This window comes from Arachis hypogaea, chromosome 12 (genome assembly GCF_003086295.3).
Source record: "Arachis hypogaea cultivar Tifrunner chromosome 12, arahy.Tifrunner.gnm2.J5K5, whole genome shotgun sequence".
Classification (NCBI taxonomy): Eukaryota; Viridiplantae; Streptophyta; class Magnoliopsida; order Fabales; family Fabaceae; genus Arachis; species Arachis hypogaea.
This window is the reverse complement of record NC_092047.1, coordinates 110,851,942-110,918,721: the sequence shown is the minus strand read 5'-3', so window position 1 is coordinate 110,918,721 and position 66,780 is coordinate 110,851,942. Positions and strand designations below refer to the sequence as shown.

Below are 66,780 nucleotides of genomic sequence, written 5' to 3'. Positions count from 1 at the left end.
ACTAAAATTGAGAGAAATTTTTTTTTTCAAAATTAATAAACTGCATAAATTCTCTCATCTACCACTTTCCATTTTTCTATTTCTCTCTACTATTTTTACTCTATATATAATTTATATTTTATATTAATAATTTGACAAATCAAAATATGTCATCCGATATTTTTTTATAATTAAAATAAAAATTTTTCTTCTAAAATTAATAAACTCTCACTCTCACTCTCATTTTTTATCTTTATTTTTCTCTCTCTTTTCTCTCATTCTCTATTTTTTTCTATGTTTTTGTTCTACCGAAAGCAAAATTAATTAACAAAATAATATAATTCAAATAAAAAATATTATTATTATATATATTTTTTAATTTTTTATTTAGTTTTAAATTTTCACCGCTTATCTTTCTAATCTATATTTTTATTTCTCTTCTTTCAAATATTTATTAAATATAATTTGGAGAGAATACTAATGTTATAATTAAAAGTTAGAATCAAGGTTCAATTATTTTTAAAAAAATTAATTTTGAGTTAATTTTATAACTATTAGTATAATTTTTGTATGCTAATATCTAATTATATTTTTATATACAGAGAAAAAAGGGCAAATCATCATAATAAGCCAAGGAGAACAAAAATTTACACAAATCCGCCAAACCAAATTCTGGTTCAAGAATCCACCAAAGTACGTTTCTATGTAGTTCGAAACAGTGCAATTCGAACTCCAAATTCATATAATTCGAATCATATTGATTCGAACTACGTTGACATGCACACTAAGATAGTAATGTCCTAATGACTTAGGACATTAAAGAAATACTCTACATAATCAATACTAATTTAGAAATTAAAGAAAATATATTTTTATCATGTATTTACCTAAATCACTAGAATATTACAAATTTTTATAGTACTCATAAAATCTTTTAAGCCATTTTTTTAAATTATTTTGTATAGAATAAAATATATTTTTTAATTATTTTGTATGGAATAAAATATTTTTTTAATTTCTAAATTAAAATTGACTATGTAGAGTATTTTATTTAAAATTTGAGTATATGCATGTATTTACCTAAATTATTAGAACATTACAAATTTTTATAGTACTCCTAATATTTTTAAGCCATTTTTTTTTAAATTATTTTGCATAGAATAAAATATTTTTTGTAGTATAATTTAAATAAATTTATTAAAAAATTTGTTAAAAAATATTCATGAGTTATTAAAAATGGACAAAAGAGTATTGTATATAATTCGAATTGGTAGCTCATTAATATTTTAAAGAAGTCTCGTAATTAAATATTTTGTTAGCTTTTTTTAATGTATGAAATAAAATATATATTTTTTTAATTTTAAATTATTAATTTTTTTAATAAATTATTAATTTTTTAACAGTATAATTCAAATTATACCATAAATAATTCGAATCAATCAAATTCGAATTACTTAGGATTGCGTGTTAGGGAGTAATTCGAATTACTGTTAGTGTGTAATTCGAATCAGATGGATTCGAATTACATGCGTGTGTGCATGTCAACGTAGTTCGAATCAACATGATTCGAATTATATGAATTTGGAGTTCGAATTGCACTGTTTCGAACTATATAAAAACGTGCTTTGGTGGATTCTTGAACGAGAATCTGGTTTGGCGGATTTGTGTAAATTTTTGTTCTCCCTAGCTTATTATGGTTATTTGCCCGAGAAAAAAAATGTTATTTTTAAATAGCAAGTATAAAAATTAATTATTTCTATTTGTACAACAGACTTAACACCTAATTAAATGTAAAAGTATACACGTTAAATTATTTTAAATTTTAGATAACGAATGTTAAAATTAATTATTAATAAAAAATTAGAATTTTTCATATAAAAATAATAACTAAAAATCTTATTATTTGATTTTTTATCCACAGATATCTTGATCTTCTTAGTCAAAAATTTTTGTCAACCTACGATTTTTTCTATAAAAATAGTTTAATTTTATAAATTTTTTATATCATGCATAATCTATATTATCGAAATAAAATAAATCGTAATTTCAAAAAATTTATATTCCCGAACATTACCGATAAAAATACTAGTTTGTTTTATATAATAAAGTTCCTCCTTCCTTAATTAAACACATGTTAACCAGCGTTTGTAAAATATTTTATGGCATTCGAATAAATACTCAATTTGGATTTCGATGAGAGACTAAAGAACTACTCGCTCCAAATTAACAAACCAAATTGAATATTATATTAGGAGAAGTTACTCAAATAAAATAGTTATAAAATAATATGATTAAATTACAATTTTTTCTATTATAGTTTAAATGATGTAGTCTCTCTATACTCATTTAGAGATTACAAATTCGAGTTTTTTTATTTTTGATAAAAAAAAAATTACAACGCACTAAAATATAAATAAATTATAAATAAACTTTAAATTTTAAAACTTTTAAAAAAATAAATATTGTCTATTTAAATTCAATTTTTAGATTAAAAAATAAATTATAAAACTTGCTATATTTTTTTTGTGACTAAAAAAAATTATAAAACTTGCTATATAAGTACATATGAAATTTATTTATTTAAATTTAAGAAATGATAATACTATATTTATTTTTAGGGAAATTTACATAAATAAATTGTTTGCCCCTTAAATTTACGCAATTACATTGTTTTAAATATGAAAACGCAAATACATTGTTTTATATATTTATAGAAACCGCTACTGCTAGTAGCAGTTTACCAAAATACATAATCCGCTGTAGCCAGCAGCGGATTACATGTGAATGGGGAAACACAGAAACCGCCAGAGACTGTCGCGGTTTCTGTTTATTGATGCTTGGCCATAAACTGCTACTGGCAGTAACGGTTTATGTGTATTGGGACAGGTGCGGTTTACCTTGTGTATTTTTTTTTGTGACTGAAATAAATTAAACAAAGAAAAACAAAAGAAACAAAATAAGGAACTGCTTAAATAGAGGACAGTCCCGTTTAAGACTACTCTTAAACTCCTCCCAAGGTGAAAGAAGCTCCACATGCGAAAGTTGTAACTTCATCGCCATCTTTGCCATAGTATCTGCCACCGTGTTTGCATCTCTCATAATCAAACGAAAGTCAACACGCCAATTCCAATGCATAATATCTCTTATTTTGAGCACCAGTGGATCAATAAACCCAAAACCATCTTGAGTAACAAGATTAAATGCTTCCACACAATCCGTCTCACAAATAACATCTCGTTGACCCACATCCCAAGCTAAGAGATATCCTCTCCAAATAGCAAACAATTCTCCTTGAAGAATACTATTACTCTCAATCATTCCTAAACACCCCCTTTGCCAGCTCCCATTACAATCTCTAATAACACAAGCAAAACCAACACTATCACCCGAACCAAAATAACTAGCATCACAATTAATCTTAAAAGTACCAATGGATGGGGGATTCCAAAAATCATTTAGAGTAGAGGGAAGGGACATACGTTGTAATTCAAAAATATTTCTAAGCTCCTTTTCTGAAGTTAATGCCAGACAAATGACTTTTTTCGGAGGCCAAGTTTCATGGGATTAAAGATGTCGTTATTCCTTGCTCGCCATATCCACCAAAGTCCCGAAAAGAACTTGAACGGGTGCTCTCTGCTATGATACAAGAACCAGTTCTTCAAATCCAAAGGATGACAAGGAATATCCAACCTTTGCCAGACAAGCTGAGCTTTTGGACAATCCCGAATACAATGTATAACCAATTCCTGGCTAGAAAGACATCTTGGACACCTATCCGATGACGACATCCCTCTTCTAAAGCGAAAACTTGCAGTAGGAATAGCCTCCTTAAGACACAACCAAGCCAAAAACGTATGCTTTTCCGGAACAAGCTGACGCCAAAGCCAAAGCCAATTCTCCCTCTCCTCCCAACCAAACAGCTGCTTACACAACCACAAGTAACCATTGCGTGAGTCATAGACTTTGGCAGCAGACCCACTCCAATACCAACCCACTTCCGGACCTACTTGTTCATCTGGATTGTAAGAGAGAATATTATCTTTCAGATTTTGAGATAAAGGAGAATAAAGAGTATCCAAATGCCACCTACCTTGTGTATGAAAACAAATAGTAAAACTAATATTTATCTAAAAAAATAATTACAAAATAAATAATTAATGGTATATATTATTTAAATAATATTATAAATAAAAAAATTTAATTTATCATTTCACGGTATAATTTAAAAAATATAAATATGCATGTAATAAATTTTTTATTTGTATTTATTATTAAAAGTGACACCAAATTACAAATAAAAAAATATAATATTCAAAATATTAAATTATACAAACTAAGACTAATTTTTTTTATTCTCATCTCTTTTAAAATTTATAAATCAAGACCAAATAATATATATTTTCTGTAATTGTAGAAGCCTTTTGTTAAAATTATATTTTATTTAAATATTTAAAATATAAATTTTTATACATTTATTAAATCTATATTGATAGAGAGATATAATTATTCTGATAGATATTAGTAATTTTATTTTTTTAATTTATAAAAATAATTCATAAGAATATAAAATTTTATCAATTAATATGTATTTAAAAAATCATCTTTAAACTTTAGTCATATAACTCAAAAGGTCATTGCATTTATATTTTCTAAGATTTTAAAAAATAAAAATTATTTGTATTTTATAGTTGATTGATTGGATAAATAATAGTGATAACATCATAATTTTGATGAATAAAATAGAAAATATAAATATGTATGTAATAATTTTTTATTTGTATTTATTATTAAGAGGAGACTAAATAGCAAATCAAAGAGTGAGTACTCACAAAGTACTAAAATATATAAACTAAGATTAATTTTTTTTATCTTTATCCCATCTAAAACTCATGAATGATAAAATAATTTATTTTTAGTAAAAAATTCACTAAAATATACATTTTTTCTTTAAAAATTACTTCATTTTTTATCCATACAAATCATATGATTGCAAAAAATATATACTCAACGTAAATCGCTGCTTACTCACGTGTCCCAATTCACGTAAACCGCTACTGGCAGTAGCAGTTTATAGCCAAGCATCAACAAACAGAAACCGCGACAGCTTCTAGCGGTTTCTGTGTTCTCCCATTTACATGTAATCCGCTGCTGATTATAGCGGATTATGTGTTTCGGTAAACCGCTACTGTCAGTAGCGGTTTCTATAGATATATAAAACAATGTATTTGTGTCTTCATATTTGAAACAATACAATTGCGTAAATTTGAGAGACAAATAATTTATTTATGTAAATTGCTCTTATTTTTATTTAAAATTTTGTAAATTAAATGATATCTTTTTAATAATTTAAAAATTTTAAATTGTTTAAATTAAAATAAATTAAATTAAAATAAATCAACATGATTCAAATCAATTAAAATCATACTACAGACATCTTTTATTATATATAATAATTTTTTTTATTCTGTGGTTTGATTGTAAAAATTGTTATATAGAAAATATAGTGTAAAAATAAAAAATAATCTTTTATTATATACAATAAAAGATGTTTGTAGTATGATTTTAATGGATTTGGATTATGTTGATTTTTTTTTAAAGTTAATTTATTTTAATTTAATAAATTTAAAGTTTTTAAATTATTAAAAAGATATAATTTAATTTACAAACTTTTAAAATTTTAAAAAGAAGTAAAAATAGTATTATCATTTTTCAAATTTAAATGAATAATTTCTACATGTACTCATATAGTAAGCTTTATAATTTATTTTTTTAATCTAAAAATTAATTTAAATTGATAATATTTATTTTTTTAAATCAGGTATTGACTTTTTAAATTTTAAAAGTTTTATAATTTAAATTTTATTTATCTAAAAACTGAATTTAAGTGTAGAGGTGTCCGCGGATCGGATCGGATATGATATCCGCACTTTTTAGTGCCGGATTGGATCGGATATCGGATATATCCGCATAATTAAACATTCTCTTTTTAGTCATATTTCTATGTAAAAAAATTCGATAAAAATATTTCTTTCATACTTTTAAACTTATTTATTCCTAAAATATTTTTAATCAAACTCTCTCTAAATAACAAAAATAAAATAATACAATATATGAATAATAATTACTAACTAAAACATACAAAGAAATAAATATAATATCAAACATATATATTTATTTTTTAATTATTATAGTGCGACCGCGGATGCGATCCGCAAAGGGTGCGGATCGGATACGTGGATATAGTTTAGCTTATTAAGCTGTTAATAAGACAAATTCAAGTTAATTTGACTCACTTTTAATCTTAAAATATGTTAAAAGCGTTTGGATGTTATTAAGTTGTTAATCAAAAATTGTTTTTAATATTTTTTTATCTTTTAACGTACTTGTTTTAAAAAAATAAAAAATAATATCCGCGGATAATAAAATATAATATCCGCGGATCAATTTGCTGGACAATATAGTATATTCATATAACATATTTAGTATTATTTTTTAAATTTTAAAAATTTTATAATTTAAATTATATTTTATAGTGTACTCATCTAGCATGTATTTGGTATTACTTTTGTAATTTAAATTTTATTGGTAATATTAATTTATTATTTATAATTATTTTATTTGATATTTGTAACCATTTTATTTTACTCATAACATTTACCTCATAAGAATTTACTAACAAAGCAATAGAAAAAAATAATAATAATTAAACTTAATTGTGGATCAATTTCCTAACAAAGGAAAAGACCCTCCAAAAATTGGCGTATGCCACTCTATGCAAGGTGCACACGGTATTCTTTAGTAAAAGGCGAAAGAATAGTTCGCTATGTGCACAATGCGTGGCTGCGTACTCTAAGATGGATGTATTCAGTGGATTTTATATTGGTTGTCATGTCCAAAACATAGATAATGTCTCCGATGTAGGACTTCAAATGACAAAGATATTCATTTGTTCATGGTTGTACACGTTATCTTGAATTGTATTCTTGTAACATAAAATGTCTCACTCTGACTTTCTACAATAATTAGAAGTAGAACTTCAATGCTTCTCTCATAATATTAACATTGTCCACCGTTTCGAAACTGTTCAAGACTCAGAGAACTGGCCAATCATCTGAAAATTTTTTCGCCTTGAAATTTAACATGTTGTATATCAATAGGCTGCAATTGTACGTGAATTGAAGATAGAATCACTACTTTTTGTGTAAATTGAAGCTCCATTGTATCTAATTAGTGCAAAATGTAAACCAACCGAATGAATCAGGAATTTAATTGAGAAGTGGCTCCAAGTACAAGCACATATCTTACATATATAAGATATTCGTTTATGACTGTGTGTGCACTTCTTTATTTGTACAATATCATAAGAATTTAGCTAATATCATATTAAGAGTATAATAACAAAGAATTTAAAATTTTTAATAGTATAATAATAAAAAAAATTTAAATTTTTAATGTAGTCAATGTGGTATTTTTAACTTTTAACAAAACCTATATCATAAATTACTGTATTAGTCAATTTAATTACTTTAAAATAATTTTTTTGTGAAAATAATTAAAATCCCTACTAACAGAGGTGAAATAATAGGCCAAAAGAGATTATTCAAGCTATAACAAAACCAAAGAATGAAAAAGTATTTTGACTAGTTTAGTTCTGCTACAAAGTAAACTAATCAGGAATTGAATTTAGATATTGAAGAAATAGACAAACCGAGGCTCTTTAAAAAATTGGGATAGACTACTCTAAGCAATGTGCGTACGATATTCTTTAGTAAATGACAAAGAATAATTCGCGCACAGTGCAGCGAGATTTGTGATTCAAGCTTTCATTCATGTCAAAACCAAAGCTAAACTCTTTGGTGTGACATCCTAACAGACAAAGATATTTAGGGTGTGTCTGAAAAATGTGTTGAAAAAAAAAAAAAAGAAGTATAATTTCAATTTTTTGAAAGTTTTAATTTTTGGTTTGGTAAATTTTTATTTTTATAAACACAAAATTGATTTTATGTTTAAAACTACGTTTACAAAAAGCAACCATTTTTAACTTTTACGTTTTACTAACGATTTTTTAACTATTAACATTCAACATTTATTTTTTTTATTTTTATTCTTTATAAATGTTATTATATTATTTATAAAATTTTTATTATTTCTCTCTATATGAGTTCTTTTTTATTATTTATTATTTTTATTTTTTGATAATTTTTTGTTTGACATTATATATTTTTATAATTATGATTTTTGTGTATTATATTTATTATTATCTTTTTATAATATGATTTATTAATCATATTAGAAAAAATAAATTAAATAAAAATTTAACCATAAATAATAATAATAGTAAAAAAAATTATAATGTATTAAAAAAGAGTACTAAGAGTACTAAAAATATACTATATAAAAAATAGGATAATTTACGTTATTAAATTGTTTCACCCCCAATATTACGCAAATGTATTGTTTCCAAAATCAATTTTATAAAATCACTCTCATTCAAATTCCAGTTTGACAAACGAAAACTGAACACACACTTAGTTATGGTGAATGCTATACTGTCTTTAATATTATGCCTAAGATACTAAAAAATAAAAAGTAAATAGACAATATTTAATAAAAATTAAATAAATTATTTTTTACTTTAAACATTTTATTTTTTACTTTAAAAAATAAATTAAGCAATTTAAACACCATATCAAAGCCTACAAAAACATCATAGAATTCACCTTTAGTTATTTATATGTATTTTTACATTCACTTTTCATACATTATCAATTATGTTGTCTCATTCATTGGATTCACCATATGCATACCTACAATTTTTAGTTAATTAACATAAATTGATCTCTAAATATTCAAATAAGTGTGTAAATATCATTATAAACAAATGATTAGTTCTATTTACCTTTATTGTTAATATATCACTTAAGGAATAATTTTTTTTGTTATAATCTGAACATGTTTTTCTACATCTTAATTTGCATCTTAATGAGAGAAAATGATATATATATTAGAAATTGAGATAAAATTGAATATTTAACTATCAGCCTCCAAATACATGTATGTTAATAAATTTTTAAGTAGCGTTAGTATTTCCTAAGAGAAGTGGAAATGATCTGAATCTTGCATGTTTCGTAGATATCTGTCAAGGCTTAGTCTTAAATTCTTATTAACTATATTTTAAAGTTGATGAAGTCCTTTTTTGAGTAATTTCAAAGAGTAAACACCCAAACTTCATGGTGCAGTTAACTTTGAAATCTTTTGTTCTTATCATCTGAAGTTTTAAACATAACATAAATACCCGAACGACGAGAAGGAAATGGGAAATAAAAAGGGCAATATCTTTGATCAAGTAGATAATAATAATAATAATAATAATAATAATAATAATAATAATAATAATAATAATAATAATAATATCTTTTTAAAACATTTGAACATGAACAGATTAAGGAAATTTTAGTAAAATATATATATATATATATATATATATAAAACAAACCATATTTTACGAACAAGATTTTCAACTTTTATTATTGAGCCACTCCTAACTTAGCAACTCTACAACTTATTGGCTTAGGACTAAGAGGAAGCATCCCAAAAGAAATAGGCACCTCTTACTAAGCTTGTCAATCTTGGTCTTTCCACCAATGAACTCCAACGTAAGCTGCCTAAAACACTCTCAAATCTAAGTCAACTTGAGATGCTTGACTTCTCTTGCAATTCACTAAGGGGTACTATTTTTTTTAGTTTTGGTCAATTAAAGAATTTAATCTAATTTTCTCTTAATTCAAACTAAATTGAAGATCCTATACTAATAGAAATAGATAATTTGAGTCATCTAGAAATATTATTTTTTTCAGATAATTTATTCATTAGTCAAATTCTTTTTACTTTTTGGATTGATAAAAAATTGACTGAATTCTCTCTTAATACAAATCAAATTTAAACCATTTAAAAATATTGTCTCTTTCTAATAATTTACTCACTGGTTTAATTCCTTCTAGTTTTGGCATGCAATTGAAGAATTTGACCCAACTAATTCTTGATTCAAACCAACTTCATGGCTCCAACCATTAGAACTTGAAAACTTAAGTTGTTTAACAATATTATTGTCTCTCTTAAAAAATTCACTCATTGGTTCAATCCCTTTTTTTTTCTCTAGATTGGAGCATTGATCAATCTTAACCTCAATTCAAATAAAATTAAAGGTTTCATACCAGAAAAGATAAAAAATTTAAGTCGTCTAGAGAGATTATCTCTATATAAAAATTCGCTCTCTAGTATAATTCCTTCCACTTTGAGTCAATTAGAGAATTTGACTCAACACTTTCTTCATTCAAATAGAATTGAAGGTCCTATACCAACAAAATTATGCAATCTAATGCATTTGAAAATATTAAATCTCTCAAATAATTTACTCACAGGTCCAATCCCTTCTGAAATAGGATGTTTATCTTCTTTGCAAGTATTGCACATAGAAAACAACCTAATAAATGGTTCAATACCACCACAACTTTTTCAATTGGATAAAATGTCTTCTTTGGACCTCTCATCAAATAAATTGAGTGGCTCACTACCATCAAGTATTGCCAAAGCCATAAGCCTCTCATACATAGACCTCTCTCACAACCACTTGAAAGGTCCTGTACAAACTCTTTTCCCTTATTGTGCTCTTAATGCAACAATTGATTTAAACCACAACATGCTAAATGGAAGCATTACTTTCAAAATTGGTTGTGCTACCAATGTTGACCTTACCCATAATTTTTTCAGTGGTGAGCTTCCATATATTGATGGATTAGCTTCAAAGCTAGAGAGTTTGGATCTTAGTTACAATAATTTTACAGGAAAATTAAACAAGGAACTTGCTGCTCTAAGGTTCATTAACCTTTCATATAATTCCTTTGACTTTTCACAAGATCATCATGACAAGCTCCTAGATTATTGTTCTTTCCGAAAAGACTCATTGATTGGATGTGGCTCTCTAAATTTGTCATCATGCCACTCTGTCCAACAAAGAAAGTCACCATCATCAAACAAAGCAAAGCACACAATTGTAATTGCTCTTTCCATCATTGGATTCATTCTCTTACTATTTCTTGCCACCTTGTGTTTTACAAAACATGTGGCTAAGACAAAAGTTGAAAGAGTTTCTACAAAGAATGGAGACTTATTCTCTATATGGAACTATGATGGGAAAATTGCATTTGAGGACATAATTGATGCAACACAAGACTTTGATAATAGATACTGCATTGGAACTGGTGCATATGGTAGTGTTTACCAAGCAAATTTGCCAAGTGGTAGAACTGTTGCATTGAAGAAACTTCATCAAAAAGAATCTCAGAACCCTTCATTTGACAAGAGTTTCCGCAATGAGTTTATGATGTTATCGCGAATCCGGCATTGAAACATTGTCAAGCTTTATGCCTATTGTCTTCACAATAGGTACATGTTTTTTATCTATGAATACAAGGAAAGAGGAAGCTTATTTTGTGTGTTGAGCAATGATGTGGAAGCTAAGGATTTGAATTAGAGGAAGAGGATGAATATCATTAAAGGAATAGCAAATGCTTTGTGTTACATGCATCATGATTGTTAGCCACCAATTGTTCATAGAGATGTAACATGTAACAATGTTTTGTTGGACTCAAACTTGGAGGCTTTTGTTTCGGATTTTGGCACTGCTACACTTCTTGATCCTGATTCTTCAAATCAAACATTGCTAGTCGGTACACGCGGTTATATTGCCCCAGGTACAGTTTTTAGAAAATAAACATTTAATTTGGTCTTTGAAATTGCACGTGTGAACTTAACCGAACAATATGAATTCTAATGTGTTTAGTTTGCGTTTTCATTTTCTGTTTTCGTTTTTAACCTCTTGGCCTTTTGTAGAGCTTGCCTACACTCTTGAGTGTGACCGAAAAATGAGACCTTTATAGTTTTGGAGTGGTGCTCTTGTATTCAAAACATGTTGAAGGATCTCTTGGACTCTCGCCTTCGTCTTCCTATGCTTCAAAGAGATGCAAAAGAGATAGTTTTAGTGGCAACAATAGCATTGGCATGATTGAATTCCAATCCAAAGTTGAGACCATCAATGCAAGAAGTGGTTCAAGAGCTCTCTGATTCCAAACTACCACTGTCTTTTGAAATTTCAATTCACCAATTGATGAATCACAACAAGAGCCTCAAAAACCTACCAATAAAGTAATAAGAATTAAACTTAACTATGGATCAATTTCCTAATAAAGGAAAAGATCCTCAAAAAATTGGCGTATGCCACTCTATGCAATGTGCACACGGTATTCTTTAGTAAAAGGCGAAAGAATAGTTCGCTTTGTGCACAGTGCGTGGCTGCGTGCTCCAAGAACGATGTATTTAGTGGATTTTATACTGGCTGTCATGTCCAAAACATGGGTAATGTCTCCGATGTAGGACTCCAAATGACAAAGATATTTACTTGTTCATGGTTGTACATGTTATCTTGAACTGGATTTTTGTGACATAAAATGTCCCACCCTGGCTTTCTACAATTAGAAGTAGAACTTCAATGCTTCTTCCAGAACATCAACATTGTGCACCGTTTTGAAACTGAAACACTACATTCAAGATTCAGAGAAATGGCCAATCATCTGAAAATTTTTTCAGTGTTGAAATTTAACATGTCGTATATCAATAGGCTGCAATTGTATGTGAACTGAAGATAGAATACCAGTCACTACTTTCTTGTGTAAATTGAAGCTCTATTGTATCCAATTAGTGTAAAGTGCAAACCAACTGAATGAAGCAGGAACTTAATTGAGAAGTGGCTCCAAGAACAAGCACATATCTTGCATATATAAAATGTTCGATTATGACTCTCTGCACTTGTTTATTTGTGCAATATCATAAGAATTTAGCTAATATCATATTAAGAGTATAATAATAAAGAATTTAAAATTTTTAATATAATCAATGTGGTATTTTTAACCTGGTTAACAAAACCCATATCATAAATCATTGTATTAGTCAATGTAGTCACTTTAGAATAATTTTTTTGTGAAAATATTTTTTTTATTTTATAACAAAAAAGAGTCCCTATTAATAGAGGTGAAATAATAGGCCAAAAGAGACTATTCAAGCTATAACAAAACCAAGGAATGAAAAATAATAGGCCAAAAGAGACTATTCAAGCTATAACAAAACCAACCAATGAAAAACTACTCTGACTAGCTTAGTTCTACTAGAAAGTACACTAATAAGGAAATTGAATTTAGATATTGAAAAAATAGTAACACATAAAACAAGAATTTTACTTAATTGAAGGGCTAGCTTAGTTCTACTAGAAAGTACACTAATCAGGAAATTGAATTTAGATATTGAAAAAATAGTAACACATAAAACAAGAATTTCACTTAATTGAAGGGCAGTCCCAAAGGGGAGAGGCTCTTTAAAAAATTGGCGTATGCCACTCTAAGCAACGTGCACACGGTATTCTTTAGTAAAAGGCGAAAAGAATAACACACTGTATGGCTGCGTGGTTTGTGATTTAAGCATACGCTAGCTCTTATATAAGCTGACGTGTCAAAACCAAAACTAAACCTTCGGTGTGACAGAGGAAGATATTTAGTTATTTACATGTATTTTTACATTCACTTTTCATACATTATCAATTATGTTGTCACATCATTGGATTCACCGTATGCATACCTAAAATCTCTAGTTAATTAGCATAAATTGATCTCTAAATATTCAAATAAGTGTGTAAATATCATTATAAACAATGGATTAGTTCTATTTACCTTTATTGTGAATAAATATCACTCAAGGAATAATTTTTTTATTATAATCTGAACATATTTTTCTGCATCTTAATGAGAGGAAATGATATATATTAGAAATCGAGAGCCTCCAAATGCATGTATGTTAATAAATTTCTAAGTAGTATCAGTATTTCCTAAGAGAAGTGAAAATAATCTGAATCTTGCATGTCTCATAGATATCTACCAAGGCTTAGTCCTAAATTCTTATTAACTATATTTTTGAGTAATCTCAAAGAGTAAACACCCAAACTTCATGGTGCAGTTAACTGTGAAATCATTTGTTCTTATCATCTGAAGTTTTAAACATAATATAAATATAAATACCAAATGGGGGAATAAAAAGGGCAATATCTTTGATCAAGTAAATTAATAATAATAATAATAATAATATCTTTTTAAAACATTTGAACATGGGATTAAGGAAATTTTAGTCAAAAACTAAAAGTATAAAACAAACCATATTTTAGGAACAAGATTTTCAACTTTTATTATTGAACCACTCCTTTTAGGGAAGGCTCTTAAAAAAATTGGCGTATACCATACCACTCAATGCATCGTGTAGACGGTATTCTTTAGTAAAAGGTGAAAGAATAGTTTGTTAGTACACAATGCGTGGCTGCGTGGTTTGGAGACATAGCATGCTCTAGCTTTTATATTAGTTGTCGTGTCGGAACCATAAGCAATTTCTCAGATGTGGTCTCCAAATGACAAAACATTCATTCACTTATTCATGGTCATCAACAACATGAGCTAGAACCCGTTTGTGGTTAGATAAAATTCCCAATTTAACAAGAATCTAAAACACTGAATTCGGGACTCAATGATGGGGACCGGGGTATCCGTCTGCAAAATTTACTTAATAATTTAATTAGCATGCTTTGAAGCAGCAGCATGAAATTGCATGTTGATAGTGTAACATGCTTACAATCATTGCTTTCACGCTACTCTCTTGATTCATTACCACTAAAATAGTTCACATTTCCTAGTTTCTTCTATTTCTTCGGTGAATGACATTTTCACAATTAGTAGAAGAAATTCTTCTTTGAATTTACATTCTGTATCGAAGCAAAATAAGTTAATTTATTCAAGGTTCATCACATAATTTAGGTTCCAAAAGAAATGTTTGCTTAATGTTGGAGGAGATGCTGAGAGAGATAGCACAATTTTATTTGAATTGGACAAAAGACAGGAGCCAAAGAAAATTGTTGATGATAGAGCATTATGGGTGACATCTTTAACTTAGGCCATAACATCTTTAACTTAGGCTCTTGTATATATTACGGTGATTTGATTAGATTTGGGAGTTATTTGTTCTAGTTCTAGTTTACAATTGGATTTTGGTTTGTGTCCCTCACCTTCTCTTTGGGAATTTTGAGTGCGTGGTGTACTATAAAAAAAATGTTTGCTTGGTGTTTCCGTAGTCCGTACTAATGTATCTTTGTGCCATATAATCAATTGGTACATCCCATAGTCGTAAATGACCTAGATAGAATATACCAAAGTATGCTATGCAAGCAAAGCATTTTTATGGTGAGAAACAAAACATAAACAAGTGAAATATACTCTAGAGCCTAGACCTTGAATATTGACAAAACTTTCTTTACAAATAAGGCTGTTAAAAGATTATGTTAAAAATATAATCATATTTCAGAGACAGGAAACTTTTGGTTTCAAGTATTGTTAAAAGAAGCTACCTAAGCAAAAAGATCTCAAGTAAAATAGTGAAAATAAATTTTTGTTTCAATTATGTTAAATTGGTAAACCAACCATGAGCATTGGAAATATCATGTTATGGAGTATATATTTATGTTACATAGTTTCAATTATAATTTGCAAATGCATAAGAAACTGAGTATTATTGTTACAAAAATTTAAACTAGGTTGCAGAGCCACTCCAATTAAGAAGGGCTCATTCAAAAATTAGCGTATGCCACTAGATGCAACGTGCACACGGTATTCTTTAGTAAAAGGCGAAAGAATAGTTCGCTCTGTGCACACTGCGTGGCTGCGTAATTTGAAAGAGTAGCCTGCTCTGTCTTTTATATTAGCTGTTATGTCAGTACGCTAGTTAATGACTCCGATGTGAGACTTAAAATGACAGATATGAAAACTCATCGCTATCACACTAGTTCCATTGGTTTGTTGTGACTTAATATGACCGCTTTTATTTATCTTTTGCACATTATAGAATCTAGAGTACTGAATTCAATTTAGGACTTAGAAAAAAAAAATGAGGTATTCATCTGTAAAATTGTTGCTTGTGATAATTTAACATGCTTTGCAGTGAAATGACATGAAAATAGTGTAACACACTTTCAATCATTGCTTTCATGTGTCAATTCATCTTACTCTTTTGATTTTACCACTAAAATAACTACACTTTACAGTTTACACTTTCTAGTTTCTTCTATCTCTCAAGTGATTAAAAGTTTCACCAAAATCAGTAGAAGAAAGTCAAGAAACTAATCTAGTTCATCACATAATCAGAATTCAAAAGAAATTTTTACTTGGTGTTTGTGTGTTGATATATTTTTTTGTCCAGATGATAGAATAGACCAAAGAATGCTTGTCAAGCTAGGTATTTTCCTATTGAAAAAACCAAGCATAAAATAGAAATTGAGAATAACGATTTGGTGCTACTTTGTGTCAATGACAACTTCATTGAATCTGAATTTACTTTAGATATTGTGTATTGGCAAAAACACATAAAGTCCCCTAAAAGATTAGGCTGAAAACAAAATTGTATTTCAACAATTATTATATTTTGGCTATAGCTCCTGGAAATGCATATCAGATGTTTGATATCAAATTGGTTATATTATGCAACTATGAGCCTCACCAAGTAGACAAATCACTAACAGTATAACTAATATGCATATGGTTTTAAATTCTGGTCGGCAACCATAATTGTGGGTGCAATATTGCTGTTACAATAATACATACCATATCAGCAGCAACTATTTAATATATGTTTTTCATAATTAAAGAGTACTAAAAATATATGTTTTTCATAATTAAAGAGTACTAAAAAGAGTATTAGAGAGTACTAAAAAGAGTATTAGAAAAATAATTATTTCTGTTTTTCAGCAACTTTATTTTATTTACTATTGTGAATTTTTATAATACTAAAAAGATATAACTAAATACAAAAAAATACTAAAAAATTATAACAAAAAGAATACTAAATTTCAACACATAAATTTAAATTCTCTTCTTCTTTAATTTTTTTTTATTTAATTATATCTTTCTAATTTACATTTAAATTCTCTTGGGTTTATGTCACCAAAAAAAATTCACCAAAAAAAATCTCTTGGTTTATGCTCCTCCAATAGTTCATGTGTATTTAAAAACCATACAACTCCTTCAACAATTTACATTTTGATTTGAATTATAATCTGCCAATCCTTATTAAAAAGCTGAGTATGATTGTTATAAAAAATTTCAACTGGGTCGCAGAGCCACTCCAATTAAGAACAGCTCTTTCAAAAATTGGCGTATGCCACTAAAAGCAGCGTGCACACGGTATTCTTTAGTAAAAGGCGAAAGAATAGTTCGCTCTGTGCACACTGCGTGGCTGCGTGGTTTGAGAGAATAGCCTGCTCTGTCTTTTATACTAGCTGTTATGTCAGTACGCTAGTTATTGATTCTGATGTGGGACTCCAAATGACAGATATGAGAACTCATCGCTATCACATTAGTTTCATTGGTTTGTTGTGACTTAATATGACCGCTTTTATTTATCTTTTGCACATTATAGAATCTGGAGCACTGAATTCAATTCAAGACTCAGAAAGAAAAAATGGGTATTCATCTGTAAAATTGTTGCTTGTGATAATTTAACATGCTTTGCAGTGAAATGGCTGAAAATAGTGTAACACACTTTCAATCATTGCTTTCATGTGTCAATTCATCTCTACTCTTTTGATTTTACCACTAAAATAACTGCACTTTACCGTTACACTTTCTAGTTTCTTCTATCTGTCAAGTGATTAAAAGTTTCACCAAAATCAGTAGAAGAAACTAATCTAGTTCATCACATAATCAGATTCCAAAAGAAATGTTTACTTGGTGTATGTGTGTTGATATATTTGTCGTCCAAGATGATAGAATAGACCAAAGAATGATTATCAAGCTAAGTATTTTCCTATTGAAAAAACTAAGCATAAAATAGAAATGAGAATAACGATTTGGTGCTACTTTGTGTCAATGACAACTTCATTGAATCTGGAATTTACTTTAGATATTGTGTATTGGCAAAAACGCATAAAGTCCCCTAAAAGATTAGGCTGAAAACAAAATTGTTTTTCAACAATTATTAAATTTTGGCTATAACTCCTAAGTTTCTTAAACATTCATTCTTAAGCATGCTAATGAAATAAATGCATATCGGATGTTGATATCAAATTGGTTATATTATGCAACTATGAGCCTCACCAAGTAGACAAATCTCTAACACAAACTAATATGCATATGGTTTTAAATTCTGGTCGGCAACCAAATTGTGGGTGCAATATTGCTGTTACAATAATACATACCACATCAGCAACAACTATTTAATATATATTTTTCACGATGGTAGAATTTCATTTTAGGTGATTTAGACGTAGAATTTCATCTTAAGTGATTTAGACATATAAAAAGAAGAATATCAATAAAACATCTAATAAGAAGTTGAATCAAGTTTAAGATAAAATAGTCAAAAAACGATTCCACAGATAGGACGTAATAACATAGTTTAATCCATATACGATAGTTGATGTCACTTAGTGAAATAAGACTTTATTGCTGTTGTTCACAATTGATGATTCTTTGGATAGCATAATTAAGTATCCCTTGGAGACAAGTAGAAATTTTGTAACTTACATGTCTGATAGATCTCTGTCAAGGCTATGTCCCTATTCTTGATGAACTTCACAGAGTGAAGTTCAATTCAATCTATTAACAGTTAGCAATTTGAATGAAAGAACAAATTCCAAAGTTTCATAATATACACACCAATCATTCATATGTTCCAGCTAGCCAATGTTCCCCATTAATTGTACCTCAGATACCAAATTGGAATTCATAGCCCCATCATGTTGATGATGAATCATCATGTTTTGACAGTAAAATATATACTCTGCCTGCTGACTGATGCAACTTGGAAAAAACGCTGGCAGAAAATATCTACACCAAGATTCACGTGATGTATAGTACTTTATAAAACTGTCTTACTCATACATGTTATGGTACAAATAATTTGTAACGTTATAAATTTATGAAGGTATTTCTTAACTTTTTTATTATGTTACATATATGATGGATGATGTTTCAGATTGCCTCTAAAAGTAGAACAATAAATGGTATCATAAATTTAGAATAATTACTTACTAAAAATAAACTCACATCTTATTTCACACATTAACATGTACTAGTAACATATCCTATAACTAAATGGCATCTTATACTATAAAATTATAGATAAACTTTATATACAAGAATACATACATAGTTTGGGATAGGATAGAATTTTCCCTTTGGCAAGCACCAGATAGAATGTTTCTTTTGTGTGGCTTTTACTGCATGTAGATAGATACACTTTCAAGGAAGGAATTATTTTATTTTATTGTTCAAAAAGATGCCATGGACATTGAAGCACAAGGTTCTCTCCATCTTCAACAATTTATTTATGTTCCTTTTTTTGTGATACATCACATCATATCATGTGCATTTATGTTGAAGAACAATACACTCCATTTAATTTGCTTCACTTGCAATTGCATTGCTCTTGTATTCACTTCATTTCTAACAATTAAATCCTTGCTTTAAGTGGATTATTAGGCATAGAAGAATCTAATAATTTAATACAGATTAGTCACAACTAATATAATTGACTTTCATTTTTCCATTTTCACCCTTGTAGTTAAATTTGTCACTCATGATCTATAACACTATTTTGTTCATATGGTCTCAAATTGGCAAATTCAGTCAACATGAAAATATGCATCTAGGTATTTTAAGATGCTTACTTTTCTGCACACATCTTTAGTGTTGTTATAACTTATTGCAACACAATTTCATGTTCATACTTTATTCAATATCTATTCAACTCATCATTTTAGCCCATCCATTTTTCTATAAAAAAAAAAAAAAAATTTATGAACTTTGAACTTGTAACTAAACTTCCACTTCCACCCACCACAACCACCCTAAGTAAGTTATCATAGGGGTGGATTTACTTCCATACTCATGGTTGTTGGTTTCACACAGCAAGGACCCACCATGCTCAGAACAAACATGTGCAATTAGCTGTTCTGAAAAGCCAGCCACTCTAGCACAAAAATGGAGTTTCACCTTTTTTTTTTAACAAAATAATAATTTCTTATATGTAAATATTTACTATTGATTTAAGTAAGATACATACATATTCGTAGACGAATACAATAACAATTACTTTTTCTAAGTCTTGTCCTACTAGGTGGTGTCAATCGAATCTATCAAACCACGTTATAATGCCCTATCATAGATCATATTTCTAATAAGTCCATGTAAAATTTTGGTAAGAGAGAAACTATTTCGAAACAAGTACAAAGGCAATACTATGAATGTGTCTTTCTGTATTTGTCCCCCCTTAAAAAGAATATGTAATTGATGTCCAAACAAGTAAATCCATGTGGAGCCCAAGAGCTTGATTTGGAGTTGCACATCACTAGTATTCTTCAGATTATTACAACAACAAAAAATGCAGTTAGAGCCAAGATTTCAGACAAAATAATGATATATAGACAGAATAAATGAGCTTCTCAATGCTAATTGATCACTTTATTAAAAAGTTTTCCAAACCACACATTTTTATGTACAAAAAATTCTTGAAGCTATTCTTGACTTTGGCAGTCACTGTTCTAATGGATTGAGTCATGGATATATGAAGCTGTAAATACAAAGTTAAAACAGCTATTTAAAGTTACATTATTAGTGAAGGAAGGGTAAGATAAGAAAAATGAGAAATGTTAAGGCCATTGGTTGGAGTTGGTACTCTAAGAAGATTTTAGCTATTAATTCTACCTCTATCCATTACCCAAAAATAAAATCTTAAGGCCTAATTAGTTTTTGTTTCATTTTCAGTGTTTTTTATTTTTCAAGATTTTTGTTAAGGAAAAACCGAAAACAGTGACTTTTTCCTTCAGGAAAATCCTGAAAACAAATAACTCTAAGCATTTTCTTACTGTCCTTTTTGACATAGGTATTCCAGAAAACAGATCATTGATATTCTACATGTTTTACAGCCAAGGCATATGAAAGCTAACCCTATCTTCCTTCTGAAGCAGCAAACTGATTTCTAAACCTTAATAACTTAAGCGCAATCATGTGACATGTGATGCTGTTGTCACAAACTGTATAACAAACTAAGGTAGGCTTGTAGATCTAATCTAGCAATGGAATGAAATAGGATACCTAACCTGCCAGATAATCTACTTGCTTAAATGATACCCTAGGCATGATAACATGATTAATAATGACATCACTTTATTAGCATAACTGATGCCATAGTCAAATATAATAATGACTTAACTCTATTTTCTTAATCTATTTTCCCACATATTTCAATCAATCTTATACTTTAATCTAGAGAGATCTCAAAACTCATAGTTTATCATAAGAACAATACTGAAATTGATGTCATGTAATGTATGGCTTCACCAACTAAATCTTCATAACAATCAAATATTCAAATTTTGCTCACCTATTAAGAGGACAACAGTGACACCCTGAACTTGAGTATCTGTAGAAAGTAGAAACTTCATGGTTTGCCAAACGGTCTTCAGAACTTGCATAAATGGAAAATTTACCATGCATACATCCAGTTCAACAGTTGAAGTTGGAAGCAAGATGTCATGCCAACACAATCTGTCCCAAATTGAACTCATTATGAAACATTATAACCCTCTCCTTTAACAGAAAGACTCAGCAGATGTTAAGAGCAAAGCATCAAAATATTAGATATTAAATGAAGAGAAAGGAACACATTTTAAGTTTTAAAAATGGAAGATTGGCTCTGAGAATGTAAACCTTCTTTTCTTTTGACATCATTAGCTCCATCCAATGCAAACCCACCACCTTGCCTAGAATGTAAATATGCCGCATTGGTGCCAAGGTGGAACACTACCACAGAAATGTGCTCCATAAACAAACCTTTCTTGTTTGAATATTTTCTATTCTAATTGCAGAATGTAATTCCTAACAAATATTCCAACAAATGGATCACTTCATATGGTAACAAAGCATAAAAAACATGCTGTCTAAGCTTCTTTACAATATCTACCCTTAATCCTGTGACACATAATCAAACAAGAAAAGCAAGTATCTGCAGGAACATTCAACAACTTTCTATTAATATAATGATGGAAAACATACATGCAGGATGATTCAATGAGAAAGAGCTCCTGCTGCCATAGATCCATATTCAAAATGTTAGCAACAAGAAAAGTAGTATAGACACAGAATTATCAATACAGGAGTCCATTTATAGCAGAAAAATTACATATCCAAATAAAATACAAGTCTTATTGATTCGTTCAGTCCGAGAACTGGAAATCAAACTATTGTGTGATTTTACTAAGCTTTCTTAACAATTATACACCGCCACCAATCAGCATATGCTCTATCAGTCATAAATGCTACATTTTTTCTAAAACTACAACAATTACATTCAGGGCGAAAGAATAGAAGAGAAGAATGTGATGTTTCGTGTTTTCTTTGACACTGCAAATTGATGCCCAGGCATAAATCTCCAACAACAACAACAAAATTTCCTTAGTGTAGGAAACAAATTTCCCTCTTCATATGCCATCTTCGACATGTATGTAACATGGGTGATCGTGCAACAAACAGAGAAATGCTAAGGAACAATCACAAGAATCATAATGAACAAGAATTCAAAAGATCCTGCCACACGGTCGAAAGAATCCCATCACTCAACAGCTTTTTTCCCATCAGAATAGTAATTCAGGTACCACCGAACAAATTTCTTCAAGCCAGTCTGCAGATCCGTCGTAGGCTTATACCCAAGCTCCCTCTGCGCGTAGCTAATATTCGCATGGGTATACTGCACATCCCCATTCCGCGGCAACTTCATGATGTTCCTCTTTGCCTTAACCTTCAACAGCCTCTCCAAAATGCTCACAAGTTCACTAACAGGCACAGGTGAAGTATTCCCCAAATTGAACACCCTCAGCTGCGCCGGCCCTCTCTTCTTCCCCCCACTCCCGGTGCTCTTCTCGGCAGTATCCAACGCCCCCAAACAACCCTTCACAATATCATCTATGTATGTGAAATCCCTTGCAACCGTCCCATGATTTGCGGCCTCAAAGATCGCTATCTGCTTCCCCTTCAATATATCCTTAGTGAAGAAGAAGTAGGCCATGTCAGGTCTACCCCACGGACCATAAACCGTAAAGAACCTCAACCCAGTCAACGATAGCCCGTATATATGATTATAGGTGTGTGCAATCTCCTCACCGGCCTTCTTTGTCGCAGCATACAAACTAGCAGGCTGATCAGTCCTATCCTTCTCACTAAATGGCACCTTAGTGTTCAACCCATAAACTGAGCTACTAGAAGCCCAAACTATAGCAGGTTGTGGATTCACACTCTTACAAACCTCAAGCAAATTAACAAAACCAGCAATGTTACTATGCACATAAGAGCCAGGGTTCTCCATAGCATACCTCACACCAGCTTGAGCAGCCAAATGCATAACATGTGTGAATGGAACAACCTCAAAGAGCTTCCTCAGCAAAGCTTCATCATTGATGTCACCTTCCACAATGAACACACCAGTGCGCTCCAACAAAGCTTGCCGCGCACGCTTCAAAGAAGGGTCATAGTAGTCATTGAAATTGTCAATGCCGAGGACCCCATCTCCCCGGCGCTTCAGCGCCGACGAGACGTGGGTCCCTACGAAACCGGCAGCGCCAGTTACCAATACGGTTAGTCCATTGCTGGAGCGGGCCCGGGCCGAGGCCCGTACCCGCTTCTCCCAGGCGGACCCGCCCCAATTGTAGTTCCTCAATGACCGGCGCGACGGGTCAGCCGCGGAGGTGATCGCCGACGGCGCCGGCGATCGGAGGAAGAAGATCAAGATGAGGGCCAAGAAGGCGAATGACCAGACCGTGAGCTTGGCGAGCGAGTAGTGCCAACGCGCGCCGCCTCCGCGCGTGAAGAAGTACGATGATTTCTCCATCTTGACCTTGCCTGGCGTCGAAGGAGCGCTGTCTATGTGCGACATTTTCTGCTCTCAGCTCGGAAAATATTTTTTTTTTCTCGGGAAAGAGGCGGAAAATGTAGGATTTTGGAACGTGCCCACTATTCTTCTCGCAAGTTTGAATCGAAATTTGAGGCCAATTGCAGCTACCTTGGTGTATTTTTCAGGGTTCTTCGATTTGCGGGTTGGAAATTTGGGTATTAGGGTTTCGTCGGAAAATGGAGCATTGTGCTGCAATTGCTGTTAAAAATGGTGGTGGTGTGTAATGGTGTTCGGGATGAAGAGGGAACAAAAAAGTTAGGGTTTCTTTATTATTTAAAAAGAGAAAAATTAAATTGAAATGGTTGGTGAGTGGTGACTTGGTTATGGTACTTTTTGCTTTTTCTTTTTTGCTGTAATGTGGGAATCTTGTTGTTTCTTGGAGGAATGGGTTGGAGGTGGTGGCCACTCCTTCTTCTTTTGGGTTTAATAGTTTTCACTTTTCACAGACAAAAAGGTTTCAAGAATTGATTTTGATTTAAACTAACTAATAAATAAAATGGTGTTAATAGAGAGAAAGAGGTGGATAGAGGAGAGGGTGGGTTGTGGGAAAGCCTTAGACTTGAGAAATTCAAAGGTTAATTTAATGAACTAGGTCTAGGATTCTGTTTGTTTGTTACTATATTTTAACGAATTTTGTTTTGGTAGACTAGAAAGAATAAATGCTTTGTAAAAATAGGTCTATCTCTAAAAGATACTAAATGCTAATTTGATTGGAGGGAGTGCCTTGAATTTTGGGATTTTTGTTATAAATTGCGTACCCCTCTTTTGTTATTGGATATTTTTCGTGTGGAGGAAATTCCTTTTTTTTTTTTTAATTTGTTATTATGTATGTGGAGGTTTTAGATTTGAGGAGCATAATTGGTGGTTTTGTTTGATTGTGCAAAATGCAATGGACAAGGTTTTTGGCTTTCGGCTATAAAGAATTATCTATTTCACCAACATGTGGGAATGTGTGTGAGATCCATGGGAGTTAGTAAATCGATCATACCGAATTCAGAGAATTTAAATGTGAAATCTTTAATTAGGAGCTTTATTTTACTGATTTATGAAATTAGTTAGGTCAAAATTCTTTATCTTCTAGAGAGTCAAAGTATCTAAAATTCAAAACCCTATATATAACTCCTTTTAACTAAGTTGGACTTGAGAGTAATGTTAAAAATTACAATAAGTAAATAAGAACTAAGTTGAAGAATTAGAACACACTAGAAACTGAAATAAGAACTTAGAAGAATTGAAAGGAAATATGCATTATTAGTTTTTATGTCATTATATGAATTCAATTGAAACTTAATTTTGGAAGAAAATAATTTGGACTTATTCGGTTCCAAATAATTGGTTTGCTCATCAACAACATGTATTTCTTATAATCTAAGTAAACATAAGTGTATTTGATACTTTTAATATGACTTTTTGTCAAAAAATTTACTATTGATTTTCCATTTGTAACAACTGCATCAATGGATAAGTCATAGACTAATTAATTTGACAATCACATAGTATTTCTTCTTTGGAAGTTGGAATACAATCCATTAAGGAATTAAGACATCAAAAGTTCAAGCATAATGTAATTTATTTATACAATTTTTCTTTATTTCTTTTCTCCATTTCTTACCTCACAATTTATTATATAGCTAACTTTAACTAGCTAAGGTCCAATTTGTAGCATATCCTACTATTAGTGTTGTCCTCATCATCCTAATAACTTTCACTTTTTTGGCATTGTTCCCTTATGACCAGGGCAGCATAAGACACACACTTTCCTCAAAAAGTTTAGATAATTCTATTAGGATTAGCCTATAGTTCTAGTTTTTTTTTTTTTTTTTTAATTAGTCATTTTGATCCTCAAAATATTTTTAGATTTTACCAAAATAGACTTTTACATTTGTTCTTGACAAAATAAATCCTAAATATTTATTTTATTTTATAAAATAATCTAAGTTCATTCATCACTTTGAATGATTGGGTCACTTTATTAAATAGAGTAAATATTTAAAAATTTATTTTATTAAAAATAAATGTGAGAGTTCATTTTGTCAAAATTAGAATTCTTCAAATATCAAAATATTTATTTATTCTTTTATTTTTTATATGCTTACAAGAATATTTATAAATTATCCATTTCTGATTACAATCATGATAATTAAACTTGTTTACATGAGATACAAAGCCATTAAAAAAAAAACTAAATGTACTAATTATCTTTTACATACTTGCATTTCAAAAAATAAAAACAAAATAAGAATCTTACAATTAAAGCATGAAATAATCCTAAAATAGTCTAATAAGTAATGACAAATTGAAAATTGACAAATGACAAAGCTCTCTATATTATTCACTAAGAATTGGTTTGAGTAAATATAGCCCCTATATAAATTATTGTCAACTTGTGTTTGTTAGGGTGTTAGAGTGAGGGAAAGAAAAAAATAAAAAGGAGAAAAGGAAATGCATTGAATGAACAACTTGGAGTGCAAACAAACTTGAAAATGAAGGAAAAAGCATCTCCTCCCTAGAATCCTTATTATGTAAGGGCAGTAAAGTATCATGTGCTTCAACACATATGTATAGATTAATGTGGAACAATCTCAAGATAAGGACAAGGTTGCTTCATTCACAAGGTTTTTCAAGGTTTGAGAATCAAATCAAATATATATTTAGGGAAAGAGTAATAGTAAAGGGAGAAAAATGTACAATTTTGCTTGTTTGTATTATTGCACACATTTTACTATCATTACCACACTCGTGTAATTCATAATATAATAAACACCAATTGTCATATAGTTACAATTATATACATAGATAGAGATGCGTAGAATGACACCCTTGCACGGTAGAAACCATAACACAAAGCTGACTCTAATGATAATGCTTCAAATTCTTCCACCCTGAATTATTATTATTATTATTATTATTATTATTATTATTATTATTATTCAGAAAGTGAGATTTTAGGATTATCTCTTATGGTCGTGGAATAATATAAATTTGTAAGATTAAAACATAAAGTTATGGTGAATTTTCTTATTTTAGATTAGTATTTTTATGACGGTGAAATATACTTATAAGAGATTAGTATAAAAATTAAAAATAGATAAGATTTTGTTTGGTTACTGTTTTCATAACATATGGACACAGACATAAATATATTAAAAGACATGAACATAAGTAGACATAAATTTTTGAACGTATTTGATAATAGTGTACAAAATATAACAATTTAATTCAAATATTTATTTTATCCTTATTAGTTCTCTACCATCATTTACTATCAACATTAAAGTTGCTATCACCATAGCTTTTTATCACTACTGCCACCGGCAATATTTTAACTTTACCACACAATACTATCAAGTTTTATTTATTCATCACGAATAGATCTGAAGAATGGTCGACTACCCTTTGGAACTTGCTTAGTCTTTTTTTGCCTTTCTTAATGAAATTGATTCAAGTAATAGTGGAGCAAACATATTTGAACGACGCCTGAGTGTAGACGAATAAATCTGACCGAAAATGATGACCAATGGTGGTGATGGGTGCGACAGTGTGAAGAGAGAAAGAAAAAAGAGAGAGAAGGGAATAAAGAAGAAAGAAGGGATATCAGTGGTGGCAACCAGCAGCAGCAATGTGGGGGGACACAACAATGAAAAAAGAAGTAGACGTGATGGGTGGGGCAATGCAAAGAGAGGAAGAGAGAAGGAGATGGAAAAGAGAGGAGCGGCAATGGCAGTGGTTATGACGGTGGTGTAGAGGAGAGACACGACAATGGAAGAAAAAAGATGGAAGAAGGAATGTGGATGTTGGAAGGATTTTGGGTTAGAAACACATAATAGAAAAGATAAAAGAGGAAAGGGGAACTAGGGTTAGATTAATTAGGGACATAGTTGGAATTTCAAAAAAAAAAGAAAGGATAAAATATAAAATTTTGTGTCTTATAAGGTGTGTCTCAATGTCTCAAATTAAATGAAAGACACTAAAAACATGTATTTTGTGTACACTTGTGTGTCATCGTGTATGTCCATAAAAAATTTGTGTCTCAACAAACAAACGGTGGACATGTACCATCGTGTCTATGTCTTTGGTATACGAAAACACCAACTAAATGCATGCTAATGTACCTTAGACATGTATTAAGTATTTATTTATAGTGTTTGAAAGGAGAATATGAAATATCTTGAATAAATTCGCATGAAATATACGCAAGATCTTACATGAATATGATCTAGATTTTGTCTTTTATAAACTAACATATAGAGGGCGGTCTTAGGTCGGCTATAACTTTAGACTCAATCTAAAAGTTGAACTGTAACAATATATATAACGAGAATTTATTTTTAAGTTGATCAATGAAGTATGAAGGTTCCCAAGTGAGTTGAGAAGGGGGTTGAATCAATAAACTACTTTTAAGATTTGAATAAACAAGTTATGCAAAATTTTGCTCTTAGGAGATTATTTTCAATTTTGTCTTATCGTAGCAGAACAGAATTGAAATGGCTTCGAAAAGGGAAGAAGATTGGGACAACGATATATCCTAATTCGACCACTTAATACAATGTGACCTACATCCAATCTACACCACAACAATGGTAGAATTTTTACTATAATCAAGATTGATTACAAACACCAATTTCAAGAGATTCACATTCTTGTAAACCACCAAAACTATTCCAAACTTAATAAATCATCTAGGTGCAAACCCAATCTAATTAAGAAAAACTATATATACTCTAACCCAGCACACTTTTAAAATCAAAATACTCAAACAAATGTTAAATAGCTTTTGTGTGAGCAACTCTCTTTACTGTTTATATCTCTCAATATATGTTTAAATTTGGACAAAAGATAAGTATGAACACCCTCAAAAATAAAGAAAACAAGGATTGGTTGTATGGTTTGAAAATATGCACGAAAATGGCAATCTCTTCCTTGAATAAAATCTTCTTTTATAGAGTTTGATATCTATTCTTTAATATTGGAATGATTTTCTTTTTTTATCAACTAGCCGTTGTATCATTTATGAGTTGATTCCATTGATATTGAAGAGGAAAACTTTTTTTTCATTCACCGAATGCAGATATGATTTTGGAGAGTATTACTTACTGTCTTGATTGTGCATAATCTTTTCAAACATGACTTGATATCATCTTTAATGATATTCTCAATAATATGTTTCTATTGCACAATTTTAGCTTTTTTGTTTAGTTATCCTTGATTAATTTCTACATTGCTTGTCATATTTGTTAGTTATAACAGAAAATAGTTGATTGTGTTTATTATCCTAAAGTACCAAATTAAATCTTGACTCAATAAATTCGCAAGAGATATACACAAGATTTTACATGAATATGATCTAAATTTTGTCTTTTATAAATTAACATGCTTAGGACAGTCTTAGGTTGATTATAACTTTAGATTCAAGCTAAAAGTTGAACTGTAATAATATATATAATAAAAGAAATTTATTTTTAAGTTGATCAATCAAGTAAGTATTTTAAATTTTTAATTAATAGTTAAATTTGAGTTTTGAGCTTTTGAGATCTGGAAAATATAATTAAAAAAAAATAAAAATTCTATTTACAAAGATATTTTATTCAATTTATGAAACTTTTTTGGGTTAACTAAGTTAATCAATTTTCTAAAATTTTGGAGAGGGAAGGAAAATTAGGAAGAACTTTACCTAAAAAAAAGTTGAATAAGTAAATAAACCATAATAAAGAGAAAATTATTAAGATGCTAATTTGACCAACTTTTTCTTTTTCATTGCCTAATACCTTTTGTATCTAGCTTTATTCTTTATCCTTATTATGATTTTTTTTTTTTTTTGTGTCATCCTTATTTTCTTTCTAATGTCGACTATAAGTGTCTAATTTCTATGTATATAACTTAAATACCAAACTTCCAACAAATTTAACATAGCAATAAATTTATTTATATATTTATTTATTTATTAAATTTATTTATTTTTATAAAATAAAAAAGGTTTCTTCTTTTGGATTGAAATCCCAGACTGACAGCATAAAAGAGCAATGAGAACTCAGAATATGATGGAAGAAGAAAGAGTGGCGGTGGCACTGTTCTTAATTATTTATTAGTTTACTTTTCTCTTTTTAGGTAAGGGACATATTTGTGAAAGATTAAAAACTAATATGACAAATCAAACAGTATCCTTTGCCATGTGCAATTTGATTTTATATTATATATATAATAATGACAAAATGGAAAATAAAATAAAATAAGGCATGAGACACGGCCATGAGGTGATTTTTCATCATTGTCAATGAATTATCATGTGCATATTAAGCCTATAAGGTGGAATAATTTGTACACATTTTATTGTCAAAACCATAGATTTAGTTATTGTAAAATATTTAGTGCAGAATCACATGCATCTCTTAAAATACTCACCAATGTGGTTCTGCTGTGAGAAATGTTAGTAATGAGATGGCCATGTGAGAAGGAGTTATGAACTTCAACTATATTAGATAAGCAATAATTAATGTCTATTTTTTTATTGGTCAAATAATAATAATAATAATAATAATAATAATAATAATAATAATAATAATATTTTTTGGGGTCTGAAATAATTAATGATAAACATAATCAGATTGGAGAAAAATGAAGTTTTTTTTTTCCTCCATAGACCTTGCTTTATATTAGAGACCAAACCAATTTTTTGTTTTTGTTTTGTAGAGGCCGAAGCCTACACTGAATCAGAAGTGAGTCCAAGTTTTATTGTGAGGAATTTCAATTCCACACTTGAAGGTTGGATTTATTTATTCTTTTTATTTCCTTTTCAATAAGAAAAGTGACTTTTGTTATTAAAAATTTATGTTTGTGTAACTTATTTGAATAAAATTTTAAGAGAAAATAGAAAAAATAATCTTCCTAAGAATAAGTTTAAAGGCAACAACTTTTTTTTTGGACTAAACTCTATTTTAGTCCTTGATGAAAATTTCTAAGCACAAATTAGCCTCTTGTTGTTACTATTTAAGAAGATAAACAAATTTATCCCTTCATATGAAAATATATTTAAATGGTAGAAAATGGTAATTTTAAAACTTTTTTTCTTTTGACCGTTAACATAATTTAATTGATTAGAATTGAAGACCTAATACATAATTTTTTGGGCATTTAATACATAGATTCATCATTACAAAGTAATATTCGTTTTTTTTTTGACGGGGCACGGGCCAGGAGCCCGACCCACACCGAAACCAACCGACCCACTAAACAATAATCTCTGATTCTAAACTAATATCTAAGGTCCTGAGACAACTCCCTAAACCACTACGCCTTGCTTGTACTTGATGCCATACATGTTTGGGTTTTTGGAAGAGCTAAAGTCTAGTTTGGGTAAACAGCTAAAACCAAAAATTACATGAGATTGGATTCTGTTGTACTATCTTATCTCTTCTGTTCACTTTTCATTTTAGGGTTAATGGGTTATCTTGTTTCTTTGTTTCAATCATAGTGGTAAAAACGGAACCAAATTAGTTGGTTCGATCGAAAAATTGATGAATTAGACTATAAATCGGTTCGATTTACTTTTTAGACCGTGTAAAATAAAAATCAATATAAACTAGTCAAATTTGGTAGGAACCGACAGAAACGGTCCAACCAGTTTGGTTGCCACTATATGGTGCTTCATACCTGCGCATCTCCACCTGTCAACCTATTAGCATGTGTTATTTTGGAGAAATCCAAAATGTTAAAACCAAAGTTCGAAAGCTGCAATTTGGTTTTAAAAATTACATTAAACATTAATACTACGGTAATTTACATAAATAAATTGTTTGCCCCTCAAATTTACGTAATTACATTGTTTTAAATATGAAGACGCAAATACATTGTTTCATATATTTATAGAAACCGCTACTGCCAGTAGCGGTTTCCCAAAACACATAATCCGCTATAGCCAGCAGCGGATTACATGTGAATGGTAGGGGTGAGCACGGGTTGGTTTGGTTCGGGTTTATTGTAAAATTAAAACCGAATCGATCAAAATGTAATTGATTCGGTTTGGTTCGGATTTGCATTTTTTTGTACATGTACCCGAACCAAACCAAACCGATTAAGAACGGATTTGTTCGGTTCGGATAATTGGGTACCCGATGACTTTGAAATTCATAAAAAAAAAACCAAATTTTTATCTTAAAAATTCAACAAGTACAATAAACATGTAACATCAATAAAAATAATCCAAACATGTTAAACACCAAATACATTAAAAACTAAACTCATTAAAATCTATAATGAATAATCATTGTCTAATGAAAAAGTCATATATATTTTTTTAGTTTTTTTTATGTAATTAATATATGATCGGGTTCGCGGGTTGGTTCGGGTTCCGCACCCCCAAAACCGATACCCGAACCAATCACTAACAAAATCCATCGGTTTGGTTCGGGTTAGACTCGATTACCCGTTGGTTTCAGAACCAATTTAATTGGTTCGGTTCGAGTTCGGACGGGTAATCGGGTACCTGCTACCCGTGATGATTGGCCATAAACTGCTACTGGCAGTAACGGTTTATGTGTATTGGGATATGTGCGTAAACCGTTAGTTTACGTTGAGTATGAAAACAAATAGTAAAACAAATATTTATCTAAAAAAATAATTACAAAATAAATAATTAATGGTATATACTATTTAAATAATATCATAAATAAAAAATTTAATTTATCATTTCACAGCATAATTTAAAAAATATAAATATGTATGTAATAAATTTTTTATTTGTATTTATTATTAAAAGTGAGACCAAATTACAAATAAAAAAATACAATACTCAAAATATTAAATTATATAAACTAAGACTAATTTTTTTTATTCTCATCTCTTTTTTTTTTTTGGTGACTGAAATAATTTAAGTATTTTTTTTTTTTTGTGACTTTTCTCAAGAGACTCGAACACGCAACCTCTTAATTGAGTATGGGGAGTCTATGCCATTTGAGCTATAACTCATTGGCTTCTCATCTCTTTTAAAATTTATAAACCAAGACCAAATAATATATATTTTCTATAATTGTAGAAGCCTTTTGTTAAAATTGTATTTTATTTGAATATTTAAAAAATTAAAATAAAATTAATTTTAAATTTTAAATTTTAAATTTTAAAATATAAATTTATATATATTTATTAAATCTATGTTGATAGAAAGGTATAATTATTCTGATAGATATTAGTAATTTTATTTTTTTTAATTTAAAAAAATAATTCATAAGAATATAAAATTTTATCAATTAATATGTATTTAAAAAATCATCTTTAAACTTTAGCTATATAATTCAAAAGGTCATTGCATTTATAATTTCTAAGATTTTAAAAAGTAAAAACTATTTGTATTTTATAGTTGATTGATTGGATAAATAATAGTGATAACATCATAATTTTAATGAATAAAATAGAAAATATAAATATGTATGTAATAATTTTTTATTTGTATTTATTATTAAGATGAGACTAAATAGCAAATCAAGGAGTGAGTACTCACAAAGTACTAAAATATATAAACTAAGACTAATTTCTTTTTTTTTTTATCTTCATCCCTTCTAAAACTCATGATGATAAAATAATTTATTTTTAGTAAAAAATTCACTAAAGTATACATTTTTTCTTTAAAAATTACTTCATTTTTTATCCATATAAATCATATGATTGCAAAAAATATATACTCAACGTAAACCGCTGCTGCCTCCAGCAGTTTACGCACGTGTCCCAATACACATAAACCGCGATTGGCAGTAGCGGTTTATAACCAAGCATCAACAAACAAAAACCGCGACAGCCTCTAGCGGTTTATGTGCTTCCCCATTCACATGTAATCCGCCGCTGGTTATAGCGGATTATGTGTTTCTATAGATATATGAAACAATGTATTTGCGTCTTCATATTTAAAATAATGCAATTGTGTAAATTTGAGAGACAAATAATTTATTTATGTAAATTGTCCTTAATACTACTACTTTTTATAAGTCAAAAACTCAAAAAAATTACTTTTAAAACTTCCCAAAGGGTCCTAAGTCAATTCTAAGCCTCTATTTTGGTATGGAAAGGAGGCCATAGGCCCAGGAAAGAAAAAAAAGTATAACACAACAAAAACTGGATTTTCATTGGGATTAACATTGTTTGGATTGGGGTTGGGTTTCCCGGCCTTTACCCTTGACCAAAGGAAAAGTTCATCCCAAAATCCCTTAAAATCATATTGAAAAGGTAATTCTCAAAAAAGCCCAACTAAGGAAAAAAACAGATTGAGAAAGACCAGACAAGGAAAATGGACATTGATAAAGATAACCTTAAGTCAACCCCAACAAAAAAAAAAAAGATAAGTCAACTAAGTTAGATTGATCTAGTAGTTAACTCACTAGTTTGCTTAAATAAGTGACAGAAATTCAAATCCCGTCTTCTATATACAACAATCCATTAGCCAGCGACAAACCCTTAAATGGAGCTCCAATTCCTGACGGATTTATCTTTGACTTGCCAAGCTAGAAAATACCGTGAAAAACTAAAAAAAAAAAAATTTCAAATAACCTTAAGCCATTGCTATGTATACAACAATCTATTAGCCAGCGACAAATCCTTAATGGAGTTCCGATTCTCGACTGATTAGTCTTTGACCTGGTAAATTAGGAGATATTGTGAAAACTAAAGAAAAAAAAAAAGATAACCTTAACTAAAGAAAAAAAAAAAGATAACCTTAAGTCACTATAGAGAATCAAATTACATTATTTGATACAACAAAACCAATGACTCATTTCAATATTACAAATTGTTCACAAGTCGTTACAAGGAAATAACTCAGAAATCAAAAGCAAGCCATAATAATCTCACTGCTTAGTGAGCATTTTATATTATATATATTTCTCTCTCTCCCTTCCCTACTAAAAATGTACAAGAATGTTTATTGCTTGGTGTACTTTGCAAGAACTTCAAAGTAATCAGGGAATGTTTTCCGGGTGCAACCAGGATCATTGATGGTTACCGGAACATCGCCACACGCAGCAAGAGAAAATGCCATGGCCATTCTGTGGTCATCGTACGTGTCGATCGCCGTGATGTTCAATTTCTCGGGTGGCGTTATCACACAGTAATCAGGACCTTCTTCAACTGTTGCTCCTAGCTGAAATACCAACGACAGGACAATGAGATAAGAACTTCCCAATTGAGTGTTATATTTGCTTGAATTTTATATTGTCAATCAAATGTGTGTAAACTTTATTGACATTAACAGTGCATATAGATCAAATCCTTCTTTTACTAGGAATTTCAATGTTTGAACTTCTACTTTTATAGCTTGGTTTGGTTTCAAAATCATTTAGTTTCTCAATGAATTGTTAACTCATTTGGGGGGCATTCATTTTGTTAAAAAGAAGCAGCAAGACACTACTCACCTTCCTAAGTTCTGTGCAAATTGCTATCATTCTCTCTGTCTCCTTAACTCTCCAACTAGCCACTGAAAAGTAGAAGAAACATAAAGAATAAATCAGTGCCTGAGATGCAAACAAGTTTGCTTGAATGATATAGCAGAAGATATAGCTCAAATGGATTATATAGCCAATGAGACAATGACTCGCGCTACCCCTTTTCGGATAAAACTACATACTTGCAATTTGTTAAAAAGATTTTAAATTAAACAAATAAACAAGGAAGGGTATCTCCACACAAATATTATTTCTAATTATACCGAAGACATCACAACAAGAACTATGTGAGTTACAAAGGGGATACAATAATTAAGAACCACGGATAAAGTTCTCAGAAAAACAAGTAAAACTTAGAAGACCATGGTTTTAAGGACATAGTGGCTAATCGAATTCCGATGTAATTAACCACAACAAAAGAACTTTTTAAACAAACTACTAGAGCACAGACAAAGGAATAAACCATACCATCTCTTATGGCAGTGGGGCCATTAGCAAATAGCGCAACAACAGCAAGAGTCATGGCAACATCTGGCATCTTGTTCATATTGACATCAACGCCTTGCAAGACTTTTCGGCCTGAAGGATCTCGTGGTGGGCCAGTAACGGTGACACTGTTCTCTGTCCATGTAACTTTAGCTCCCATCTTTTCGAGAACTTCAGCAAATTTTACATCTCCCTTTAATAAAGATGGATCAAGTTAAGAGAAGCTCAGGGCATTTTTAAGCGAAACGCAAAATGGCTCCACTGAAAAAGATAATCTGATCAGGATTCATGTCATAGAGTTCATTGGATTCACATACCTGTAAACTACTTGTGCCGCAGCCTACAACTGTGATAGTCCCACCGGTAACAGCTGCACCTGCAAGGAAGTAGCTGGCACTAGAAGCATCGCCTTCAACAAAAGCATTCCCAGGAGACCTGGTAGGAAACTTCCAATTATAGTCACAATAATTTATTCTGAAATCTTTACAACTCAATAATAGAAACTTACTTGTACTTTTGACCTCCGTGGACCAAGAACCTATCCCAGTTACCGCTGTGCTCCACATGGACTCCAAAGCGCTCCATCAGTTTCAAAGTCATATCAACGTAGGGAACAGAAATCAGTTTATCGATAATCTCAATTTCAACATCACCAAGGGCCAAAGGAGCTGCCATGAGCAATGCAGTCAAGTATTGACTGCTAATTGATCCAGACAACTTCACCTGCAAATAAGATAAATAAAAGCATTTGAAAAGGATCAAATAAACACCGGTTACAATATTTTTCTTCAGAGAAGTTATAATTAAAATACCATATCTATGTAAAGTTATCGAGAGTTTGTAAGTAACTTTAGAAAATTAAGCAATCCCATTTCGAAGGACAGTCCATGACTCAGTTCTCAATTTGACCGAAAAATTATAAAAGTGATGGATAAAGTTTGATAAGAAAAATCCTCATCCAACATTCCTCTCACTATTTAATTCAAGAATCAATCAGTGGCTTGTAATTGTCATTCTAAGATAGAAGAAAGATCATTCAATTAGAGTTTGTCTGCCTCAACCAACTGTGAAGTTTGTTTAGCCAGAAGAAATTTTAACAATATAAATACAAATTGACGTCACAGGCCACTCCCTCACTAATTCTCAGTTAAAATTATCATGAAATAATAGTAGCAACTCTACTGTAAACTGTTTCAACAATAACAGAGAATTTTAACGCCGATGCCAGAAGGTATAATGAGTAAGGATAGACACATGCATTACACAACTGGCACATAATCTAATAAAATCCTAAGGCAAAACCTTACCTTTCCCCCAGGAAGTCCTCCCTTCCCAACTACACGAACAGGTGGACAGTTTGTGCCAAGGGAACAATCAACATCTGCACCAAGCTGCTTGAGACCAGCCACCAAATCTCCAATAGGCCTCTCTCTCATTCGGGGCACCCCATCAAGTACATAGCTGAAAAAAACACAAATTGGTTCATTAGCAACTCAGACCAGTGATCATGACAGAAGAAAGTAGAGGTTAAGGTTGATCATCAGGGGTGCTCCTCAAAATTTGTTTGCTCAACCTTCGCATGCTCGTATAAATATTAAATGTAACTAAAAAGGCACCTTTAAGTTTTGAAAGAAGGGGTTTGACTAATCTAAAAAGAATTGTCTAGATTATAATAGTATAAAGAAAGAGTGCATGCTCTATTGTTACTTATACTATAAGTAATTCAAAGATTGTGAGGACTTATAATATGACAGACCTTGTGTTTCCACCTGCAGCAGTCACAGCTGCTGTCAAAGGACGCATTGCAGTACCAGCATTTCCAAGGAATAAAGTAACTTCCTCTTTAGACTCTCGACCAGTGGGAAACAACCCCCCACAGCCTTCCACGATTGCTTGTTTGGCATTTTTGTCATCTTCCACTCGTAGTCCAAGGGTCCTTAATGCACCGAGCATGTAATGAACATCCTCGCTATTCAACAAGTTGTCCACAACAGTTGTTCCCTGAATAAAAATAGCAGAAATAATGTCAACAAGACAACCATTAACGAATCAAAAGTTGTAAGAGCAATAAAATGAAACTGATAAATGAAACTGATCTTGAAACACCCGCTAACTTCATATGTTTTTTTTATTTTATTTCTAAGAATACTTTAATCAAACTTGGATAACCATCGACCATGTAGATATTCTTACATGCCAAATTTCAAAAAAGTCCAAAACATGAATAAGTATATAATCCTGTTTCCTCTAAAGTATCTAGCAAATAACAATTGGATCACATAGTCAAATTACAATCAGCATTCTAATCATTAGCTACTTCATTAAAATATCAATCTTCTTCATGTCTTCATAGAAAAGGTACTTCATTTTCACAAGAATAATGACAATATTCAATATCATCAACAAATCAACTCTAGCTCCTAATCACAACTAATCACATTTCAGTCCACATTCCACATTTCTTATCATTGGGCATATTAATTTCATGTCCATTTATGCTGAATCAAGCGCTTCAATTTCCTTAAAACCATAAAATTCAAAATCAACAACATAAGCTCCAGCTTCCAATTACAGAACCAAAAAGCTCTCTTTTTTTCCCCTCAAAAATGAAATTAAATGAAATCTTCACCTCAGAGAGAGCAGCAAGAAGCAAAATTCGATTGGACAGAGACTTCGAGCCAGGCAATGTGATGGTTCCGGAGATTTCTTTGATAGGTTCCAGAACGATCTCCGGCGCCGTCGAAGGCTTCTCTGTAGCGGCAACAGATGCAGAAACCCTAACCACATTATTATTGCACCTACCCACCTCAAAATTTCCCAAAAAGACACCATTTTTGTGATTCAAGCTCACAGATTTTGAGGTGCCCCAAAGTTGTGACTTCAATGAAACTGAGTTTGCTGATTTGGGTATGTGGGAATTGTGAGTATGGCGAAGAAGAATCTGTGTGTTTTGAGGACCATTGTGGATTCTGGTCACTTGGGCCATCTCAAAATTTTGTTAAGATTCAAACTTTATTAGATGCTCAGCAATAATCCTCAATCTCTTTTGTAAATGTGTTTTCTGAGTGTGGGTGAAACAAGTTATTTTGTGTTTTGCTTTTGGGGGTTTGGTGAAATGAGTGGTTGGTGGATTGACTCTAAATTATACAAGTGACTTAAATTATTTCAGACATGCCAACCAAGATGCACATTTCTCACACGAAAAAAGGAAATTGAGAGTGATTCGAGAAGTGCACCTACCAACAAAAATGGGTTTATGTAGGTCCTTGGTTATTACCTATTACAATTAGTAGTTAGGGACTTAGGGTGGTAAATTGAGGAGAACATATTAGATAGCATTATAACATTAACGAATTTTAATACTAGGAGTGTTAGGAGACCAACAAGTTTTGTGATTTATAGTCATCAATTAATTATTATTAGTGTTTTTAATAGTGTGAGATTTTATCTAATGATGTAGAATTACTCATTTCTCTTTTACTGGTTAAGTGTTCACCAAATTTTAATAAAAATACTGGCCCTCTATCTTTAGTAAATATTCATATTTCATATACATATTTATCTTAAACCAAATCTAATACTATATAATTTAGGTCTACACACATTAAACTAAACATAATATAGAAACTTAATTTAGTTTCAATTTTTCAATTTCTATCTCTCCTTCAACTGTAATCTTAATGTTTGTTTTAAAAATAATTATCATCATTCATTTTAAATTTTTAATATATAAAATATTTAAAAATTACAAAAAAGAATAAAAAAAACTTTATGACTATATACGAATGTTTTCAATTCAATATTAAATATGCTCTAAGCTCTAAAGTCTAAAGTATTTTACCATTTATATATTAGAAAGGTGCACACGAATCTATTCGAAGAAGGGGTTGGTGAGAAGGGAAAGGTTGGTGGAATGGACTAGAGAGAAACAGAAAGCAAGGCAGCCAAACACTATCTCTATCTCACCAAACCAGTGGAATATTTACTGTTTAAGCTTTGGAATATTCTTTAAAATTATACAAAAAAATTATTGTCTAAAAAGGTCTCTTTTCTCAGGATGAAAGCGAAAATATTTCCAAGGAGTTATATTAAAATGGTTAATTAATTTAAAATTATAATCAAAGCAATTTCCCCAAAACTAAATTATAATTCGATCATCTAAATTACGGATTATTTTTTTTTTCTGTTTTTCTCTTAAAAGGAAAAGCAACACAAGAAAAAGACTTAATTCTCATGTTATAAAAGAGTGCCAATATATGCTAGATTCTGAAATGTTCTTCTATCAAATTATGGATTTGTTTTCTTTTTTCCCTATAGCAGCACAACTACAGGATGGTATTTATGTAAGTTATGCTCCTTTACTTAGTATAGAGTGGTGTAGATATTATGCGTTGAAATACCAAATCAGATGAACCACCATGAATGTTATTCAATGAGAATCATTGATTTTGACCGTGTGGCAAATGCATAACTCAACTGTTCAAAGTGTTATTACAAGTTCATACTTCCATCTCCTGCTTTGATCTAAGAAACTCAAATGAGAATCACAAGCATCTGTAACCTAATATATTCCTTATTCAAGTGAAGGAATGCCCTTTAAACATGCCTCATGCAAATTCCCCTCTCAATGTAAACATCAACTCAAACCAAGGCAAAAACAAAAATTAAGAAACTAATACATCTTAGATAAGTGATTTTGCTGCAGCAATAACAGCTTCCTTTGTAATGCCAAACTCTTTGTATATTTTTCCTGCTGGGGCACTAGCTCCGAATCGATCAATGCCTATTGCTTTTCCTTTGCTTCCAATGATTCTCTCCCACCCAAATGTTGATCCTGCCTCAATGCTAACTCTAGCTGAAACAGCAGCAGGGAGAACACTCTCCTTGTATGCTTCCGATTGCTCGTTGAAAAGTTCCCATGAAACGAACGAAACGACTCTAACAGCCTTACCTTCCTTTCTGAGATCATCAGCAGCCTTGGCGGCAATCTCCAATTCGGAACCAGTTCCAATCAAAATGACATCAGGCTTATTGCCTGTTGAGTTGTCTGAGATGGTGTATCCACCCTTCCCGACTCCTTCAATAGAAGTTCCAGGAAGATTGGGCAACTTTTGCCTAGAAAGGGCGAGGATAGAGGGTCTCTTCCTGTTAAGCACGGCAACTTTGTATGATCCGGCAGTTTCATTACCATCAGCAGGACGAAGCATCAAAACATTAGGCATTGCCCGGAAGCTTGCCAGGTGCTCAATAGGTTGGTGGGTCGGCCCATCCTCTCCGAGTCCTATTGAATCATGGGTCATCACATAAATAACACCAGCCTGAGACAGGGCAGAAAGCCTTATGGCAGCTCTCATGTAGTCGGTGAAAACAAAGAAAGTTGCACAGTAAGGAATCAGGCCAGGGCTGTGTAGAGCAATGCCGTTGCTGATTGCTCCCATGCCATGTTCTCTGACGCCAAATCTAATATTACGCTCAGCAGGAGTGTCCTTTTGGAAGTTCCCAAACATTTTCATCAAGGTCATGTTGGAGGATGCAAGATCCGCACTACCACCAAGCAGACCGGGAAGAACCTTTGCAAGGGCATTAAGGTTGTGCTGAGAGAGATTTCTGGTGGCATCACCTGGGGTCTCGGGGGTGTATGTCTGAAATCAAATTGGAAGGGTGACAAGCATCAATGTTATGGACATCAACAGCCAAATTCCATTACTTCGATATTTGAATAATAGTTTTAAGATCATAAACACAAGTGTCCATTAAAATTTAATAACAAAATATCATATTTAAAACCAAGATACTCATAGACATCAGAAGTAGTTTAGAATTAACTCACTGGAAGTGCTTTCTCCCATCCAGCAGGAAATTCTCCATTGATAATACACTTCAGTTCTGCAGCTTCCTCCTTGTATTTCTTCTCATATTCGGCAAACTTTTTATTCCACTCGGCTTCAAGTGCAGCACCCTCAGGGATGTGACGACTCCAGTGCCTGGTAACACAGGCAAACGATTCTTGTTCAGTACCATATAAAATCAACTGTTAAAAAGGAAAGAGAGAAATATTTAAACCCTATTATCCATACTTTTTGACATCCTCGGGCACATGGAAAGGCTCATGTGCCCATCCAAGGTTCTGCCTTGTAGCCTCAACTTCTTTGGCACCCAATGCACTTCCGTGCACACTGTAGGAGTTAGCCTTGTTAGGAGAACCATAACCAATTGTGGTCGTGACCTGTGGAATAGGTAAAACCGGACAAAGACTAATCAATAAAACTGTTAAAAACCACTTGCACACATACAAAGTACACAGACATTAATTTCACATTTACCAACTTCAGCATGTTAGGAAATTATTTAAAATAATCAAATCAATATTTTTTTGTAAAGAGAGAAACCTCAATATCAGTTGACTGTAAGGCAGATTTTGCTTGTTATTATAATTATATACTAGAAATCTAGGTCCAATGTTAGCCATATTAAACCAACCTTGATTAGTGTGGGTCTGTCTTTCACAGCCTTTGCCTCCTTGATGGCAGCACGAATTTCATCATAACCATTGTTTCCATTCTTTACCCAAATAACATGCCATCCAAGTCCCTCAAATCGTCTATCAACACTCTCGGTGAATGCAATTTCAGTGTTACCATCAATAGAAATGTGATTGTCATCATAGAATGCTATTAGCTTCCCTAATCCCCAGTGGCCAGCAAGTGAGCATGCTTCATTTGCAATTCCCTCCATCTGACAACCATCACCCAATATAGCATACCTTCATGAAATAACAAATGCCATTAACGAAATGCCACAGCCACACAATCTCATAATTTTTAGAAGTGGAAGAGGTGAGGATTAAGGGTATTTTACGTGTAATGATCAACAATCTCATTGTCAGGCTTATTAAATCTCGCAGCCAAGTGCTTCTCTGCGAGGGCCAAACCCACAGCATTGGCAATACCCTGACCAAGAGGACCTGGACAAAATACAAGAATAGATAGGTAAATTAAACATACTGAAAAGCCAAATTAGAGTCAGCTAGTATATAAACTCAAATTATGTCTAACCTGTTGTAACTTCAATTCCAGGTGTCTCGAAATTCTCAGGGTGTCCCGGGGTCCTGCTTTCCCACTGGCGGAATTGCTTCAAATCCTCCTCCTAAAAATTAAACCCCATGAAAGCTCACCGTTAATATCCAACCAGAATTAAGCCAAACAATAGGCCAGCCTTGTATTAAACAAAACAAAAAGAAAGAAGATTGCTTGTTCAACAATGAGTCTAAATGAATTTCCACGGACACCAAGCTAAACAACACACCAGGAAAGAAACAGACACACATAAATAATTAAACTAAAAAAACAATCATAAACAACAAATATCAACTAAGAAGTTTCTCACTAGGTGGGGTCACCAAAGGGGATTGAAAAGTAGTAGTCTTCTCTATCCCAAACTAAATTCCCTCTCAATGAAGCTGTCACTATTATTCTCAGTCTACCTCTAACAAAAATGACACAAAACTCCAAAAAGACCACCTTCAATTGTGACACTCCCTACATGATTGTATCACCTTACTTCATCTTCCACAGTAACATACTCAAATCATAGTAACAGAACTGAAAAGTATGCAAACCAAAACCTTGCACGCAGATCCATTCAACACAGATCATAAATTTAAAAAAGAAAAAATCATTCAGATCAAAAGCACCAGACAAAAGGGTGAAAACTCAGATAGAGATTCCAATAACGAAAAGTTAAAAAGTAAGATAAAATACACAAAGCAACAAACTTTGCAACAGATCCAAACAAACCAACATGAAAATTTCAAACCTTTCAACAAAACACAAACACACAACGATGACACTAACCTTGACGCTATCATAGCCAGCAAGGTGAAGCAACGCATACTGAAGCATGCAACCATGTCCAGCGGAGAGAACAAAGCGATCACGGTTGAACCATTTCGGATTCTTCGGGTTGTACCTCATAACCTCGTCATAGAGCACGTGACCCATCGGGGCGCAACCCATGGGAAGACCCGGGTGACCCGAATTCGCTTTCTCAACGGCATCGATTGCGAGGAACCGGATCGTGTTGACCGACTTCTCAACGATGGCGGGGTCGGCGGCTGTGCGGTCGACGGTATCGACGGCGGAGGAGGAGGAAGCGGAGACCTTGAGGGCGGAGATTGGGGGATGCGGCGGAGGGAGATTGCGGGTTGGGTCGGGTTAGATGAGGCGGTTGGGCGGAGGCCGGAAAATGAGGGGAGGGAAGAGCGGCGGGATGAGGAGGCGGGACGGGAGAGGATGGATTGGGAGATGGAGAGAGAGGAAGATGCCATGGTTGGTTGGTGTGCGAGTGTGAGAGAGTGAGATAGAGAAAGAGAGAAGAAGAAGAAGAAGCTGGCGATGGTGAAGGGTCCATGTTTGGGTTTTGTAGAGAGAGAGAGAGAGAGGGATCGTTGAAGTTGTCGCCCACACCGGACTATTGCACTGTTCCTTTAGAGAGAAAATCTTAATTAAATAATAAATTATTATTTTTCGATTTCAGAAAGATAACAAATAATAATAAATTAATAATATATATATTTGGATGCAGAAAGGAATAATAATCAATATCAATCAACGAAAACGGTTTCTAAAAAAATATATATAAAATAAACCAAAATATACCCAAGATTTGGCACTTATTTTCAATTAAGTTTTTTATTAGTAGTTTTTATAAAAAAAATCATTTTGAAATTTGAATATTTGTTTCAAATTATTAAATATAAAAGTAAATATTTTTTTAAAAAATTTAATATTTTAACGAAAAACAATAGATAACAATCAAATTAATATTTGATCAAGACTTACATATAATTATTTTTATGTGAAGTTGATAATTAAAAATGATTAGATTATGATTTAGTCAAATTTATTAAATTATATAACGATTCTTAAATATTAATTTTATATGAAGACAATTGCATGTAAACTTTTACCTTAAAATTTTATTTAATATGAAAGTTTAATGAAACTTTTAGATTATAAAAATTTAACCAAAAATTTAATAAAATTTTATTTAACGGTTTTTAACTATTATTTTTAAATTTTTAGTTCAATAAAACGAAAAAAAAAAAACATATTTCACTACTAAAAATTTAAATATTGACTAAACGGTATAACATACTAAAATTATATTGATACGCAAAAATAATTATTTAACAAAATTAATCAAACATTAATTAGGAGCTAACTCGGTAACCCTTTAATTTGTTCATGTATGTTCTTTATCATTAAACCACCAAATTTTTCATTCTCTTTTCTCTTCTCCCTCTACCTCCACCATCATATATATCTTTTTCTTTTCTTTCATGTTTCTAACTTTTTGTTGGTATCGAATTAGTTTCAACCTATTATAATTAGTTTTGTCGCATCCATATTTTATTATAATTAAAAATGCCAAAATGATCATCTATACTAACGAGTGATTATGCTTATATTTTATTGAAATGTATTAATTGATATGGATCTTGTTCATATCTTAACTCAAAATGAAGCCAGATTCATTAAGAATAAAAGTTTATTAAAAATCCAATTTTATTTATCTAAATATATAATATTTTTTATAAATTTTTTTTTTATTGTTATCCCATCTAAAGAGAAGATCTTAAAATTAAAGAAATAATTATCCATTAATAAAAATAAAATGACTATTTAAAAAATAATTTATCTATTTTATTATACTTTTTAAATATATTTAAGTCTTAATTTAATAAAATTTTACTTAAAATTCTTGCTAACTCACGTTCGAACTCAAAAACAATTTAATTTCAAGTAACCTTTCAAACAGGTCTTATTAATAATACCACAAGTAAGAAATGTTAATATTTTTAATTTTGAAATACATTGAATGTAATGGCAATATATTAAAATCATCAATTTTTAAATTTAATTCTTCTAATCATATCATGGAGTTGGTGTCAATTTGGACGTTTGTGTTTGGTGCATGTTGGGGTTTGGGGGAGAAAAGCCATATAAAAAATGATTGTTGATAATATACTATTTGAACAAATATTTTTAAAAAATGCCATATAAATATATTTTCTATAAGTAATATCACTTATATTGTTATTATGAGTGGATATATGTGTGTGATTTATATGGTGGAATAGTTAAATTTGACCACGGAAACTAGGCTTAGATGCTGCTCAATTATTTTGTCTTAATACCAAAAATACCCTTCAGATGCATCATTATTATCGTCACCAATACATGCGTATTAACCTATTCCTATTCCTGTCACCAAAAAAAAAAAAACCTATTCCTATTCCTATTCTTCTATTCATTTCTCTATTTTTACAAGGTTACAACGATGTTTAAGGAAGCTTGCACGTGGCAACTGCCATTGTTGTTGGTAAAGAAGGTTGGTCAATATCAGGAATGTAAGTATTTACTTTGAATTTAAGATTTGTTATTTGTTGACATCATAAAACTTTGTTGGTTGGTCGTTGAAATACAAGTGTATATGTCATTCAAAAAATTCAATGTTTTCATATTGAAATTATAAGGATTATTTTTGGGTGAAAGTAGCTTGTCAAATCCAGTGAAAGGTGTTACTACAAAAATTATAAGGATATAACTTTCCTTATCGTTGCAAAGAAAAAAATTTAGATAACTACTGAAGTATATACTATCATATTAATTACAATATTTTACTCTATAAATTATTGTTTACAAGTCATGTAGACATAAATATTTAATTAAACAATAATGTTTCAATGTATATCATCAATTAATCAATGAGTAAATGGTTAAATTAGTCCCTAAAAAATCACTCGTTTTTTAAATTGGTCTCCAGAAGATTTTTTAAATTTAATTCGTCCTTTAAAGATTTTAAAATAATCATATTAGTACTTCCATTACTTTTTTTGTTGCGACACCCAACACACATCTGGGAGTCTTAATTGACTATTAACATGATTAGTTTATGAAATTAGATCAAATCAATCCCGAATTGAGGGATTTCAATGTCTCAAGTTCTTCTCTCAATTAGGTATTGATTTGATCTAATTTCATAAATTTATTATGTTAATAGTCAATTAAGACTCTTAAGTATGTGTTGGAGTATCACTTAACGTGTTACATTAGCAAATTTTAGCATCATCAACAAAAAAAGTGACAAAAGAACTAACATGATTAATTTAAAATTTTTAAAAGACAAATTTAATTAAAAAAATATTTCAAGAACCAATTTAAAGAACGAGTGATCTTTCAAAGACTAATTTGATCATTTACTCATTAATCAATTAGTACATACTTAATACACATAATTAATGTAGAACAAATTATTTATGCTGCTTCTACATTAAAATAATCTTTGCCCCACATCGATTAGATATGGCCTATGAGAATCACAAGGGTCAGTACAACTACCTTTCAATTTAGTACAAAGTTATTAGTGTATTGATTCGTTGCATGGGTGTGTATTTGAGTGGAAAAAATATTAATAATATATGAGCTCATATTAAGAATAGAATACAGTGTAATAATGTATTATATATTGGTTTCTAGCTATTAAATAATTAAATTCTTGCAGCCTCCTTATAAGAATAGCAATGGAATTTTGTGGGTTGGTATTTTTCTGTTCTCACTTCCATTCTCACGTATCTTTATTTATTAGTTTTTGTGAAAAAAAATATTTATATAGGTATTAATAGAATTTTTTTTTAAAATAATATAACAATAATTTTTACACAAAGTAATTCAATATATTTTGATTGAAAATTTAAAATTAATAATTTATTTATTGTAAAAATATAAAATTAAAAAGTAAATTAAAAAGAATAAGAAATCGTCTATACCAATCCAAACATATAAATTTTTTATTAATTGCTAGTCACACCTGATAATACAGCTTAGATCAATAGATCCTATATAACTGAGGGAAAGTAGAACAAAAGCAAAAAGCAAGGACATCATTAATTCAACTTTGGCTTCTATTTTATGTTAATCTTGTAATAATTTTGGTGCAAAGGAATATATTCTAGACAGTGCTTGACGTTTTTGGAATTGAATATAAAAAGAATAGAGGTTTTTAATTCGCCAATAATAAAGAGAGACAGACTTTGGACCAACCTTTATTCTTGACCACGAATTTTTTTTTTCTTTTTTTTCTTTTTTTTTTTTTTATATAATTGGTACTCTCAAGAAGTTCTCATTTGCGATAACTTCATGCTGATATAAGCACTTACAAATTTCATTTTCATGAGAAAATGACTTTATAGAAACCTGATCGGTGATCCTTGAATTCCTTGCTTTACATAACACTTTTGTGTAGGTCAATATTATCCAAATATATATATATATATATATATATAGGGACAATAAAAATACTAAATAATTTACATAATAGATATGTCGGATAATATTCAATTAAAGAGGTATGTAGATAATTATGTTAATTATTTTTAATTAAATAATTATTTTTTTATTTATTTTATTTATGTACCGTTAATAATAATTAAATGTTTAATTTATTAAATATATAAATAATTATTTTAATATTAAAATTTAAAATATAATTAAAAATAAAATATTTTTTTATTTTATTAAATCAAATTTAAAATTTTTACATTATTTAAAAAAATCATTATCTACTTAACAAAACTGTATCCAAAATATGTCCCTTCTTTTCAAGGACAAAAACTATAACTGAGATAATAAATTAGTTTAAATGAACAAAAATTAGCCAGCGGTGATATGCATAGATTTCTTGTTCCATCAATAGTTTTCATTTCTATATAAAAAATGCTTTCATTTTTATTCTAAGAATTCTAAGAATATATATATATATATATATATATATATATATATATATATATATTTAAAAATGTATGAAACGTTATTTAATTTTTTTTACTAATAACTTTATTAAATTACTTTTAATAATACTTTTAAAATATATTTTTAAAACGCATGTTAGCAAAATCTTTATTTAATAAAAATATATCAATCAAAGTACTATTATATTCGGTAGAATTTTATTTTATTTTTTATATGAAGGAGGATTTTAGAGGTTGCTCTAAAATGATGAATATAAAAATATTAGGGCGTAAATTTATTTTAAAAAAAAATTGTATAAAAATAAATACAGTATATCTATCATAAAATATATAATATTCTTTTTTGTTTATTCTTCATATCTAATGCATGCCTTTTTATGCTGAGATAATAAAGAAATAAATTGAATTTGTTACACAAAGATATCCTTTATAGAGTAAGAATTTCTTACATTTATAATAATCTCTTTCCATGTTGAACATAAGGACAAAATAAATAAAAAATGACTTCTTCACTTCCATGCTACATCACACCAAGTAGGCAAGTAACATAGGAAAACTAAAAGGGGATAAGTACAATCTAGTTATTTTGTCCTCAAATCACAACATGGAATAAACAAAATTAACGAGAGAAGGTTGTGTTTCAAACTCTTTTCTTAAGTCTCACATCATCACCCTGATATCTTTGCAACTTGAAGTAGTATTGCTACTCAGAGAATATGGTGCTGATTCTGATTTAAGGGGAAAAAATGAATCATTTGATGAATTAACGGACGGACTAATATCTGTCATAGAAGACAGTTTTTTTATTTTTCACGGTATTTTCAGTTTGGTAGATAAAGTACTAATTTGTCGCGGATCCAAACTCTATTTAAGGATTTGTCGTTGGCTAATGAATTGCTGTATGCATAAGGTGAGATTTGAAACTCCGATACTTATTTAAACAAACTAGTAAACTAATGAAGACAATTAAGAGAGATATGAAAGCTAAAAGTATTATCCATTGCAAAGTGTGCTTGGTTTTCACTTGATTAATCAATAGAGGAGAAAGCTAATAGAAAGAAATAATATGTAACTAATAGTAATAGATGGAGGTTAAAAATAAAAAGGTTAACATAGAAAGAAATATTAGATGGAAATCAAGTCAAGTAAATAATACGTAACAAGGTTGGTATTATACTATTATTACAAGTTTTACATCTCTTAAGAATTAAGATTTTAGAACATTTATAAGTGAATGACATCCCTCCCCTCTTTAGCTAACTTTTGAGATGAGTTAGTCCATTCAATTCTAATAGTTGGAATTTTGATAAGAAATCATAATGAATTAACGGAATGTTTATGTTTATTTGTGTAATGGTTATGGAGTTTGAGATAGTGTAATTGATGGAAATAATGGATTAAGTGTATGAATGTGTGGTATAATGGAGAAGTGTAATTTTGGTGATGTTTTTTCAATGTAACAATTTTACCACTAGTCTCCACTCTTAACTGTTTTTCCTTCAAATTTTCTACCTTTTATAACCAAAATATCTTCAATGCAACCGACTAAGGACTCTTCTTGAAGGAACAATAATCAAGTAACTGCCACTTTTGAGTCCATGATTTCTTAGAAAAGTCAAGGGAGGAATTGTATGAAAGGTTTATGTATCTAGGATTAGCACGTTATATGAAAGGTTTAAGATCCAAACTATGACTATAGTTAAGGTTAACAACATAACCAGTTTAAGAAATTATGCTTCCATTCAACAAGTTGTAACTTGAATCTAGTGTTACAGGAGAAAAACAAGTGCTGATAGGAAATGGAGTAGACCCTGTTAATCATTCATCTTAAAACTAACAAACATGATTAAGACATGAAATAAGCTGCCTCTTTCCATGTATTCATAAACCAAACTTGCATTGATTGTGAAGGCAAAAGCCATGAAGTTTCACGATTTTTCTATGACGGATTTCTGTTAACATCTTCACTTCGTTGCGGAAGCTTTCATTGAAGGATATGTTTTGAGATTCGCTTTGTTGAAGTTTCTTCAATGCAACAACTTTTCCACTTGGTAATTGTGCTCTATAAATACTACCATATGCCCCAGTACCAATACAGTACTGGAAGTCAAAGTTATTTGTTGCTTCAATGATGTCTTAAAATGCAATTCTACCATCATAGTTCCATATACAAAACAAGTCTCCATTTTTGGCTTGTCTTTGTTCAATTTTGATTTTATTGGTAGACAGAGTAAAATACAATATGAACAGACAAATGATAAGGAGGATGCAACTAACAGGAAGAATAATTACAATGAAGTGTTTAGCCTTGTTAGTTTTTTGGACTTGAGAAGAACAAGAAGGGAAATTAGGAGTGTTACCAATTAGTGATTCTATGGAAAACTTTGAAGCCTTTTGAACACTTAAAAGAAATTGAATGACACGTTTATATGAAGTAAATTTGCAAGTTCAATTGGTAAGCCACCTGAGAGATGGTTGTAGCTAAGATCCAAACTTGCTAATATACGACCTATATCTGTTTGTGACTAAGAAGCATCATCACTAACAAGTAAAGAAGGTACTTTACCACTCAGAAAATTGTGACTAACATCAAGGATGTTAACAAAACCAATTTGGACAGGAATGCCTCCACTTTAGCTTGTTATTGCTTAAATTAACTCTTGCTAGGAAACAGTTTACTCTAGGAGATGGGATAAATCCTTCTAGCTTATTATTGGAAAGGTCTACATAACAAAGGCTAATGGAATTCCTCATCTCAAATGGTATATGCCCAACTAATTGATTGGTTGAAAGATGCAGAGAAGACAAGGGTAACTTGAACAGTTCAGATAGAATAACACTAGATATCTTCTTGTGAGAAAGATACAAGGTAGTTCCGCTAACCAAATTCGTATAGAACTATTTATTTGATTGAATTCTATATATAACTCTTGTAAGAAAATTAAGCTCCGACTTGAGAAGGAATTGGACAAAAAAAAGAGTTAGATGAAAGATTTAATACTGCTAGTGCTTCTAAACTCCCTATCTCTGGTGGTGTTTGTCCTTCTATTTGGTTTGAATCAAGGTAGAGATAAGATAAATTTCCCAATTGACATAGAGTTAAAGGGATTGAACCTGAGAGTGAATTATTTGAGAAATAGAGTTTTTTTAAACTCTTTAAATTCCCAAGATTTTGAAGCATGTGACCTTCAATTTGGTTTGAAGCAAGTGAGAGAGAGTCAGGTTTCCCAATCGGCCTAAACTAGACGGGATTGTACCATTGATCAAATTATTTGAGAGATGTAGTTCTTGTAGGTCTCTTAAATTCCTTAACTGTTGTGGTATTGGACCTTCGATTCGGTTTGAAGCAAGCGAAAGAAAGGTTAGATTCTCGAATTCACCCAACTCAGAAGGAATGGTTCCACAAAGAGAATTGAAGAAAACTAACAAGAAAAAGGCAGAGAATAGCACTAAAGAACATGATAAATATGTATTGAAGTTGTATTTTACATGATAAGAACATGCTATTTATATGGAAATTACCAACTAATTTTATAAATATTCATATACTAATTACTAACTCTCAACTACTTATTAAATATCTTTTGTGTTGTTAATATGTTGGGTTGATGGAGATTGGTTTAATATGCCTCCGCAAGCTGGACGATGGTATACGTCAAGAATCCCCAACTTGGATAAGTTGGTGTAGAAAGGGAGTTAAACCCCAAAATGGTCTCTGAGATTGTCGTCGTCCACTGAAATCGTCCTGAGATTCCAATTGCACCAATTACGTCCCTGAGATTGACAAAAATGCACCATATTAGTCCTGACCCATTTTCCATTAATGACACGTTAATGACATGGCTTGATGATGTGACCGTTAATGACACGTGTCACTCCATGATTTGGCCACGTGTAATGGTATGATGATGTGTTGACCAGTGACATGTGGCATGCTGATGTGGATGGTTGTGCCACGTGTCACAATGCTATTTGGCCACGTGTCTGTTTGTACCACGTGTCGCAACCGTATTCGTCCACGTGTCATCCATTATGTCATCATTGTAGATGTACCAAATTAGTCCCTAATTTCAACTGCTTTCATTATGAAAAATATGGACACAAAGTAGCAGATTGTGGATTTAAAATGATGAATAACAATCAAGTACATATTGCAGAGCATTAAAATACTGATGATAATCCGACTGCTCAAATCTTTATTTTTTACAAGTAATTCATGTGCTGAAGATGAAAATATACGGCACTTGGATAGTGCCTGTAGTAATCATATGTCTTATAGAAAGGAGTTATTTTTTTCATTAGATGATTCAGTTAAACTACTATTGAAGTTTGGTAATAGTACAAAGATCCCTATTGAAGAAAAAAGATAAATACTAATTAGATTGAAGAATAGTTTTCTAAGTTATATTTTTGATGTATTCTATGCTCCTGAACTTGATTACAATTTATTGAGTATGAGATAATTATCTGAGAAGAGATATAAGATGATAACATACCGTGGATACTACACCATGTTTAACAACAATGAAAGATTCATAGATAAAGCAAAGATGACTTCAAACAGATATTTTAAAACTCCCACAAATTACAAATAAAATTCACACAAAATTAATTTTCGTTATTATTTAATTTAACCGACATTTTACCAAAGGAATTGCATTGTTCTAAAATAAAAAGTTTGAGTAATTATAGATAAAGACCGGATTGAATCTTTACTGTTAAGTTATTGACATAGCATACAATAGTACAATATCATACAATGACTACTGACTAGTGTTAGATCTATACATCCAAATAAAAAACTATCGAAGTAGCCAAAAATAAGATACTCCTATGTCTAGGTTCCTGAGAGATGCAGGCAAAATTACCAGCCAAAATAAGTTTATTTGAGAATAACTATAGTTGTTCATATTGGAATTTCTGGCAGTTAAGTGATTTTATAGTGGTGGTAGATGTGGCTGTTTTTGTTTTTTTTTTTTTTATCTTGCTACAGGTTTTTTCTCTGCCTTTTGCTGCATCGAGTAAAGTATTAGGTCATCAAAATTGTTTACTCTTGATCAATCTAAACTCTAAAATATATAAAATAGACCTATGTTTCAAAGGATTCCTCTATGTTACACTTTGGACAAAGTATTAAACAGTGTGAATTTAAAGCATGATCTTCTTTCCTATATGGTTAGCTTTTTCTGGACACTAGCATAAATTTCAAAGTGAAATGAAGGAACATACATAACAAATAAACAAAACAAGCAAAAACATATTCATTGAGCACTTAATACATGAATAGGACCGTACTTTAGGTTCACCCCCCAAAATTCGGTTAGTTGCTCTCTATGGAAGAAAGGTGAAGATAAAACGCATGTTAAATTAAACAAGCCAATAAAATGTACATTAAACACATAGCAGTATAGTCCGAGATATTATTCACCTCATCTCCAGTTCTTCCACACCAGAATAACTTGCTTGACTTTTTCATCATAATATGGAGCCCTTAAACTAGATATAACAATCATAGCTCCATGCTCTTGATCCATATAATCTTAAATGACCAAGAAAAAAATTGAGGAAAAATCAAATATAAAATTATCCCTAATATTAAGAAAGGCATATTTAACATTCCAGTCTTAAACATTTATTTGTATCTAATTCTGCTCATAAATCCCCTCTTTTCTTCCCTTTTAATTTCAGAGTGAAATAGCTTTCATTTTTTGTTACACATAGCAAGTTATGTCTTCATTTTGTTATGATACTTATAGAGATCTAGGAAAAACAGGGCAAAGAAGAGCAAAGAGACACAAGACTGTTTTTAGTGTCCACACCCCAGATTAAAAGTTCAGAATTGTATTTAATAAAAATATATCTAAAAGCTAATCCTAAAACTAGGAAGTACCTAACAAAATAACGTTGAAAGTCATACATAAAAATGTAAAATTTACACCACTATAGAAACTATATCAACATGCTACAACGTTTCATTACTGATACAACAAAATATAAGATGAAAACAGAAAACTTAACATGGTTCAATTAACCTGCCATGATAGAAAGACCTACGAGCACATGCTCTATGAACAATTAAGAATTCAAGTGGCTAAGCCTAACAAAGATCCTAACTGTAATCCCAACAAACAAAATACTGAAATACTTACTACTAAGACCAAACTGAATTGACAAATTAACAATTTGTTTACATTTTAAATTTCATATTGATGTGGGATAGATATGATAATGCAACCAAGAAAATATTGAATAAAGATAAAGCATTTAATATAACAGATTAGATTTAACTAGAGGAAGCTATAACTAGAGGAAGCTATATTTGCACTTTCAAACGTCCCGGTTTTTCACATTTATAGTTGAAAGGAAAATCATGTGCAGAAAATTTTTGTACTTAAATGTACACAAAATTTTTAAAAGGTAATACTAAATTTCTCGCACACTTTAAGCACATAGAAAATTAACCAAAAAACTGAAATAGAAATCTGAATTAAAAATCTACGGCTTATACATTCAAAAATCAATAAAAGAATATGGTAGAGAATACATACAAATTGACCATCTCAAAATGCAATTCACATCACAAATCTCATACTGAGATGTGATATTCTGTTTAGAAAATATACCAATTATTACATTGTTTCTACCAACCACAACATAGGAAAAAAAAAGGCAATTAATTATGTAAACCTTTTATAATCATCTAAACAGAGGGATTAGTAGTAAGAAAACAAAAACCAGTAACTTAATCATGATAATGCAGCAAAAGAAAAAAAATTTACACAGACAAAACATAAAAAGCAAATGAAAATTTTCAACATATATAGGAGACGGAAAATAAAACAGATAATATAAGAAATATATCTATCGGATTAAACTCAAAATATATTGGATTAACAAGTTGCTAAACTCTATTTTCAATTTTCAGATGTTCTTGAGTTATTTTCCCTTCATATTTGGAAAGAAAATCACAATTTAAAGCAAAATAAAATCACATGTCTAATTTGTTCACTTGAATGTAAGCTCCTGATCCTATCTCTCTTATTTATGGCATCACTTGTGCATGCTGCTAAATCTAATCTAGGTGTTAACTGGAGTTAGTAATCAATGAGAATCAGCACAATAATATAGCATGTGAAAGATTTTCATGGCTAAAATTACTGATGCTAATTCTGCTTCTCCTCAAAAGCTATTCACTATTTATTTTACTCCCAGTAGTTTAAAACTGAATTAGATACAAGATTAATAAAATAAGCACAGAGGCAACTAGGAATTTTATAAGAGACTCCACACTTTGCATCTTAAGTCTGCACAAGAAACGTATTATCTCAAAAAGAATCTACATTTACAAAGTTTTGGATTGAGTTCATAAGATTTTGACATGATAAAATTTGAAGCTAAATTAACATAAGACAACAAAATGAATAAATGAAGAAAAAGTACTTCATCTTTATATAAAAATAGAGAGCCGGAGAGTGCAAGCGAAACTATTTATAGGAGTACTTATTCTTTCAAAACATGTTGAGATAAGCCCCTCTGCCACGAAAGCCGTCGATTACTAGTTTGACATACAAGGTGCAGCAAGTTTATATACTCAAAATAAAACAACTCTCATATACTGTAATTTTTTGTTTTTGGGTTTGCCATCAGTTGCTAGTGAACTTCTAAAAACAACCATGCTAAAGGTAAGATTAGAAGAAGTATATTATGTAATCTGCAAAATAAAACCTATAAAGTTTTGCATAACCAACTAAGAAATATTACTATTAGATGTGATTCAAAAGATATATTGGATTTAAAAAGAGACTAAACTTCATTTGCACTTTTCAAATGTTCTTCCCCAAATGGCAAGTTGTTCACTTGTATGTTGGCTACTCATTCTTCTTTCTTTGTTTGAATCTTTGGTGATGTTAAACTTGATGGTGAATTTGATGGCCTGCAAAAAAGCAGAACTGATAAAAGTCAAAGCTTTAGACATGAAAAAGATATAAACTTCGAAACCCCACCACAAGACCAGACTATAGGAAGCAAGACAATGATTAATGATTCCCTAAGCGTTGATAAATTCAAAATTCAATATCCATAGATTATAGTGACATTTGATTGCAACTTGATGCATAATACATATTACACATTACTTATTCATTAATTACAATGCAACTAAAACTATCAGGAATATCTTGTTACAAAGCATAGGAGAATAGTTTACATACAGTTTTCCTTCCTCTTATTCTTCTTGTCCTTGTCCTTAATGTCGCTAGGGAGTGGCAAGAGACTCTCTGTATACACAGCATAGGCTCTACGGATGGGACAACAAAGATTTTTAAAATGTTTGAGCAGGTCTCCTCGGACATTATGTATGAAGTACCCTCTTTTATCAGAGAAAGTATAACCTCTTCCAATAATATCACCATGACTGTAAAAGCACACCGGCTGAAAGACTTCGCAAGGAATCTGATAGAGAGTCCAAGTTGAGTGCACTTTATATTCTTTCATCACCCATATCTCAGTTTTACGGCTATCATAATTGCGATAATACAAGCCCAGGCAGCCTCCTAGTACGGCGAGAATTGAATAGGAACATGCACTCTTTACAGGTTGTTCCGGCGCAGATAAAGTTGAGAAAGTTCTCTCCTTCAGATCAAAGATAAGAATAACATCCCTGTAAGCTTCAAGAACGCTAGGCACCCAATGAATAGTGCCATTAAAGAACAACCCAGGTGGATTCCAGTTATAAGAACCCAAGAGATTAGAGAGTGCAGCATCAAGATTAATCCATGAATTGGTTCTCAAGGACAAGTAATCCAAGTGATAATGGTCATCCTTATCCTGCCAGGCTACAACAACTAAGTAGTCATCCTGTGAAGCATCATAACCAAATCCATAGAGATGGAACTTGTAAGGAAGCCTAACGACATAGTATTTAAGACGAGCAACAATATGAGAATAAGATATTCTTTTGCTGAATCCGGTCAGTAGGTTCCATACCACAAGAAAATGTGGGTCTCGATACGACAGAATAAAGCCTCTGCAGGATCCCAAGACCGCAAAATGAGAAGGTTTCTTTTTGAAAGGGGGAGACATCACTTTTTGTGATGCATCATTGTCGTCTAAGTAAATAAAGTAAACCATAGCTTCGTTTTCTATGAAGAAACATGCGTTGGTGGCAACGGGAGAGTGGTGAAAATGCAATTCCGCAAAGTCGGGATCAGAAATTAGAGAGTACCACAACTTGGAAACGCACTTGAGGCGAGCGAGATGTCTGATCGGCACCCGCATTAGGACTATGTGAATCAGTTCAAGAGAGAGGATGTCGTAAATGCTCTTGCTCTTGTGATTCTTCTTCTTCTCCATGGTAGATTCCTCTTTTGGTTTGTTCCCCATGTGCTTCCGCTTCTTCTTCTTATCCATGCTTGGATTGCTGAGCTTTTCGCAATTCATGTAGCAATTCTTCCCTCAACCCCGGGACATGAAATTGCTTTGAAAACATAAACGAAGGGAAGGGTCAGCTTTGGATTGACTATTGAAAAAAAAAAAAATACTTTTTTTAAATAATAAAAAAGTTTAATTTATTTTAAAAAGTTAATAAGAAATGTAAAAAATTATTAAAATTTATTATTTTTTATTATTATTTAATCTCAATATTTAAAAGTATAAGTTAAAATATATTGTTGAATTAGTAAATTAAAAAAATTAAATTATTAACTAAAAATAATAATAAATTTTAATAATTTTTGTTATTTTTAAAGTTAAATATAATAATATTAGATTTATTAAATAGAAAAATATATTTTTTTTATTTAAATTATATAAAATGGTAAAGTGTATAAAATAATTTTTAAACATGCATTTTCTCAACCGTGAGTCAAGGTGAGATGTATATCCGTGAGGTCCTTTAAAGTTTTCTGTCAAAAGCACGGCCAATTTGACCTCTTCAATCTTTATATCCTGAAATATTTTTCTGTAATATTTTTGAATTCACTATCTTATATATAGCTCTTAAACCCGAGTAAAACTCTATAATGGTCTCTCAGATTGAGCTCGTGCATCAATGTTACCCCTGACTTTTGAAATGTTCTAATTGCACCCTTCAGATTGAGCTCCGTGCAAAATTCTGGTCCCTCCACCCAATTCCGGCGTGACTCAGCAGCCGGAGCGATGAGCTGGCTGCTTATGGTCCACGTAGGCAGCCTTAAATGGCTAGCTGATGTGGAGTATTATCAAAAACTCTCCGAATTCCCTGAATTAGTCCTTAGTACCAATTATAAACCCTAAGTTGTTCTTCCCTCTTTCTGTGTGAATTGGTTCGTCGTCCACCTCAAGCTCTTCTTCCCTCTTCCTCTTATTCTTCTTCTTCGTCCTCTCCCGCCATGAGTGACAGTCACGCTTCTCGAAGGTCGAATCGCTCATCTGCGACTGGAAACTGGAGAGGGAACAATGTGCGTAGCCGGCGTTCAGCAGTTCCAGAGTGGTGTGGTTGTGGGTGCAGGCCTGTCCTTCGGTGGTCAGGGACGGAGAGTCATCCTAATAAGTCGTTCTTCGGGTGTCCGAATTATAACGTGAGTGCAATTACTGGCTGAAATTTATAGTGTTGGTTAGTTGAGGTAGTTGTTTGATAAGGTTGATGCATATTTGCAGACTAGTAGAAAGAATTGGTGTGGGTTATTTGTCTGGGCAGATTCGGTACAGGATGAGGTGCCGCTGAAGTCTAATGAAGAAGATGAGCATGGTGGGATGAAGATGAACATTGCATGGAAGGTGGGCAAACTGGAAGCAGATGTGAGAAATGTAAAGCTGATGGTCCAAGTGCTTGGTTTAGGGGTATTCATGTTAGTTGTGTTTGTGTTGATGTTATTGTTGAAGGTTTGATTAGGGTGAGAACTGAAACACAGAACCAGTATAATCCAGTTTATGAACAATGTAATTGACATTAGATTGTTTTTGATATATTGAATGACTATTTGGTTTTGTTTTTGTAAACATAATTGACATGGATAAGCAACAGTAGGAAAAGCTTACATAAGGCACAATTCATAACTGAATGACAATAAAAATAGTTCATATAAAATTTTGCAATAATGCATTGATGACAATAACAAGCCAGAAAATTTTGAGCATTGTTTCAGCTAGATTCCAGCAACTTAGTTAGTATTTAAAAGTTGCAGAGATGTCTATAAATCACCATGACCAAACAAAAGAAGGCCAAGATAATTGTTTCACAAAATATTACAATCTTTCATAATTTCAACCTAAAACTAGGATCATAATCACTTCTTTCTTGGCGGTTTGAATCCTGGGGTGGGTACAAACTTCAGAAAGTTAGCGAGCCTTGCTGCAGTTGCCTCACTAGCTCCCTCCATTGGATTGAATGATGTAGAGCCAGTTGGAATAGGTGACCTTCTTCTAAGTGGCAGTTTCCCAGGTCTTGTAGGTGTGTTCTTGTTTTGTTCATGCTCCTGCAATGCAGACAATATTTTGACATAAGGCCTATAAAATAAGACAAATAATAAAAACACGTTACATGAAGCATTATTAAACACAATACCTTTTGGGAGTTTTCAGCTTCAGAGTATGAGGGCTGAGACAAATCAATTTCAGCCTGCTGGACATCCACATCCACAAAAGTGGCAGGAGCAGGGGCAGATGTAGTAGCAGTAGCAGACGCTCTTGCAGTTCTAGAGCCTGTAGCAGTAGCAGAGGCAGTTGCAGCTTGAGGTGCATTGGAAGTAGTTGTTGTAGCTGACGCAAAGGCAGTTACAGTGACATTCTGAGCAGCAGCCTTAGGGTCTTTAGCAGCAGCCTCCGCAGCTTTTTTCTTCTCAGCCTCTGCAGCTTCAGCAGCCTTCTTCTTCTCACACCCTCTTTTTGTATGACCTTTCTGCAAGCAATACTTGCAAGTGAATGGTCGTAGCTGTCTCTTCAGAGTGGTGGTTGGCTTTGATTTCTTGCTAGACTGACCCCCCTCATCCGCATGCTTCCTTCTCTTGGTTTGGAGCTGTCCAGGTTTCCTCTTAACCAAAGGTGCCAATGGTCTGTTGGCCTCAGATCTTTCCCATAATTGTTGGCCAGGTAAAGGATTTATGTGGTGGGAGTAAGTGGCTTTGTAGGACTCCATTGTGAGGAGCTTGTGGCAGAAATTCTCTGGCCACTTGTTGACCCTAGCAATAGCAGCACATGCGTTCACACATGGGATTCCTGCAACACCATAATCAGCAATAACAATTAGGTGCATAGTTAATTAGACTCACTAGGCAGAGTAGTTAAATAATTAAGTAACAGTTAAATACATTACCTGTTAGCATCCAAAACTGACAAGTACATAGCCTTTTCCCCAGATCCACTACATGGTGTGTAGGGTGTCCATGTACCTCGAACTTCTCGTATCCGGTGTCTCCAGCCCAGATTGGTTGCCATTGCCTAGATTCCTTCCTCAGCTTCTCCAGTCTGCTCTTGATCACTAGGGGAAGTATCCCCACATGGTTATCCAACTTCACTTTATTTTTGGCCATCGTTCTCATTACGAACATCCTAACCTCTTCCAGCAGTGTGATTATAGGCTTCCTCCTAGCTTCCTTAATCTTTGCGTTGAATACTTCGCACGCATTGTTACATATTGAGTCTAACTTTGGCTTGTGACTGAACTGAGATCTTGCCCAAGAATGTGTTGGCCACTTTTCTAGGTATGCCCATGCCTCCGGATTAAGCCGCTTCAACTTTTCCCTATGTTCCCTGAATTCCTCAAAGGTTGTGGCTCGTGCACAATCCCACAGCAACCCTCTTAGCTCCAGATCTTTCCATTGCTTGTTGAAATTCTTCCACAAATGCCATACACAGAAACGGTGATGCACATTGGGCATCACCTCCTGTACAATATTTATGAGTCCCTGCAACACAGAGTGGATGCAAATAATAATTAACACAGATACAACAGAGAGAAGTTTGTAGAATACACAGTTATATGCTCACCGAATTAGAGCCTGACTTTTTTAATTTTCACCATAATAGACCCTGGCTTTTAATATTTTCACCATAATAGTCCCTGAGTTTCTATTAAAGGCACCATAATTGTCCCTAACTTTTACTATCGTGCATCTACAGTAGTCCTACTCACATATCAGCAAGTCTCTTACAGATCCAGGATATTATAACACAGTGAAGCAACCAAACTGGAAACTATATCAGAAGGGATTAGCAGCCATGTACGTTTTGCATATCAGATATGAAACACCAACCATGTGTCTTGTAATCTCCCAAATCTGCGTGCAATAGTTCCAAGAACCATTTTCAGTTGGCAGTATTTTCAACTTCCACAATTGCCCAAGCAATGACATATATGTGGTGGTTTGCATCCTGCCCAATAGCTGATAGAATCTGCCCTCCAAAGACAGTTTTCAGGAAAGCACCATCAAGTCCAATGAGTGGACGACATCCTGCCTTAAATCTATTCTTGCAGCCACTTAAACACACATACATTTTCTCAAATATGACATCACCGTTTGGCTGTGGGATGGTGCAAATTTGGACAGTTGAACCCGAGTTGGTCTTCAGCAGTGTCTCCCCATAGTCCCTCACCATTTCATATTGTGCCTTTTCATCACCATATACAAGGTTTCTAGCATCAGACAGTACCCTTGAGATCGAGTTCCTATTCAATGACAGATCATACTTGGTCTTGAAGATGGTGTTTGCATCACAATGCCTGAAGTTGGGATACTTTCTAACTTTCTTCACCAGCTTACTAGCAACCCAGTTACGATTGGCTGCTCTGTTTTTATCCTCCCTTGCACAGCTATGATCATCTCTGAAAGTCTTCACTTGCCAGCAAGTATCGTCTCGGTCCTTGGAAGCAAAGATAACCCAACTGCATTCCTTCACCTTGCAAACTGCCCTAAGCCTCTTCATATCATTTTTATTGAATCGAATATGCCTTCTCTCCTGGATGGTGTGCTCCCTAACAGCCTTTTTAAAATCCCACTTCGTATTAAACTGCATTCCAACCTCTAAGTGAAGCTCCCCGAACCTAGCCCCCTCTCTAAAAACTGGAAACACCTCATCAGACTTGGTCTCCTCTTCTAATTCGTCTTCAGAGTTGGGTGGGATTTTCATCTCCAATGAATGCCAAGAGTTGGCACCATCAGAATCAGTCCCATAATCGTATGCATCATAATCATCATTCTTATCAGTTCCAACTTTCCCAAAATCCACTTCAACATCAGAATTACCCTCCACATAAGCATCGTCATCAACACAAATCTTCTCCTTCATCTTATTCTTTCCCTTACCCTTATCCTGTGAATCACTCTTATTACTTGTTTTCTTCTTACCCTTTACCTTACGTGAAGGAACAGGGTCCGCAGCACATGAATCAGATGAGCTGTCTTTCTGTACTGGTTTATAGGGCTCATCTTCTGAACTATCATCAGAATTAGAGGACTCCTCATCAGAGGACATCAACATCACTGGGATCTTGCTACCCTGCCCCCTTTTCTGAGTCTTTGTGCCTCCTATCCCAGTGGCAGACCTCATGCAATACCTCCTATGAACTTTTGTTTGACTTGGTTTCGGGGTGTTCTTGGCCTTCTTTTTAAGTTTTTGTTCAGTCGGCACCTTAACAGATGCTTTTACCCCATCCTCCCTAGGTCGACTCACATTAGCAGTAGGATTCTTTTCATGATTTGGCCTAGCACCATTGTGTGGGGCAGCTGCAATATTTTCCTTAGCTTGCGTCCCAAGGTCCCTTACTTGATCATCAATGTATACCATAACCTCCTTCCCTTCTATCAGTTCAGGTGACGAAACCTCATGTTCAATGTAGATATCAACAAGACCTGCATTCTGTGAACCCATCTCACACATCTCTCTTAGGTCTGCATCACTATTTAACTTCCTCAATCCCTCCCCTATGCTCTTTCCAGGTACAAGCCACCAGACTTCCTTCATTCTGTCACAATCTAGCTCCTTATAATAGTTTCTCAGGTAAAATACATCCAGCCTATCCACCTCAACATCACCTAGGCAGTTTCTGTTGTCTGGATAGTAACCAATCTTTCCATCCATACCCTTTTCAAAACTTCCTCCATGATGAAACATAATGTCCAGTACTTCATCCATCTGCCAGATAAGTAAACAAACAAATTAAACACATGCAACCCTTCTTTGAGGAAGAAAAAAATAGAGCAACCCAAATCCCTTCCTAACAACATAACCACAAAAAACCTAACAACATAGAAATCTAAACAAAACACCAAACGAAGATGAACTCTCCCTCAATCAACACACCACGTGAAGAGCCATCAGTGAAAACCCAAAAAAAAAAAAAATTTAAACTTCAACTACACATTGTATTACTAACCTTGTTGTAGCTGACAATGACAATACCCTCTACTTCAACAACTTCGTACCTGTGGCGTCCTTCCTTCTCCTGGCAATGAACTCAGTCAAGCACTAACCAGAACGTGCCCTAATGTCACAGCATTCTCTGGACGACACAGCATTCTCTGGACGACAGAGAGAAGAAATGTCTGAAGAGAAGTAGGAGAAAGACTAACGAATGATCAACCCTCTCCCCAAGCAACCTTTCAATTCCCCTCCAAGGCAAAACGACGTCATCCTGATTCATTAACACCATCCAGGCAAAACGGCGTCGTTTAAGGCCGCCTACGTGGACCATAAGTAGCCAGCTCAGTGCTCCGTCTGCTGAGTCACGCCGGATTTGGGTAGAGGGACCAGGATTTCGCACGGAGCTCAATCTGAAGGGTGCAATTAGAGTATTTCGAAAGTTAGGGGTAACATTGATGCACGGGTTCAATCTGAGGGACCATTATGGGATTTCACTCCTTAAACCCACAAATAAAATGTCTGACTGTTGCATCAGAATATGCAACTTTTTTTTCATGCTATTGATTGATTTGAATCCTATATCTTAAGCTAGCCAACAAAATAATTGAGTAAATTAAAAGAATCATATAAAATTCTCCTACCAAAAAGGTCATATATCCCAAGATATGTAAGAAAGATATGTTCGCCCCACACTCAAGGGGAAGAAAATAGAAAGTTTAATTTTTCTAAGAATTTTAACTTAAAAGATTTCAACTAAAGATCTCAATAAAAATTAATTCAGTTTCCTATTTAGTTCAACAACATATTACTCTAAATTAAACTTTTTTATTCTCACATTTTTATTTAGTTTTGTATAGCCAATTTTATTCTCACATTCATTACTTTATTTTCAGTTATTAAACAGCTAAATAAAAAAATATAGGAATAAATAAATTAAGTAGTCTTTTTATTATAATACTTAGATAGAGACCTAGAAAAAACAGGAGAAATAATAAGAGATACAAGACTAATATTAATATCTACAACATAGTTTACAATGCAGAATTTGTAACAATTCAAAAGTTATAAAAGTTAAAAGCCTATACTTAAGACAGTTAAATTTTTATATTTTATATGTAGATATTTAAATTCTAAATACACAATACTAAGGGTGTATTTGAATTCTCATCCCACACTTTTAACACACACAAAAAAATCAATAAAAGAATTGAATTAAAAATCTACAGCCTAAAGAAATTTATTACATCAAAAAATTAATATAGTAGAAAATATATAAAAATTGACAATTTTATTTAGGTATCCTTGTTGGAATAAATTATTTCAATTGACCCAGATCATCTATATTGAATCACCAAAATATATTATAATGCAGAAGCGTACCTTTACTCATAAGAGTCAGAAATTGATAGAAGGATTTGAATTTTGTGGTACTTTCGATCTTTCTCAACCAAAACCTTATGTATTTCTAGGTGGCTGAATTGTTACTCTTTTGATGGGGAAAGAGCGACAAAGGCGGCCTTTGGTATATTGGAAACCGAAACCCTAAAGGCCTATTTATATTTGAGCATGGCACCCATTAGACCCTAAAGCCCAAATAAAATAGTATCTAAAGTCTAAATGATAATATATCTAAAATCTAGAAGATAACTATCTAAGAAACAAAAGATAATATCTGATTTTATTCTCATTTAGTTCCAAATCAAAAGTAATAATGACTTATTTAATTTAGTATTTATAATAATAAATGAGATCACCATTATTAGATGATTTAGTTAAACTATTATTGAAATTTGGTATGTAATAGTACAAAGATCTCTATTGAATTAAAAAGACAAATACTAATTAGATTGAAGAATAATTTTTTGAGTTATATTTTTGTTGTTTTCTATGCTCCTGAACTTGATTATAATTTACTGAGTATGAGACAGTTGTCTGAGAAGGATATAAAATGATAACATATCGTAGATACTGCACTGTATTTGACAACAACAAAAGGTTCATAGATAAAGTAAAGATGATTTCAAATAGATATTCTAAAACTCCCACAAATTACAAGTAAAATTTGTACAAAACTAATTTTTGTTACTATTTAATTTAATCAATATTTTAATAGAAGGATTGCATTGTCCTAAAATAAAAAAATTGAGAATAATTATAGACAAAGACCAGATTGAATTTTTATTCTTAATTGTAGTATTAAGTTATTGACATAGCATACAATACCATACAATGACTACTGACTAGTGTTAGACTTATACAACCAAATAAAAAACTACTGAAGTAGCCAAAAATAAGATACTCCTATGTCTAGGTTTCTGAGAGATGCAGGCAAAATTATCAGCCAAAATAAGTGCATTTGAGAAGAACTATAGTTGTTCATATTGAAATTTCTGGCAGTTAAGTGATTTTGTAGTGGCGGTAGATGTGGTTGTTTTTTTTTTTCTTATCTTGCTACAAGTTTTTTCTCTACCTTTTGCTGCATCGAGTAAAGTATTAGGTCATCAAAATTGTTTACTCTTAATCAATCTAAACTCTAAAATATATAAAATAGCCCTATGTTTCAAAGGATTTCTCTATGTTGTACTTTGGACAAAGTATTAAACAGTGTGAATTTAAAGCATGATCTTCTTTCCTATATGGTTAACCTTTTTCTGGACACTAGCA

General features: G+C 31.7%; 3 protein-coding genes, 6 non-coding genes and 1 pseudogene across 9 annotated transcripts; all 10 read right to left on the bottom strand.

Annotated features, from left to right (window-relative positions):
- Window positions 1-6,702: 6,702 nt before the first annotated feature.
- LOC112731740 (U5 spliceosomal RNA) lies at window positions 6,703-6,821 on the bottom strand. The gene has a single exon (XR_003167504.1). It is a non-coding gene; the product is annotated as a U5 spliceosomal RNA (small nuclear RNA).
- Window positions 6,822-12,212: 5,391 nt separating this feature from the next.
- Window positions 12,213-12,332, bottom strand: LOC112731621 (U5 spliceosomal RNA). Its single transcript, XR_003167393.1, has one exon. It is a non-coding gene; the product is annotated as a U5 spliceosomal RNA (small nuclear RNA).
- Window positions 12,333-13,383: 1,051 nt separating this feature from the next.
- On the bottom strand, window positions 13,384-13,498 carry LOC112731874 (U5 spliceosomal RNA). Its single transcript, XR_003167627.1, has one exon. It is a non-coding gene; the product is annotated as a U5 spliceosomal RNA (small nuclear RNA).
- Window positions 13,499-14,276: 778 nt separating this feature from the next.
- On the bottom strand, window positions 14,277-14,396 carry LOC112731862 (U5 spliceosomal RNA). Its single transcript, XR_003167616.1, has one exon. It is a non-coding gene; the product is annotated as a U5 spliceosomal RNA (small nuclear RNA).
- A 1,271-nt stretch (window positions 14,397-15,667) lies between these two features.
- Window positions 15,668-15,785, bottom strand: LOC112731826 (U5 spliceosomal RNA). The gene has a single exon (XR_003167583.1). It is a non-coding gene; the product is annotated as a U5 spliceosomal RNA (small nuclear RNA).
- A 1,450-nt stretch (window positions 15,786-17,235) lies between these two features.
- On the bottom strand, window positions 17,236-17,354 carry LOC112731790 (U5 spliceosomal RNA). The gene has a single exon (XR_003167549.1). It is a non-coding gene; the product is annotated as a U5 spliceosomal RNA (small nuclear RNA).
- Window positions 17,355-22,261: 4,907 nt separating this feature from the next.
- On the bottom strand, window positions 22,262-24,809 carry LOC112728252 (UDP-glucuronate 4-epimerase 3). The gene has a single exon (XM_025778312.3). It carries the CDS (start codon window positions 24,043-24,045, stop codon window positions 22,729-22,731), a length of 1,317 nt encoding a protein of 438 aa, XP_025634097.1. The 5' UTR covers window positions 24,046-24,809; the 3' UTR covers window positions 22,262-22,728.
- Window positions 24,810-34,736: 9,927 nt separating this feature from the next.
- Window positions 34,737-39,280, bottom strand: LOC112728251 (3-phosphoshikimate 1-carboxyvinyltransferase 2). Its single transcript, XM_025778311.3, has 8 exons — window positions 38,599-39,280; window positions 37,726-37,970; window positions 37,277-37,430; window positions 36,478-36,692; window positions 36,287-36,404; window positions 35,952-36,162; window positions 35,454-35,515; window positions 34,737-35,182 (listed from the first exon to the last, which is right to left on the bottom strand). Exons 1-8 carry the CDS (start codon window positions 38,953-38,955, stop codon window positions 34,964-34,966), a joined length of 1,581 nt encoding a protein of 526 aa, XP_025634096.1. The 5' UTR covers window positions 38,956-39,280; the 3' UTR covers window positions 34,737-34,963.
- Window positions 39,281-40,373: 1,093 nt separating this feature from the next.
- Window positions 40,374-44,391, bottom strand: LOC112728250 (transketolase, chloroplastic-like; annotated as a pseudogene).
- Window positions 44,392-56,366: 11,975 nt separating this feature from the next.
- LOC112728249 (F-box protein CPR1-like) lies at window positions 56,367-58,295 on the bottom strand. The gene is made up of 2 exons (XM_029290841.2): window positions 56,991-58,295; window positions 56,367-56,713 (listed from the first exon to the last, which is right to left on the bottom strand). The coding sequence occupies exons 1-2, from the start codon at window positions 58,216-58,218 to the stop codon at window positions 56,688-56,690; spliced, it is 1,254 nt and encodes a 417-aa protein (XP_029146674.1). The 5' UTR covers window positions 58,219-58,295; the 3' UTR covers window positions 56,367-56,687.
- Window positions 58,296-66,780: the final 8,485 nt, after the last annotated feature.

Coding starts and splice junctions, on each gene's coding strand:
- LOC112728249 (XM_029290841.2), bottom strand. CDS start 58,218: ATGAATTGCGAAAAGCTCAGCAATCCAAGCATGGATAAGAAGAAGAAG. Junction 56,714..56,990: donor GAATAAGAGGAAGGAAAACT/GTATGTAAACTA, acceptor GCTTTTTTGCAG/GCCATCAAATTCACCATCAA.
- LOC112728251 (XM_025778311.3), bottom strand. CDS start 38,955: ATGGCCCAAGTGACCAGAATCCACAATGGTCCTCAAAACACACAGATT. Junction 37,431..37,725: donor GCTGCAGGTGGAAACACAAG/GTCTGTCATATT, acceptor TGTTTTTTTCAG/CTATGTACTTGATGGGGTGC. Junction 36,163..36,286: donor GCGGCACAAGTAGTTTACAG/GTATGTGAATCC, acceptor TCTTTATTAAAG/GGAGATGTAAAATTTGCTGA.
- LOC112728252 (XM_025778312.3), bottom strand. CDS start 24,045: ATGTCGCACATAGACAGCGCTCCTTCGACGCCAGGCAAGGTCAAGATG.